Source organism: Nannobrachium achirus, assembly GCF_963921795.1.
Source record: "Nannobrachium achirus genome assembly, chromosome: 2".
NCBI lineage: Eukaryota > Metazoa > Chordata > Actinopteri > Myctophiformes > Myctophidae > Nannobrachium > Nannobrachium achirus.
The window spans coordinates 65,654,272-65,709,504 of NC_137811.1; the positions used below are offsets into that span (position 1 = coordinate 65,654,272).

Here is a 55,233-nt window from a genome sequence, read left to right on the forward strand (position 1 = left end):
AGCATTCGTGGCATGACATTTACATGCAATATGTGCCTGTCCTATGTTCTTTCTCTTGTCTTTTAACTTGGCATACCTATTTAAGGCGTAATGACATGTCAAATGGGGACTGATGCTCGGCCGACAAGATTCTGGGGTTTCGATACTGATTTTGGATGGTCCCAAGACCGCCAATTACCAATGCTTTGACTATTTTGTTCTTGAAATTTGAAAAACTTAAAAGATTTCCTGACCACAGTTACAAAAAAAAGAAAAAGATTAAACACAGAACTTTCAACATTCAGAGTTTTTTCTGTAGTCTGTAGTTTTCTTTTTTTATATATATATATATAATTAGGCTCAGAAAAGTGAGTTCGTTGGCCTCTGGACGTATTCATCATCGTCCGGGGGAGGGTGTGCCTTTGCTGTTACTTTCCACTGTGTTTGTATTGTTCCAATTCGCCTTTTACCTGTTACCTTTTACTTTCCACTGTTTGTATCGTTCCAATTCACCGTTTTTACCATTTACCACTTTCGTTGTTGTGTTCCAAAAGAGGAGACGATTAACAGGAAAGTTCCTGAACTACGACACCTACAGGAATCTAGGTATATTATCTTTGCAAGTCAAAATGCAACAGAACACAGGAGTGGAGTTTTCAGTTTTAACATTTTAATACACGTTTTAAGGACCAGGACAAAGACAATAATTAACTATATATTTTAAAGGTGATACACCATGCATTTAAAAAGTATTTATGTCATATTGTTTATGTCCCAAAAACGTTTTTCAAAAGGTTTGAGGCTAAATTACCACTCCTGAATAGAGAGCCTCTCTCATTTTTGAATGGCTCTCAGAGCATTTCAGCTGCAGTACCACCTTTGGCCTGAACTGCGCCACCCCCCCCAAAATCCTTTAAAAAAACAAAATAATAATAATAATTGAAAACAAAATCTTTTTGAAAAAAAAACTTTAAAAAAAAAAAAAATTAAAACAAATCTTCAAAAATGGACGATGATGACGTCACGATCGGCAGCAAATCTGGATAGCCTGTTTTGAGAACCCGTGGGATACTTTTAACTTTCGCTTTCTCAAAACCAGAGAAAGACACAACGGTCAGAAATGGGACTTTGTGAGGATAGAAGGTGCTAGCTAGTCGGACCTCAAAAAAAGGTTTTAAAATAGGAAAAGTGAAATTTCAGGGTGTATCACCTTTAAACTAAACTATATGAAAATAACATTTAAATTATACAATTGTATTTATTTACTTTCTATTTATCAAAAATGTTCAAAAATAGACAACCTACATACGAGCTCTCAATGTGTACCATTACAACACGTGAGCTGGTAGATCTACTTTTGAACACTTTACAAAGGTCATTGGGATGCACATCATATAGGATTAATTTGTTTAAGAATTTGTCAAGCATCTGTGGTGTGACATTTACATGGAATATGCCTTTCCTACTTCTCAACCCTCTATACAAAATAATGATTAGTTTTTAATTCCTTCTACACCTCCTTTGAAACACATCTACTAATATTATCACATCTTCCACAGTCTGTAACAGGGGTCTTCAACAGGGGATCCGGGACCCCTAGGGTTACAACAGGGGGGCCACCAAATCTTTGTATGATAGTATAATTGTTTTAAATTAACAACTTGAACCCTCACATCCCTATTCTGAGGAGAACTTTAGCCAAAAATAGCCGATCTACAAGCTTGTAGATCGGCTACTTTCGGCAAATAGGTTGGGTGTGGAGGTAAAAAATCAAACCTCGGTTCGAAGTGAAGCGGTGAATTTTGAAGCTTGACCAATCCTCAATTCCCCATGCACGGGACATGTACGGGATATGTACGGGACAGACATTCTCGCTCCTTGAGAATCTATGGGAATCCTCAAAAAAACAGGTACGGGACAGACAAAGCCACTCCTTGGAAGCGGCTTTCACCGCTTCAAAAAAAGAGCAGACCAAGTACCGAGTGATAGGTCAAGTTTACAAAGTACTGACAATTTAAGTGATTAAATGTCTGAAAAAACAGCTAGTGCACATTAACACAAATCCAACCTAGACTGATGACAGTGCTGTCAAACAAGTCTATTAATAGAATTGATGAAAATCTGCAACACAGTTTTATACAACATGTAGAGGGGGTCCCTGCTTCATCTGTCTCAGCTAAGGGTCCTTGGCCTGAAAATGTTGAAGACCCCTGTTCTAGAAGGCAACCTTGGCCCTCACCACCATTGGAATGTGGTTTCACACAGGCACCTGAATTTAGCATTTTTAAATGTGAAGTTGGGACCAAATAAACGGTAATATTCCCCTGTTAAGGTTGTTCTTTGTCTTTGGCACTGCGTGAACGCTGAACACACAACTCTTATTTAGGGCATGAGAGCCCTCCCTGAGTCCCCGGTAGGGAAACTACTGTAGTAAAGCTGTTCTCCTTGGGAGCTCCATGAGAGTTGTTGTATCACCCGGTTCATTAATCCAACCGGTTTTGTGTCATTGTTGAAATAGGGTTACTAGTAGTGGTAGGTTACTAGACTGTTGACTCCTGCGATTTGCAAATCTCCCGCCATACAGTCTGGGCTAACGGAAGAAGAATGACGAGTACCCGGTTAAAGCGGAAGTGAAGCCTCCTCCTCACTTCCGTTTCGTTTTTAACATCGCGCACATTTATCCTAATGTAAATATAAACCATCTAAGCATATTTAGCTTGCTGCTTATAGCAGAAATGACATTTTAAAATATATTGAACGGAAATGCCAGCTTCCATTACTCACGGTTCAGGAGCTGTAGTTCGACTCTATATAGCATTCGGAGATTGTGGAATAGTTGTCTGGCTATGCAAGACTAGGTTACTAGGGCCTTGGAGATCGTCTATTTTCGGTGTGTGGAAACCACACTGAACTAAGCATAACCAAGTCAATGCTGGAGATGTGGCGTAATGGCATGGATTTCTACACAGAGAGGGCAGTTATTTCAACATAAGATGCTGCATTCAAGTTCAGGAGAGTTTGGACAAGGTATTACAAGATGTTTGCGGTACGGTAATCAAACTTGACACCCCTCCACATGCTCTCATCACTGCAAGCCAAGAGGAATGAGACAAATGTGTATCCAAAATATAAATATTTATTTCCTGGCACCTTTAAATAGCCTAATGTCTGACTAATGCAGCCATTTGGTGTCCAGCTTATTCCAGTGGAAATGCAAGTAGTTAACAAGTAGTTAACTTTCACATATTGTATGTACACATATTGTATTGTGTGAATCTCTCATCTGATGATGATGCTTCCTGGTTCATTCTTCAGCAAGATGAGCTCTCCCAAACCTGTGCAGGGTCCTGATGCCAGGGAGCAAACTAGAATTGCACTCTGTCGAGGTGCCAACTTGCGTTTTGTGCACAAGTAGGCCACGTACGGCCTACTTGTGCGCCAGCAGAGCGCGGCATGAGGTGCGCTCGCCACTGGCGATGCCACTGTGTTTAAAGATTCGTTTTTTGGGGCTTTTATGCCTTTATTGGATAGGACAGTAGACTGACAGGAAATGGGGGGGGGGAGGCAGGGAGTGACATGTGGCAAAGGTCGTCCGGAACGGGAATCGAACTGGCGACGCCGACAGGCATCAATGTCGAAATGGCAACGCCAATGTGGTAAATCTGTTGGGAGCCATCAGGGGTGTCACAAAGGGGGGAAAGTGGGACTGAGTTACTAGGGCCCAAGGTGGAGGGGCCTGGAATTATTTTATACTTTAGCTATTGAAAAATAGCAGATATACAAGCTCACAGCGCAGCACCGAGTGCTGCGCTGCGAGCTTGTAGATCTGCTATTTTTGAAAAGTCGTGAAAATGTGTGCAAATCTTTGAATATATTATTTTTTAAGCGAACATTTGTAACTCAAATTTTGCTTCTGGGGAGTCCCTGGAACAAAATATTTTGAGATGGGGGTCCGACGGTCCGTCGGACCCCCATCTCATACATATCATTTTGGGGGTCCTTCACATGAAAAAGTTGGCACGCCACTGACATAGAAGGTTTTTCAAAAAACCTTAGAAGGATTTGAAATTTTGAAAGACTTGAAAAGACTTGAAAGACAGATTGTAATAATTCTTCAAAAATAGCAGATCTCCAAGCTCGCAGCGCGGCACTCGGTGCCACGCTGTGAGCTTGTATATCTGCTATTTTTCATTCGTTAAAGCATAAAATGAAGAACATTCATGGGGGGCCCGCAGTGAATCCTTGTACCCAGGGCCCAGAATTTGGTGCGACACCCCTGGGAGCCATCATGAGGAGTGGACACAACCGTCTGTCTGCACGTGCCTGCTCCTGTCCTCGTACCACATCATCCGTGGCCGCCAGCCCACCACCTATATGCCACCACCTATATGCCCAATTGCCCATGCTGAGTTTACCCAGTATCCTCCAGCTAGCTGCAAACACCTGTTTTACCCTAGTTACCATCTATTACACCATAGCAATTGCAAACACCTGATGATCAATGAACCATGACACTGTCTGAGTCACTCCCTCCAGGATGAGCGTGAACAAAAATGCACACTCAAAGCCAGGGTGAGAATTTCAGGTAAAATAATAAAATACATTGTCTGACTCTAAACTGTAGTTTACAATGGAAAGGAATGACTTCCATGCGCCACCAAGTGGTCACCAAAGGCAACTGGGGAACTATGTTATTGTACAGCTGCTACCCCCAAAAACACACATGGCACTCAGTTTGCACCTATATTTTACAGTCAATGGTTTGCACTAAAAGAAACACAATGTAATAAAGCTATTAAGCTTTTTTTGTGTTTTATCCTTTTGGCTGATATTCTATGTGAAAATACATGCATGGTCATGTACATATTTTGGTCAATAAAAACATCAATCAAAAGAAAACTGCCACTTAAGTCTTAAGCCTTAATTGGCCCCTATTTTTGTTGTGTGAAAGAAAACAGAAAACATTGAAATGTTTTGTAACTTATTCACATATTACATGACCAAAATAGGGAATGAAATTAACTCATAAAAAGCACCGCTCACTTCACACTGGGTGCAACTTTGAAATAGTTCGAACAGAGAAGGGAATAGACTGAGATTAGTGCATGAATTAAAGACACAATGGAGAGGTTTGAGATGAAGGCCTCTTAATTTATCCATATACACATCTTGAAGTGAAATAAATTCTTACGTCATGGCTCTAACCCTTCATATACAGCCTCTATTAATTTCCTTTTGACGATACAATTGGGTAATTAATTTCATGGTAAGTTTATTTATTTCATGAAACAAATCAGGATTCAGAAAATGAAATCATTTACCCTCCATTCTGGAAAGGTCAAGTTATATTTTACATATCTCCTAAAGACGATTATCCACCCAAAGTAATCATCACAGACAAAGTTCAACTGATGGATTTCTCTGATTCCAGGCTATGATCTCTGTCCATCAGCACAGAATAAGGCACCCTGGGGTGCTGTGATGGAAATCCAGGGGTGCCTCATGATTTGATGATATTTGGAATTCATCAATACCACTACATCAATATCACTTCACAATGTGAAGACCTGATTTGCACTGTACTTGAGTTCTTTTTCCATCTACGGCCAACTCTCTTCACCAAAAACAGCAGATCTACAAGCTCACAACGCGTCTATTTTTAGGTGAACTTTCCTCAGAATAGGGATACTGGGTTTCAAGTGGTTAAACATCAAGTATAAAGTTATTTTTAGTCAGTACCCAATATGTTCACCGCGACATAGCCTACCGTATCTCAGGTGGAAAGATGTGCATATTTACCCGAGTCAAAAAAGTTTGAAAACCCCTGCTGTAGGCTACATTAGTGTTTTGTTGCCTTGTTCTGCTTAACCCATTTAGGCCTAACCTATATTTAGGCCTAACCTATAGACAGTTAGGCCTAAATCAGAAATTAGCCTACAAAAACAAATATGTTACTACATACTGTACATGTACTGTAAGCCCCTCCCATACACTAAAATGTGTTCCCGGCCTGAATGGGTTTTTAAACTCAAAAGATGACGATAAGGAAACATCATCTCTGAGTCAGTAACCTGCAGGTTTTAAGTCTGTTTTGAGTCAGAAGCTTTGTGTTGAAACTGCATCCATTTATGCTTTGGTTATAAAACAGTATTGCCTGTGTGAGTATTTTCACAAGTCTTGGAAGAGTTATGAAAGAACATGTTGGCTTTGCGAGTATTACTATTTAGTAGATTGCAGCTAATGTGTAATCCAGGGGTTCCCAAACTTTTTTGTCTCAGGGCACCCCATAAATATTTGTTTTAATCCGAGGCACCCCTACATTATAATCTTCACTCCCAGCTTATATTTATAGCATATCATCGTTATCGGGTGGAAACCTTGTAAAACCGTTCGTTTTGTATTTATCATCTATAAAATGTACTAAACTAGTGAAAACAGCAGATCTACAAGCACACAACGCCTTGCACCGGGAGGCGTTGTGTGCTTGTAGATCGGCTGTTTTCACTAGTTTTGTGCGATAGAGGTTTCTGCCTGACAGTAATGATATTTTAGTGATTATGTTGCGAGGAAAACATTGAGATAATAGCCATTTTGATTAGAACTGACTGAAAATAACTGTGTACTTCAAGTTTAAAATTATACTAAATATTTTTTCAAGTGTCCAAATAAATTCCAAATATTATCAAATGATCTCGCGGCACCCCAGGGTGCCCCGTCACCCACTTTGAAAACCCCTGGTGTAATCTATATTTTCATGTTTGTTTCATGTTGTTTAGTACACAACAATCAATCAATCAACTGTATGCGTAAACTCAGAGGTACATTACAACATACCTGTAATGTCACACTTAGACATTTGTTATTTTACTTTTCTGTTTGACTTTTTAGCCATTACTTCTAGTTTTTATGTTTGTAGCCCATATCTGTGCTCAGGTCCGCAGTGAAGGCAAAACAGTTTATATCAAATAGCATTCGTAAACTCTTTAACATTAGATTATTCTTGTATCACAATACAGGTTAATGAACTATCTGCTGGGAACTGCTGTCTGTTGCACTTCCAACTGTGCCCTTTGTGCAGGTGTGCTCCTGGAAGGCCTCTTGCCAGGGGACCCTTCACCCAACACCCCCTGTTAGCCTAGACGGGTCATGGGTTCAGGACCACCGGTCATTGGTGTTTCGCTCCTTTAACAACATCAACAAGGAATTTTCGCCCACATATTACACAGAACTAGCGCTCACTGGATTTCTTTTTTGGGGGGCTTTTATGCCTTTATTGATAGATATAGACAGTATGGCTGACAGGAGATGGGGGAGAGAGATTGGGAGTGGTGTTCTATGGGGGAGTGGTGACGTTCTGGCTATCCAGGCAATAAATGGGCGTGTCAAAATAAGCAAATAAGAATTATTTCAAAAATCTTTTTGAAAACAGTTTAGAAAATAGGGCTTTTAATGCAGCACGTCCACCTTTAACACAGGGCCGGACTGGGACACAAAGTCGTCCCTGGAATCTTGCCGCAGACCGGCCCACCACAACCGGCGCGAACCGAACATAGAAGGTCTACAAGCCCACAATGTGACGAGGCAGTGACAAGTTGTGGCCTTGTATCAGCTGTTTTATGTTTGGGTGGTACTCCAGGGCCACAGTAGCCTGTGATTGGGCTACTGGGCTGATGTCTCTCTGCTCTCTGGTTTGGCCCTCTCCACTTGACTGTAATTATCCTAAAATGGTGTCAAAGATTATTTTTTTCTTTTGTTCTTGTTCTTGTTTTTGTTTTTGTTTTTTTTCTTTGAGCCCACTGGCCCACAGGCCCAATTGTATAGTCGGCCCGGTATGCCAGATGCGCAGTTCACCCCTGGTTTTCCAACAGTCTTGTTACACACATGGTCAAATGGGTGCCTGTGTTTGAGACAGAAATTTGAGTGGCACTGGTCACATGTAACTCTCATCATTTCTTTCTCTTTGCAGCCTTCTTTCGAACATGTGTTTGTAAAAATCTTCACCTTTCTCTGGGCAGGGTCTGACTGAGGGACCTGAACATCCTTCTTGTATGATGACATGCACTTGTGGTTTGCGTAGGTGAAGTGGTCTTTACAGAAAACGGCCTCACAGGAATCACACCTGGTGGGCAGGAAATCCAACCGCCTGCAAGACTTAAAAGAGCAATGCTCTCCAAGATCTGGAAACTCCATAACACGATTCCAAAACAGTCACACCAATGAATACCAATGCCCTTACCACTGTTCTGTTGGTCTGACTCTGTTTAAATACAAAAATGTGTCTCTAACAGACTGTGTGTTCTGATGTCATCCATGATGACACATGATGTATGACTCCATATTTGGACAGGGTAGCCCGATCCAACCGCCACTGTCATAATAAAAGTTTAATACTACAAGTTTGGGCCGCTGAGTGGCCCTCAATTTTATGTTACACCGTCAATCCGACCGGGTATGCATATTGGCCCAGGGGCCACATATGCAAATTGGCATTGTTCTGGCCCCGAACTCTAGACTCTAGAGTCTAGAGTTCGGGGCCAGAACAATGTAGATTTGCATATGCATGCTAGCAGAAATAGCCGCCTACAGCAGCCGAACCGAACGGTTCTGTCTGTCCGTGTCCCCTTTATTCCCATATATGGAGATCACTGATGTCATAAGCATATATTGCCCATATATTGGCATGCCCCCTTTTGTGCCCATATATAGAGCTGACTGATTTGTTTGCACCATGATGCCATGATAATAATGCATTGAGGTTAGACAGCACACTCCATATTTGGGCATAGCTGCATTGGGAACTTATATGGTTATATGACTCGTCCTCATCAATGTGGACCCAAGTGGTTCCCTAGCAACGCATTATCTGTCTCCGTGACAACCAACTATCCAATCACCTCCTCCAGGCTATGGGATCTGAGAAATTAAAGTCCAGGGTGACGTGACGTCACTTCCCCTATCGCCACCTCCTTTGTCTCTGGCCCGCAGATACGCACGGGTTGTTATTTATTTATTTTCCCGTTCATTTTGAGGATATATTTCCACATATATCCATATTTCCCTGGTATTGAATGACAGTCGACTCTGAAATATTGATGCCTAAAAGCAAAGCGCCCAAAATGGACGACCTGGACTACAGTAAGTGCCGCTAACACTCAAGACTATTTGGCTAACGTTGAAGCTAGCGCTGCTATCGTCTTTGGGCTCCGTTTATTTGCTGGAGTAATATAATAAGACACAGACGACTCAGTGAATGATATGATGAAGTGTGCAATTATATCATGTGTTTTTGTAGGCCTACTGTCAAAGGACCAACCAAAACGAATATCTGTCATGCCTCTTTTCACTTCTCAAAAGACATCTGTGTTCTATTCGTCTGCCATTCAATGTTATATGAGATACTTTAATGGTTTCCTGTGGAAATAAGCTTAGTCTTTTCATGGATCTCCTTTTAGTAGACCTTGTACCAGTGAACTGTACCGTCATGAAACTGTACCTTTTCCTATGCAAACTTCCAAATAAGTCTTCAAAATCAATCTTTTATGATGCAACCAACAACTAGCCACTAACAACAAATGGATGGTTTCCACTCAATGGAGCAGACAGAGTCTGTCTGTGATACTAGATAGATAGGCTTTTTGATGCAGTGTTCTGACTTATGCACTATTTTTTTTGCAAAGCAGTTAAACTGCATTAGAAATTGTAGACGTCTGACTTTACTTTGGCTATTAGTTGTTTGAAATTGTACTAATCTCATCCTGAATGATCCTCGTTGATTCTCATTCATGCCAGTCTAGTCTGCTGTGGGCGTGGTTGGTGAAGTGCAGCTGTCATTTTTGCATAGTAAACACTCGTCTGGTGGTGACTCTGGTCTATTATATTGTTGGTGTGTGAGCATAGCAGCAGATACATTATACATCCTCTGTGTTAGTTTAACTGTTAGTGTGTTTAGAGTTCTAATATTAACAAAAGGGAATCTAAGTTATCTATTCTGGTTAGCACCGGCAAATGACAGTACTATAAATGTTTGCCTTATGTGTATAGCTGAATAAATTGTCTTTGACAGTATGAATCCACCTCTTATCATTATACCATTGCTATCAGAGACATTTACCAGCGCATGACGGCTGATGAAACTATCCCTTGTGCTATTTAAAGTCCTGTGAGAGGCAAGGGGCGATAACGCTTTATGGAGGTACAGAATTTGCATTGTTGGCAGCTAAGAAGCAGGTACCTGTGATATTACATTTTGTTTAAGTAAATGGAACTAGACAAATTTACATGAACACTTCAGCCATTTAGCTGACTCTTACTGTGCACACCTTAGAACAAGTGCAAACGTACGGTTGAGAGCCACAGATCATGGTAAGTTTATCAATTTCTGCACAGAGAAGGCACAGAAGTGGCGCAGATAGGACTTTGAATGGCTATGTGGAATGATGGCCTTTTTATTCGTGTAATTCTGCATAGTCGTAATTTGCAAAACAGTGTTCTTATTAATGACAGAGGACTTTAAGATGTGTTGTGTTGTGTCTCTGGCACATTGGAATACTAAGCTGACGTTTGAGAAAACCTTAACAAAGACCCAGTATTTATTTAGGATGTACTGTACCTCTGCGTTTAAAGGGTTGTTAGCCTAGTATCAGGGCTCTGCAAATACGTTTGGCCGTGGGCCAGCCAATTTTCTTCTAAGTCATTAGATTCTAGGCCAGAACTTAATCAATAGCTAATTTAAGAACTGCATGGAAACAAAAACAAGCACACTCAGTCCATTCAAATTACAGTTTGCCGGGTGCAGACAGACTCACAATGTAAGGATACACACTGAGGAAGGCTTGATGCTGAAACACGTCTCTGACACTCTCTGTGCACTATTATGAATGAAAAATAAGAGTGCTGGCTATTCTTTTGTTTCATAATTTAAGAACTGGACCAACTTATACGTTAACTATTGTATATTCTATAATAACTAATATTAATATTTGTTAGGTAGGTACAACTGCACACTGATATAATTGTGTAATCAAATGTTACAGGTGTAGATGGAAACGATTGGCTAATCATTTTGTCCAGTACACATTCTTGAATGTTGCACTTGAGGACATTTAATTCATTAAAAAGTCAAACAAAAAGTAACATTTTATCTGGGCACAGTCAGTCATACTCTCTTTCAAACGGAGGTGAACAAGCTTTTTCTCCTATAGCTCCTGCTCCTAGGAGCAGGGGCGTCACAAGGGACTGAGTTACTAGGGCCCATGGTGGAGGACCCTTACCGTAATTATTTTATACTTTAGCTATTGAAAAATAGCAGATATACAAGCTCACAGCGTGGCACCGAGTGTCGCGCTGCGAGCTTGTAGATCTGCTATATTCTCGTGAAAAAGTGTGCAAATCTTTGAATACATGTATTTTTTAAGCGAACATTTGTAACTCAAATCTTGCTTCTGGGGGTCCCTGGAACTAAATATTTTGAGATGGGGGTCCTTCATATGAAAAGGTTTGAGCACCACTTACATAGAAACATATATATATATATATTTTTTTTAGTAGGATACCCAGGGCCCAGAATTTGGTGCGACACCCCTGACTAGGAGTTCAAGGTCTGTCGTTAGATATGGAGAGAAACTATGTGAATCGTCCTGCATGTCATTCACTCTCAACATTGATAAAAGCATTCTTCTGTTGGCTGTAGATTATCTATTTAGACATTATAGCCCAAATGGTGGACAGTCAGATTTAGTAAATTTTTGTAAATGACTAATATATTTACCAGGCCAGATATTATCGCTGGTGTTGACTTGAGCGGTTACACCCCGCCTTTCCGAAACACCGCTATTCCGAACGTTGACTTCTAACCCTAACCCTACCCCTAACCCTAACCCTTACCCTAACCCTAACCCTAACCAACCCTAACCCTACCCCTAACCCTAACCCTAACCCTAACCCTTACCCTAACCCTAACCCTAACCCTAACCCTACCCCTAACCCTAACCCTAACCCTAAACCTAACCCTAACCCTGCTTCGGAATAGCGGTGTTTCGGAATGGCGGACCGTTGCCGACTTGAGCACAAGGTAACATTGACAATGAGGATGCCTTTTCATGTATTGGACACTTCTTAGCAACTTATGCCCCCGTTTACACTTGTGTGCACTATACTTGTTGTGATGTTTTGTTTTGTGCCAAGTCCTCTCGGTTGGTACCAAAGCGTTGAACTCTTTCTGGCTGAATTTACTGTAACTCTGACTTAAATAGTCTTATAGCAAATACATTCAGAAATACATTTTGTACCTTTAACAGTGTTCACCACATAAATATTAACAAACTTTGCTTTGACAGATGAATGTATTACCAATTTAATAATGGATATGTGTGACTGTGGGGGTCTTGATTTGATATTGGCAACAACCCAAACATCAACTGCCTGCTTTTCCATATATTTCCATTTCAGCGCGCAAACTAAATGGGGACATTAGGGACAGGTCAGTGAGTGGGTAGCATGGAGCAGAAGGGAATCTACAGGAAATTCCATCCTTGTTGAAATATGGAATGACATTGATTAATGCCCAGCACTTGTTGTTGAGGAAAAGGCTTTTGTTCTGCACAGCTCCCCCTTCGCTCCATGGCACATTTCTCTGGTTACATTTTAATGTTGGTTAATCCAATTATAGCCTTTTTATTATCCTGTCATCGCCTCCTGTGGTGCTTTATTAGCCACTGGATTGTGCCAGTACACTTACATGATGACATGATTCAGAACCAGAAAGTAGTTACCATTGTGTGATGAATTAGTAAAGGGATAGATGTTTACATAAAGGTCCCTCAATCACAAATAACCCATTTGTTTATTTTCTCTGTATCCTTCATACCATTTCATGTTCTGGCATAGACTCAACCAAACCAATATAAAAACAAATTTGTTCTACTATTGTGCCAATAAACTGAGACCACCCTTTAAGAAAAACAAAAACAATTTCATTGTTAGATTCCGGTGTTGACTGTAGCCTAAAGGGTGCATTCATTGTATCTCGCAACTAAGTATAAATCGGGCCCAATGGTGCCAGACAGGCACATGCACACATAGACATCAAAGGGGGCTTGAGCACTGCCCTTTTACCCATCCTTAAAAAGTGCCCTCTCCAGACCTTGAATGCAGTTTTTTACTATGGTGAAAGAAATGCAAATGCCCTCTTTCCATGCCATACCTGAAGGCAGCATTCAAGAAAAATCGTCTTGTCCAAACTCTCCTGAACTTGAACACAGCATCTTATGTTGAAAGAATTGACCTCTCTGTCTCTGGGGCCTTTTCCACCGGCAAAGAACCGGTTCTGGTTCTTTCTCCCGCCTATGGGATGAACCAGAGGTGAGCTTTTCCACCGAGAACTGAGTTGGTTCCGAACTGTAAAAGTTGGTTCGCGGCCGGTTCGCAAGAACGAACCAAGGTTCCAAGAAAGTTGCCATCCCATAGGAGGGAGAAAGAACCCAAACCAGTTTTTTGCTGGTGGAAAAGGCCTTTCTGTGTAGAAATCCATGACATAAACCACATATCCAGTATTGACTTGATTATGCTTAGTTCAGTGTGGTATCAAGCACCGAACGTGTGGTATCAAGCTCACAACGAGTCGCAGAGCGATGCATTGTGACTTGTGAGCGTGGAGGTATGCTACTTTTGATATTTCCACCAAAAGGAAGAAATGTCAGCCCCTGCCTCTCTAACATTCTCTGCGTGTCCCTGGTGCCAGAGACGGTGTGACTGAAATGGCAGCAGCAGTAATGATGTGATTGTGGTGCTCTTCCTGTCCCAGTCCCAGTGGACCTGAGCCCAGAGGAGCGCTCTGAGCTGGAGGACATCCGTCGCAGGAAGGGCGCTCTGCTGCAGGAGATCCAGAGGCTCCGCGACGAGCTCCGCGAGGCCATCTTAGAGGTGGAGGGCCTGGAGGCCAGCACCGAGGGCAGGTGAGGAGTCCAACACACAGGGAACCATTTGTAAAAGATAATATTATTAACCTTTGAACCCTGTTTTCATCTGCTGGTTAGACAAAAACAGATAAAACGGGGCAGCTGTGGCTTAGGAGGTAGAACAGGTCGTCCGATGATCTGTGGGTTGGCGGGTTCGAATCCCGGCTCCTCCTTTCCACATGTCGAAGTGTCCTTGGGCAAGACACTGAACCCCACATTGCCTCCAATGAGTCGGTCGGTGTCAGCCTCGGCCCACCATTGGTGTGAATGTGGGAAGTGAGGACGCTGGCGTCGACTGTTCGCCGCTTCACCTCCCAATGTATGAATGAATGGACTATTGTAAAGCGCTTTGAACACTTGGAAAAGTGATATAAAAATGCAATCCATTATTATAAATTTCAGGATGAAATAGCTGTAGATGAGGTATGGCAGGGGACCGCTGAGCTAAACTCTTCTGCCTTTCCTCTATGCAGCCCAACAGTTAGTAGAGTGATGGAGAGTTATTCATGGGAAAATGCTTTAGAAATGTTCCAGAAAAGGCCCATTCCTCCTTGTGTCCTGTTGTACCTACATTGTATACAAATGCGTTTCTTTTGGGAACATGCTTGTTAGACACAGTGTTATTTGATGTGTGGCTGTGTGTTTAGAACGGGTACACATTATTTGTATCATATTTTATGCTTTAACTATTGAAAAATAGCAGATATACAAGCTCACAGCGTGGCACCAAGTGCCGCACTGCGAGCTTGTAGATCTGCTATTTTTGAAAAATCGTGAAAATTAGAATTTTGACCCGATTCTATAAGTGTCTTTTGAATCCTTCTAAGGTTTTTTGAAAAACCGATGTCAGCAATCTGGCCAGCCATTGTCAAAGAAAAGGTCCTTTTCACTTAACTGGAGCTCAGTTAGTCTGTTCTTGAGAGAATACTATGTCAGTGGTTCTCAAACATTTTCATGTGAAGGTCCCCCAAAATGATATTTATTTGGCCACGGACTCCCATCTCAAAATATTTAGTTCCAGGGACCCCCCCAGAAGCAAGATTTGAGTTACAAACGTTCGCTTTGAAAATGCATATATTCAAAGATTTGCACACATTTTCACGGTGCTGCGCTGTGAGCTTGTATATCTGCCATTTTCACTGGTTAAAGCATTCAATAATTCTAGGCCTAAATGAGCTCATGGGTACTCACTACCTGCAGAACCTAAAAGACTCTCCTTCCCTGCAGTAAAACTCTACAGAAGAGCAGACATGTGGCTATGGGAAGGAAGAAATTTAACATGGACCCCAAAAAGGTATGTGTTTTTAGCCACGCACTGAACTGAGTTTGGTTACTTACATTCTTACATTCATTCTTAGCATTTGACTGATTTGGGCGGCATAATGGGTGTGACAGCATGTGTATACGGTATGCAGACACAACATTATAGTAATGATAGTGTTTGACAGTTCGCACATTCTCACGTACCTTGGTTCGTTTGGATTCAGTGTTGAAACCAGAGTTTCTGTTGAACTGCAACTATCGATCATTTTGTTGACAAAATCGATTGTGTCATTAAACACTTATTATGCCCTATTTTATACTTGTTGTACAACAGTGTCATGCAAAATAGAGTAAATTCTACAAGCTCAGTTTTCGCCTCTTTTCCTTCTATTTTTGACCCCATCAATTTATTTGATTAAAAGCATTTATTTCTTAGAATCTATGAAATCGATGAGTTTGATTAACTGTTGCGCCCCTAGTGTAATTAAAGCAATGTTTGCTGTGCACGAGTCGTGTGGTGATTAATAAATAGGTATTCTTGTGTTTGTGCAGGGCATAGTATTTTTAGTGGAGAATGAGTTACTCAGACACACCCCAGAGGACATCGCCCAATTCCTCTATAAAGGAGAAGGCCTCAACAAGACGGCTATAGGAGATTATCTTGGAGAAAGGTAGTGTGTGTCAACCGATCTTCTCCCTCTCTCCTGTTTTACCTGTGTATCTTTTAACTTGGTGTACTGTTTATTGTATTTATCGTTGTTATCAAAAGGAATGTCCCTTGTGGACAATAAGTACGAGATAACCTCTCGCTCAGCGGTCATTATCGAGTGATAGGAGCCTGACAGGTTGATATGCCACCGACGCGATAGCGGAAGGGCTCCCATGACTCGATAATAACCGCTGAGCGAGATGTTATCCCGCTTATTACCCGGCTACTTGATGAAATTAATAATTTAACTCAAAACTAAAAACAAAACAAAGTATTTCTATGTTTACAGACTGCTGAAAGTGTTACACAAGTATTGCACTGGGCATCCCCCCAGCGCAACACAGGTCGCCCTGGAAAACAAGGAAGTGCTGATCAAATAGAATCCATTTTCTGATACTGCACCGTCTATTTCTCGCTTAAAATATTTTTAAAAACATTCTTGAGAGCAACGTTTAGTTGTAAATGACGCTGTGTGTTTGTTTACATGGCTGACATGTTGGATACGGCACTAAATTCACGCAGCGCAGCCTGAATGCAGCAGGTGCTCTGAGCCTTTGATTAGGCTTAGTGCATTATAGAGCGGAGCGGTCATTATTCACCTATAATTCATCGCTGATTTCAGTGCTTGATCAATGAGAATCAAGCATTCAACCAAGCCGGGTAATAAAGGACATCTAAACTAATAATCATTCTCCTATCGCTGTCCTTTCATGGGCAAGTTTGACTATAGCGCATGACTCTATAGTCCCCAATTTATTATAACCTCTGCTAACAGTTATAAACTTTACAACACTCAAAGTAAAAGCTCCGGGTGAAACTAAAACCGTAGTCTCCTACAGCAGGTTGCCTGACTCTCTGTTGCTGTGTGCTCCTCCTGCAGGGATGAATTGAACCTCAAAGTGCTGCAGGCCTTTGTTGACCTCCACGAGTTCACCGACCTCAATCTAGTCCAGGCCCTCAGGTAAGCTGGAAGCTGCTCCTCCCCACTGCTCTATGTTTGATAAAACACATCATGACTACTACCTCAACCCACTGCTCTGTCGTGTGATAAAACAGATTATGACTACTACCTCAACCCACTGCTCTGTCGTGTGATAAAACGGATTATGACTACTACCTCAACCCACTGCTCTATGTCGTGTGATAAAATACACCATACGCATCTGAGCTTCTTTTAACTACTAACCTTCGCAGTCAAACCCTCAGCTCTTAAACCATTTAAGCCCTATTTCATACACTATCGTATGGCATTGTCGATCTGCAAGCCATTTCAGTAAATTTACATTTTGACATTTAGACATTTTGAACATTATAGTTTGGCCTTTTTTTTTAAGAAATAGGGGGAAAGTGAAAAGGTATCAGTTGAAAGTGGCTAAGCTGGACCCTGTCTTTTAACAGGCAGTTCCTATGGAGCTTCCGTCTGCCTGGAGAGGCCCAGAAGATAGACAGAATGATGGAGGCGTTCGCTCAGAGATACTGTCACTGCAACCCGGGGGTCTTCCAGAGCACTGGTATGTGCACACGCAGGGGCACACACACACACACACACACACACACACACACACACACACACACACACACACACACACTATTACTATCCACGTGAGGACGTCAAAACCATTAAAAGAAATTGTAATATTTACCTTTTTTTTTGCCCTAAATAGCTAAGCATAACCTCAACCCCAATCTTCTAAAAATATTTCTTAGCCATGGGAAATTAGCCATTTAAAAAAATTATCTAAAGATAATCTCTGCACGCAATATGTTATTTTCAATATATTTTCAATACCACTTTTCACTCCAAACATTTCCCCACAAGTCATGTCTGGTTTTCCTATCCCTTTAGGAGATGACATAAAAACTGTGTGTGTGTGTGTGTGTGTGTGTGTGTGTGTGTGTGTGTGTGTGTGTGTGTGTGTGTGTGTGTGTGTGTGTGTGTGTGTGTGTGTGTGTGTGTGTGTGTGTGTGTGTGTGTGTGTGTGTGTGTGTGTGTGTGTCTTTTGAGAGTGGATAACCCTTCCCTTATCTGTTGTAGTCATGTTTTGTGAGTGTGCAGTGAAAAATGGCAATCGATCTATTCTGCAAAGTTTTTGAGATTTTGGAAATCAAGAGTAATTTTTTTTATATGATCCACTTCCATCCAATATTCTACAATTTTACCTGAGCTTAGAAAACAAGGTCTGTATAATGATAGCTAAAATGCATAAAATAATGAAAGCTAAAAATACATTTGAGTTAAACTGAAATAAACAAAAACAAGGCTTACTGAGGCAGGCTGACTACCAAACTGAAACTATTGTTTTTGTTTCAGCAATCAATCAGCATAGACTTCACCAACTGTAGCTTCAACCCCTTTGCTTGTCTGTGTGCGTTTTGCAGACACGTGCTACGTGCTGTCCTTTGCCATCATCATGCTGAACACCAGCCTCCACAACCCCAACGTCAGAGACAAGCCCGGCCTGGACCGCTTCATCTCCATGAACCGAGGCATCAACGAGGGCGGAGACCTGCCTGAGGACCTGCTCAGGGTATGCACGCCACCAGGATGATATTAGGGACTTTTAACCCATTTAGGCCTAGAATTATTCAATGTTTTAACCAGTGAAAAATAGCAGATATACAAGCTCACAGCGCGGCACCGAGTGCCGCGCTGCGAGCTTGTAGATCTGCTATTTTTGAAAAATCGTGAAAATTTTAATTTTGACCCGATTCTATAAGTGTCGTTTGAATCCTTCTAAGGTTTTTTTTTTAAACCTATGTTTCTGTGTCACAATCTGGCCAGCCATCGTCAAAGAAAAGGTCCTTTTCACTTAACTGGAGCTCAGTTAGTCCCCCAAAATGATTAGGACCCCCAAAATGATATGTATTTGGCCACAGACCCCCATTCAACATATTTAGTTCCAGGGACCACCCAGAAGCAAAATTTGAGTTACAAACGTTCAAAGATTTGCACACATTTTTACGACTTTTTCAAAAATAGCTGATCTACAAGCTCGCAGCGCGGCACTCGGTGCCGTGCTGTGAGCTTGTATATCTGCTATTTTTATATATTTCACTTTCAAAAAAACCTTTGGTCATTTTATCGTCTAATCAGGCTTTTATGAAGACCCTGGACAGTTTTTAATTTACTTCATTCTGTTTTTAGATTTCAACCTCCCAAGCTCACAAGCTTGGAGGTTGTGAGCTTGGAGGTCTGCTATTTTCAATATTTTCACCAAAAGGCCCTTTTTAGATATTTCAGCCCCTGCCTCTCTAACATTCTCTGCACGTCCCTGCTGTCCACCACAAGCCAACATTGCTACGACCCCTGTTCTGGCAGAATGCTAGTTTTCCGCGAGCAAGAGCTGCATTATTTATTTTGTGTACATTCATATACTATGTGGAGTCCATGCAGCCTTTTCCATATAGATGGTGTGGTTTGGGCTGAATCTGGGGCAGTATAGCCCATTTTCCACTGGCCCAACTCCACACCACTCCACACCACTCCACCCACTTGTGCCAGGTTTTCCACTACAAGGAGCTGGGTAGAGTGGTGTGAAGGTGGTACTAAACAGGGTACTAAAAAGTATCCACTCTAGAGTAGGTCTGAGCTAGGCCAAACAGGGCCAAACACTTCATAATGACTGATCACTCACTGAATTTTCATTTAGACCACCAGGATATAGTTGTAATACATGATAGTAGATTCTATTGTGTTATAACCACTATTATAATCTATTATAGTGTATTTTAATTATCATAGTAATACATTAATACTTTATAATGTATTATAATCACAGTTATAATCCATTACAGTGCATTATAATTAGGATAGTTGTAATACAAATGTATATTGTATCATAATCAGAGTTAAAAGGGTCAATTTGTTTCTTACCGATAGGGGTACTTTTTTGTAATGGAAAATGTAGATATTTTTATGTGGTGCGGTGTGGTGTGGTGCTAAAACTGCAGTCGAAAAGGGGCTATAACAGGGTATAGAATAAACATGTTGGCAATATTGAATAATTTAGTGCCTACACCCCCTGCTGTAGGGCCTACCGGGGGGGGGGGGTCTTCAACGTTTTCAGGCCAAGGACCTCTTATTTGAGAGAGAGAGAGATGAGCAGGCACTATCATCTGTGTAGGTTAATAATGTGTAAAATGTGTATTTTCATATATTTAAGCACTTGGACTGTCAATACCTACTAGTCTGCTCTTCTTTTCCTTCTATTGATTGATTGATTGATTGATTGATTGAAGACTTAGGAAAAGGTACAGTTTCATGACGGTACAGTTCACTGGTACAAGGTCTACTAAAAGGAGATCCATGAAAAGACTAAACTTATTTCCACAGGAAACCATTAAAGTATCTCATATAACATTGAATGACAGACGAATATAGAACACACCAAACCTCTGTGCCAAAAAATAGCCGATCTACAAGAACCAGTGCCTTTTAGTGTGCCTACTTATATTAAAAGACGGATTCTGTAAACGGACCACAATGGTGCAGCTCTACTTTTGATCGGTTAAAAAAGAAAACGATCTTAATGAAATATGAGATTGAAAATGTGTAATTTCCTGTCAAAACGAATAACTCGTTTCCTCCCGTCTCCAGAATCTGTATGAGAGCATTAAGAATGAGCCCTTCAAGATCCCCGAGGACGATGGCAATGACCTGACCCACACCTTCTTCAACCCCGACAGGGAGGGCTGGCTGCTCAAACTAGGTGAGAGGACATTAAGCCATTTAGAACGGGTACACATTTTGGGTATCGTTATTTTATGCTTTAACTATTGAAAAACAGCAGATCTACAAGCTCGCAGCACGGCACTCTGAAAAATCGTGAACATTTGAATTTTGACCCGATTCTATAAGTGTCTTTTGAATCCTTCTAAGGTTTTTTTTGAAAAACCTATGTTTCTGTGTCAACAATCTGGCTAGCCATCGTCAAAGAAAAGGTCCTTTTCACTTAACTGGAGCTCAGTTAGTCTGTTCTTGAGAGACTTCTATGTCAGTGGTTCTCAAACCTTTTCATGTGACGGACCGCCAAAATGATATGTATTTGGCCACGGACCCCCATCTAAAAATATCTAGTTCCAGGGACCCCCCAGAAGCAAAACTTGAGTTACAAACGTTCGCTTTGAAAAGACATATATTCAAAGATTTGCACACATTTTCACGACCTTTTCAAAAATAGCAGATCTACAAGCTCGCAGCGCGGCACTCGGTGCCGCGCTGTGAGCTTGTATATCTGCTATTTTTTAATAGTTAAAGCATCCACAAATTGTAGGCCTAAATGGGTTAAGCAGAGGGCCTGTTGAGGGAGAGGCCCTGGGGATATGTTTTTTACCATGCAGCTCTGTGGAAACACTGACTAAATAACTGTGTTTACTGTTGTGTGTGGTTGACTAATACAGTGCATCCAGGGGTCCTTAAGCACTCATGTCCCTATTCTGAATACTTAATTGACTGTGGTCTCCTTGGGGTCTACAGTATACTAAGCCCCCTCCTTTTTTCCCCCTCTACAATAAATATCTCTGCCGGGAAAAAAAGCAGAACTACAAGCTCACAATGTGTTGCTACGTGACACATTTTGTGAGCTTGTAGATCAGCTATTTTCGCGGAATGTATGCCCCATAGTAGGGATGCAAGTGTTCATGTGGTCAAATGTCACAGAATACACTTTAATTTGAACTCAACAACAAGCACTCTCTTGAACAGCGTATTATCTGGAAGTACCGTACTGTGTGCTTGATTGACACACAATTACCATAACTCGTTGTGTCACGACAACCAATCAGTTATTATTGATCGTGTAGAGCAGAGGTTCACAATCACGTGCCACAGAGGTGGAAAGGGAGTGCACTGGTGTAGGGCTTTGCTCTACTGCAAGGGTTTTCAAAGTGGGTGACGGGGCACCCTGGGGTGCCGCAAGATCATTTGATAATATTTAGAATTTATTTGGACACTTGAAGAAATATTTAGTATCATTTTAAACTTGAAGTACAAAGTTATTTTCAGTCAGTTCTAACCAAAATGGCTGTTATCTCAACGTTTTCCTCGCAACATAATCACTAAAATATCATCACTGTCGGGCAGAAACCTCTGTCGCACAAAACTAGTGAAAACAGCCGATCTACAAGCACACAACGCCTCGAGGCGTTGTGTGCTTGTAGATCGGCTGTTTTCACTAGTTTAGTACATTTTATAGATGAAAGGTTTCCACCCGACATGACGATATTCTATAAATTTAAGGTGCTGGGAGTGAAAATTATAATGTAGAGGTGCCTCGGATTAAATAAATATTTATAGGGTGCCCTGAGACAAAAAAAGTTTGGGAACCCCTGCTCTACTGACCCAACACTGCAGTGGCTTATGTGTGACCGGTTCCTCAGCGGGGATCCAAACTCTGCCCAAAAGGGTTGAATTATGTGGCCATTTTGAGTGCCCGGTGAAGGCTGTTAATGTGTGGTTGAAAATGGCACTTTTTCTTGTTCACTGGGGCAGTGGGTCTCTCCGTGTCTGCACTTTCATCATCGGTGCACTTGTACTTAGCAGCGCTGATGATGAAACCTGTGAAACAATCCTGTTCTCCAAAGCCAGTGGTTCTCAGACCAATCATATTTTAACCCTGACGAGCAAGTGTTGAGGCATTACATTTTGTGTAACAAATGTTCCATTGTGAAAATAGCCGATCTACATGCTCACAACGCCTTTGGCCAATGTTTCATTTGTAATTTTAGAGTGGTATTAAAAAGTCCTTAAATTGTCACTTTAGAAATGTGCAGATTGTTTACTGTTGAGTGAGAAAACAACTTTGCACGTTAAGTTAATCAACTGGGGACCCCCCCAAAATAATTTGGGGGACCCCCCTGAGAACCACTGTTCAAAGTGACCGTCGGCCTGTTGGCAGACAGGGCACACACAAACCCTAGTGTCCCTGTTCTGGTGTGAACATTGGGCTGAGATCAAAGAGGTTGAGGCAGACTCTTTAGTTTCTCCCTCAGTCAATAAAGTGTTTTGATTGACATTTCAAGCCCATGCTCTACAAGCTCACAACTCGATGCGATGCATTGTGGCCTAGTATAAACCCTCAGGGGACTCCGGGCAATTAAGTATGTAGGGTTTAAGTGATTAATTAGTTCTAGAGAAGTGCTGAGTTCTAAATTGGGACGCACACTCACGTTCTTTCTACTGCAGCGAAGCAATGACGACGTACATCAGGTTTTAGGTCTGTAATTGGGTATGTTGAAATATCGATGGCCAGAAAACCACCACAAAGTCTATAATATCAATAACTCCTAAGTCAGTATAACGTTAAGACACCTTTGTGTGCTATACTGTACTAGAAACTCCAGGTTTTCACGGCATAGCCTTTAAAAGCCCTATTTTGTACTTGTGCATCGATGAGCTTGGTAGATCTGCTTTTTTTTTTGTTGCTATCTTTGAAACTCTTTGACATTTCCAGTAGGATGCAAGTAGTTAAAATAAACCAAAGACTTGTCTCTGAAACTGTAGCTAAGTTAAAACATTTCCAGAAAGACTGTGTTACAATGTTACATTTTATTTGAATGTTTGAACGCCTAGTAGGCTCCGACGATAAAGACGCTCCGTTCCATGTACTGGCGTCAGTTGCACTACAGTGCATAGAACTCAGTTTGTCTACAGAGTAAAGGGGTAACAGGGTGTGCAGAAGTTATAAGGAGAGATCAAACACCCAAGGCAATTAAATGCAACATATAATACACACTTAAAACCTTGAGTACACATGTTTTTATTAATTAAATAACAGAACGATTACTTACATTGTCAGCCACTGCTCATGGCTGAGAGACTTGATGTTCTGATATTTAGCAAATATCAAGTCACTGTCAGTCTTTACATGCAATATTCATCAGCATGCAAGGTCATTGATAAAATACATGCTGTTACAAAAGAGAAACGACGGTAACATCCTGTAGATCTTGGGATCAGCATGGGAACTGTATGGCTCCAATGTAGATCTTGGACATCACCAGCGTGACACATGTATGACTCAAAATATGGACAAGGTTTCCAGCTCAATCCGAGTCCCATTTGACTCGCAGATGTAAAAAATGACCAAATGTGCAAAAATGACCAAATGACCACCCCAACGTGGCTGCTCACGGGGAATTCCCGGGGACCACCGACTCCTGGTGCTCCAGAACGGATGCAAAAGTGGTGGCGCCCACAGTGGAGGACCCCCTGCCACTGCAGCGCACATAAAATGCCGTAACTCGGGCTAGGAGCGACCGGGAGAGCCGGGGCCGGTACCTATTCGTCCGCCTCGGCGGCGCGGAGACCCCACCCCTCATTTCTCACATGGCCCTCTTCTAGCGCCACCATGAGGCCGATTCTTGCAAAACACATTTTTGGACACTGCTCCTACAATTTTTGCCCTAAAATCACTGACATCGCTACACAGTATGTCTACACTCATGTCATCAACATGGATCTGTCCCATATAGCGCCACCTTCAGGCCGATTTTTTAAAACACATTTTTGGACACTGCTCCTACAATTTTTGCCCTAAAATCACACAAATCGGTACACAGTCTGTCTACACTCATCTCATCAACATGAATGTCCCATATCGCGCCACCATCAGGCCGATTTTTTTCAACCACATTTTTGGACACTGCTCCTACACATTTTGCCCTAAAATCACGCTGCGACCTGACGGTCGCTTATCTCCCGATTAGGGAGTCTTACTGGTAAAATGTAACATTTCAAAAGTTGTAACTAAGGATGTGAAGTAAGGTAGCCTACACAATTGACCCATACAAGTCTGTAACTCTGACAGTGTACAAATGGAACCAATTTGTACACTGTCAGAGTGAAGGGGAGACCTTGAAATTTGTAAGCGTGAGAAACACTGTTAATACTATAGACAGCCGGCCTCTTTTATGCCGCGCCGTAAAAAGGGTGTGACCAAATCAAGTCCTAGGGGACCAACTGGTGAGAGAGTTTGGTAGCACCAGAGTTACCACAGTGGTCTGGAGTTCTGCTGCTCAGTATGTCTGTCTGTCGCGTTGGAATGCACACACCTGCACCCACTCGGCACCTCTTCTTTGAACACAAGTTTGTGGCAGCTGTAAAACACCCTGCTGTAATCTGCTCTGTCCTGAGGCTTTGCTCTGTGACGTGTCTGACTGTCCTCCTCTTTCTGATGTTTATGATTAAACCCGTTGTATACTGGCAGTGGGCTGCTGCTGTAGGTCGGTCATATCATGGCAAAGACCACTGCAATACCCTATGCCAGGGGTCTTCAACGTTTTCAAGGACCAAGGACCCCTTAGTTGAGAGATGAAGCAGGGACCCCCACAACCTTCTCCTAGATTCCATATAGTTTCATTGTTTGACAGCACAATCATCAGTGTTATTCTGGATTCATGTCAATTTGTGTTTTCAGATATTTAACCACTTGAACTGTCAAATATTTAATAAACTTGACCTTTCACTCTGTACTTAGTCTGCTCATTTCCCCCTCTACACCAAAGCTCTTTGCCGTAAATAGCCGATCTACAAGCTCACAATTGGCTATTTTTGGCTGAAGTTCTCTGAATATGGACGCTAGGGTTCAAGTGGTTAATACAAAAAAGGAGCAAAAAAAAAGGTTTCTATCACACAAAGACCCCCTGTAGAAACTCTGAGGACCCCCTAGGGGTCCCAAACCCCCTGTTGAAGACCCCTGCCCTATGCTTAATTTAGACTTAATTGCACAGCTGTGTCACAGGCCCGAAGACGGCTCTCACAACGGCACGCCGCATAGATCGGCTATTTTGGCTGCTGACACTGCTGGCCCCGCAACTAAGTATTGCCTGATTCATACTTTTGTAGCGTGACACACCGAGTGTAGCGCAACCGAGTGTAAATCAGGCATATTAAATCATGCTTTACTGTCTTTAAGGAGCCAATCATTCTCTTTTGCATGGTGGCGGGGTGGGGAAGGGCCTGTGATCTGTTTTGTCACTAATAACATCTCCTCCCCCTGCTCTGTCTGTCTGTCTTTCCTCCCTCTATCTGTCCATTCTCTCCTCTCGACCCCCCCTCCTCCTCCTCCCTCCCACTGCGATTTCCACACTCTGCTGCCGCTGCTTGTTTCTCAGGAGGTATGTACTGGAAAGAGACATTACAGACATTTAGCTGGAGGAAATGTAGCCTTTATTTAGTCTTTAGTTGGCTGTGAAATAATATGTGGAGAGAGTTGTTGAAAGCTGTCCTCAGTAACTTCTAGATGTGGACAGGGGCGTCTCACCAAATTCTGGGCCCGGGCCCCTGGGTACAAGGATTCACTGCGGGCCCCCCATGAATGGAAAAATAGCAGATATACAAGCTCACAGCGTGGCACTGCAAGCTTGTAGATCTGCTATTTTTGAAAAAATCTTGGTAATTTGTGCAAGTCTTTGAATATTTCAAATCCAAAGGTTTTTCAAAGGTTTTTTGAAAAACCTATGTTTCTAGGTTAGTGGTGCTCAAACCTTTTCATGTCAAGGACCTCAAAAATGATATGTATTTGGCCACAGACCCCCATCTCAAAATATTCACTTCCAGGGACCCTGTACAAGCAAAATTTGAGTAACAAATGTTCGCTTAAAAAATACATATATTCAAAGATTTGCACACATTTTCACTACTTTTCAAAAATAGCGGATCTACAAGCTCGCAGCGCGGCACTCGGTGCCGCGCTGTGAGCTTGTATTATCTGCTATTTTTCATATAGCTAAAGTATAAAATAATTAGGGCCCCTAACCCCCTGGCGCTCATTAAAGCCACCTGAGCAGCCATCAGCTGGGTGAAGCTGTAAAAGCAATTTCCCTTCCCTCAGGCACGAGAAAAACACCTGCCCCCCCCCCCCCAATGCCCCTGTATTGCTATGCAGTGCAAAACAGCAGTGACATCAGCATTTATCTCTCTTTACAACACAGTGTCTACTTGGTGCAATAGTGAATAATGGTATTCTGTCCTGTATATCATAGCTTTTACAGATGTCATTTACGTTGATGAACGACGCAGTAAGCAGTTAGTTACTACTCGTTGCACTGTGTGAGGCAGGGTTCTGCCAATCCTGTTTGTCAGTGTTGTGACCGTATCGTCGTTTTCCAGTCCTGTTGTTCATTGTTGTGCGACTGCTTTGTTGTTTTCCAGGGGGACGCGTGAAAACATGGAAGAGACGGTGGTTCATTCTCACAGATAACTGCCTCTATTACTTTGAATACACCACAGTGAGTCTTCTGTCTGTCATTTATATTTCAGCTCATAACCATGTCATTGGATTAGCAAACAGAATATACGGATTAGCAAACCAATATACCGGTATGGTTATATCGCTATCTAGATATGAACTTGGAAGAAAGGCAAAAGGCAACGATATAGACAAGATAGATTTCCCCTGCTTGTACAGCTAAAGTCAGCCAATCACAAATATTCCTTTGTTTTAGTCAGCACCAAAGGAAAATCACCCTGCGAAAAGTTGGGTGGTTGGAGACATTATGGACAGTTTCACTTATGCACACTTATTTCCTATCTGCTCGTGCATCTCTCATTTGTATTGAAAATGAGTAGTATGTGAATGGAAAGTTTTACAGTTTGCATCGGTTCTTTATGTCAGATTCCAAACAGCAGAACCAACATTTGTGAATGATCGATCAGTGTTTTTCTGTGGTCATTTGAAAGTAAGCAATTGACTTCCAGTCTGCCTTCAAAATTAATTTGGGCTTACAGTCGGCAGAATTAATGTGAACCCATTGGCATTTTGTATATTATTTTACTATTGGATATACTATTAACTTGTGTCCATATCATGCAACCCTAGCTAGAACCTGGAGCTGTATGCTTAATTCATACTGTCATATGATGATGTTGCATACCAAAAGAATCTTTTCAGTCTTCGGATTATATTAAATTGGCTACTGTAAGATTAGCTGTAATGTACTTTAAGCATTCCTTGTTGGATTACTCCATAATGAAATAAAATAATGAATTGATGCTAAAGGCATAACGTAAACATCAAGTCAGTTCAAGTTGTTGTGTGTTCAGGATAAAGAGCCACGAGGAATCATTCCCCTGGAGAACCTCAGCATCCGGGAGGTGGAGGACCCCAGGAAGCCGGTATGTGCCCCCAGTAGTTGGATCTCTTAACGAGTGCCGTTGATTAAACAATGATTTAATCGCTGAGTGCCACCTTATTTTATACTTTTTTCCTGATTTCGGAGGCTCGGGGTAAAGGTATTCTGAGTAAATGTAATCTGAGTATTTCCTGAATTTGATAGTATTTTCTTTCACAGAAAAATGACAATCGTGGCCATCAGTGCTTTTGTAACGGCCGGTAGTGAAGGGTTCGTTTTAAACATGAACGTGATCTGTAGTTAGATTAGGAGATAAATGCACTTTTGTGAATCTCATAACACTGGCCTGTATTTGGCAACCGGACGTCCTGGTCACGTTATCTCCCGTTGCATTCCAGGAATTGGAGTGTTTCTCTTCAGCCGCGGCTGCCTCGTACAAGTAGTAAAGTAGTGAAAATAGCAATGTGAGCTTGTAGATCGGCTATTTTCACTACTTATTAATTATATATTTTTTAGTTATAAGAATTATATTTAATTATATATTTTTAATTATAAGAAGTTCCATGAATTAAAAATTATATATATAATTAAGTAGTGAAAATAGGTGATCTACAAGCTCACAACGCGGTGCGAAAAAAAGAAATATATATATAGATGGCCAAAACGCGAAACCTCCTATCTGCAAATTTCAAGATTTTTGGATTTCACTTGAAATGAGGACAACAGGCTATGCTGCACATGGTCAGTCTGTCTGCAAGATCATTGTGCCCCTCATTTTGCCAAAAAATGTCATGTGACTAGAAATAGTAGATTTTAGTAGGTTTTGATGTTGAACACACATTTTCTTATTCATTTTCCCAACAAAGTTAATTTTTCAGACAGGAGGTTTGCTTTTTTTGCCATCGAAAGTAAGTAGTGAAAATAGGTGATCTACAAGCTCACAACGTTGTGCGAAGCGACGCGTTGTGAGCTTGTAGATCGCCTATTTTCACTAGTTTGGCTCCCGGGCAAACGTCTAATTTCGCTTTTGGGTCTCGAGCTAAAAAGTTAAGGAACCACTGGTTTAGGCCACAGACCCCACTTTTGATAACAATTTGTATCTCTGGGCACACAATCTAGTACACTGTAAAATACTGAGGTGTTAATCTAACTCTTGAGAATGTACAAATGTAACCAAATGGACCCATAACTGCATGTGAATGTAGCCGTGGATGGTCACCAGCACTGTCCTCTCTTCTGTGTGGTCACCAGAACTGCTTTGAGCTGTACATCCCCAACAACCGCGGCCAGCTGATCAAGGCCTGCAAGACGGAGGCGGACGGCCGAGTGGTGGAGGGCAACCATAACGTGTACCGCATCTCCGCCCCCACCCCTGAGGAGAAGGACGAGTGGATCCACAGTATCACGTATGTCCTGCATTGTTTCCTCCACTAAAACTATGAAAAATGAACGTCGAGGATCTGCCTTTTTTCATTGACGAAGACTAGATAAAAACTAAGCTATGATTTCTAAAACTAAGACTGCTTATATTGGCAATTTCATCAAAACTAGACTAAAATGTTAGGGGAGGGACTAGTGGAGAAGAGATCCAGTAGAACTAAAAGACACGTTTTATGTTTGGTTGACATTTATGCTGTCCTGAAATTCATTGAATCTAATGGCTTCCTTGGAAAATCTAAAAAAACACTGCATGCATTGAAAAATGGTTGGACTTGCAGTAAAGTCCAGTGTACCTTGAGTCAGTCAATGGACATCACAGTACATCGGTTGGGGCCTTTCACCAAACCTTTCTTTTTCCCACACTTCCCCTCTCTCTCTCTCTCTTCTCTCTCTCTCTCTGTCTAGTTCTGCTGTCAGCGTGGATCCCTTCTATGAGATGCTGGCTGCCAGGAAGAAACGTATATCCCTGAAGAAGAAAGAGGAGCAGCCCTAAACTCCTTCCCTCCGTCCCTCCCTTCGTCCATTCCCTTCTTTCTCCATGTCTAAACTCAATTCCAACAGTGAGGTACATTGGATTTTTTCTTTCCTCCTTTGCTGTCCCCCATGAGTTCTTCCATCACGTCATTCCCTACCTCCTCCTCTCCTCCCCGACCTCCTTTGTCTCCCTGACGGGAGGACTCGCTGTCCTGTTTATAAGACTTTTTGAAAAAGGCACATTCAGCGAAAAGAGCTCCTCTCCACAGCGGCTGCCTTTGCGACCATGATTCTCTTTAACACCAGTGCTTTCTCAAACTGGTTTCACACTGGGAACCCGGATTTTGTGTTGACCATGAAGTCGAGGACCCGATGCATCTACGAACACAACATTCATAACGTGTTTTTATTTTTTGTTTTTTTTGTATACTTTTTTTCGTCACACGACCTGCCGGTTGAGAAGCACTGTGTTATGCTACTGCTCCGATATTCATTCATAGTGACACACCACAGCCAGAGCACACTGTCCCTCTCCCACCCTCCCTCCCCAAATGTCCCTCCTGTCTCTCGTTTGTCATTGAAGTAAACTGTGAAGTTAGTGTCTTAAATTCAGGGTAGCAAGCCACTCTGGTACACTTAAAACAAACGACAACTAAAAACCATTTGCAATCTTTTTTCACATTTTCTCTTAACTGGCAATCTCGTTAGCCTGAAGTTCTTTCTTGAGATTTCCAGAAATGGTAGCTGCAATCTCTTATCAGATCACTATCAGATCATGTAAATGTTTCAGATAAAAGTTCAACCACTTGAACCTTAGAATCCCTATTCTGGATTCACCAGAAAAGATATTTAGTGTAGTATAGTATTTAGTAAGTATAGGGGTCAATGGTAATATGGTCAGCAGTATTCCGTTTCATCGGTGAAGGAATGAGTGGGAATCACTGGACTGTTTGAGATGATGCTGTTGGTATTTACTCTTAAATGACGTGGCTACAGGTGGCGACATCTATATTGGCATTAAACGAGTCCAACTTTTTAATACCGGGAGGAAAATATCGCGCAGTCCATTGCTGCCTATATGTTTACACCCCGTTCAGCGTTCATAACATCACAAGCATTTTCGACGGCTCTTCGAGTTGGCAGCGATCACGCTGCCGAGCTCTCTCTGCGGAGGCACGCTGATTGTGCCGGCTTGTTAAGGTGATCTCTATATTTCTTAGTAACGTTTATGAGCAATAGTCTCCCGAGTAGAGTTAGTGCGGCCTCTTTGAGAATGTCCTGTTATAATGCCGTTAGAACTCCCTGGTGAAATCTGTCGGGAGTCAAGTCACTGTCTCCTCTCAACTGGAGATCTTTGTCACCGACACCACACCACGTCACTACCCAAGGTCCACTCGCTGTAAGTGGGTTTTAAGAAGTCACGACGGCAGCTTATAATGTATATTTTGTTCTGTAAATAGAAGTTTGGCATACTTGTTTACAACACACCGAAAGATTTAATTTATTGTTTTTTCTTTCTTTTTTTTTTCTCCTTTTCTTTCTTTGGTACAAGCTACTGTAGAACTGCATGTCATTGAACCGAGGCATTGTTCCATAGGTGTACTGTTGAAACGTATGCCTGCTGCCACTGGGTGGAACACACACGTATGTATGTTTGATAAGGTGTGATTATGGGTTCATGAAACTAGAAGAAAATGAAGGAAGATGCGCACTCCTTTTCATGCAAAAATGTATTGCGCTCTTTTCCCCAGCAAGCTGACAAAGTCATATTATAGTTAAAATATGTTGTGTGAATTCATGTTTGAACAAGGGGGTGCATTTGTGTTGCCTTTTTGGGGGGGCTCCACAGTGACACACAAGTTGAGTGGATGAGTTTTTCCTGAGCCAAACTCGGTTTCATTTTTATCCAGGGAATGAGGTGGCATTTTTGTCAGCTGTGAAAGGAAGTTTTGTAGTATGAATGAGTCCCTGTCTGACCCTGTAAGTTCCTATAATCACATGAACGCTGGCGTCCCTATTCTGTGGCGAGCAATCGGCGGAAGAAATAGCCGATCTACAAGTTCATAATGTGTAACAGCACAACGTGTACAACGTGTTGTGACCTTGTAGATCGGCTATTTTCAGGGAAGATGTATTTGAGGGGCCTAGTATTCTTGTCCCCTGGAGTATTCCGGTCAACTAAATATATATGGTTTAAGTAATTAATCACCTCCATAAAAGCACAAAAGATGGGTTGTATAAATATGTCAAAATGGTGTCCCTTCCTTGATCCTCACCATGACTCCTTTGTTGTCAATCATGAAATGGAAGAGAGATATATGGCCAAAATATCTGTCATCCATTACAGCAACAAAATCCAGAAAATGTCCCAAACGAAGAACTGTCCAATACGACGGTTTCATAATTGATAGATCTTTTCTTTGTTATGTAATAGTAAAATGATGTAATGAATCAGTAAAAATATTAGATATCTAATGATCCATTTGCCTGTCTGCCCCTTAGATATTTAAATACACCATACTTTTTGGTCAATTAACAGTATAGATATAGTTAGGATAGGATAATTATGATCTTTTGCACTTTATTGTTTTTTTTATTTGTTTTTTTTTGTTGTTTTTCTTTTTGCATTTTGAAGGTTAGACAAAATGCTTTTCTTTTGACTAACACTAATACTCGTTACCCCCCTCTAGCGGTGGATCATGTGAAACTGCGATGGGAGTGTGATGAGTGCTGTGAGCTGGACAGAGTGTGTGCATTGCCATCTACAGGGCAAGTCCAGCTATAGCAGCCCAGATGTTCTGATTTAGTCAGCCTTGTGTACTGTTTCCAAATCCACTTCATTCTGCACAGAGGTGAATGGGGTCATAGAGTTCCCATCTGCTGCTGAAAACACTCAGATGACAGAGGTTCTGACTATGCTGTCACAACATGGAGTGCCGTTTACTCTACTAGTAGTATTCTATCAGGTCGCTGTCATGCGGAAACCTTGTATGTCCAGAAAACGTCAGGGGGTGGGTGTTCCAGTGGATCTAATGTAGATATTATTTGGTCACAAGCCCTTGTACACAGTGGGCTGTATTTTGATTGTCTTAAGTACCAGCTCTTATGCCTTAACTTAAAGGCCTGTCCAAACTGTCTCCGACCACCAAACTTTTTGTCTGAGAGTTCTGACTTTCCGACGTGCAGCTTTCTGAACTCTAATTCGGGGTAATGCGTTTCAGAAGATGTGAGTGACGTCATTTTGTAGTTGAACCGGACCTTTCCGACGAAAGGTTTGGTGGTCGGAGACAGTATGGACAGGCCTTTAAGTTAAGTCATAAGAGCTGGTACTTAAGACAATCAAAATACAACCCTCTATCTCTAAAGGGATGTCATCAACATGGATCTGTCCCATTTCCCATATTCCCTCCTGATTGGCTACGATTGCCTTCTAAAGTTTGTGTATGTGACGTGACAGTCGCTGCTTATCTCCCGATTAGGGAGTCTTACTGGTGTAATATTTATGAAACTCAAAGACAGAGAATGCGATGCAAATCCGCTGTGACAAGAGAATGCGATGCAAATGCGCTGTGAGCCTGTCTATCTGCTATTTACGCTACTTTTACCTGTTGTATGACGAAGTAGTGCATTCATTTACAGAATAACGCGTACGTTGAAATGCGGAGATGCAAGGTTTCTTCTGCCCAACAACCATGATGTTCTACTGCACGTACAATACACTGCTATGCTGCCACAGCCATAGAGTGACATTTACTCAGCTACGGTAGTAGTATTATATGGAAGTAGTAAGGTCCGATGTCTAGCTAGGTACTCTAGCGCTGGGTTAGTCAAGCACACATTGCTCTGCTACATAAAGACGGGCTCTGTGGGTCTCTACTTCCTAGGTGTTCTTAAAAGTGTAAAGTTGCCAAAAATAAACTCTTTGGACCTTAATCACATTAACCCTGGCGTCCCTATTTTGGGCCTTAAAAACTTTCCAAAAATGGCAGAGCTGCAAGCTCACAACGTGTCGCGATGCGACACGTTGTGAGCTTGTAGGTCGGCTATTTACGAATAGCCGAAGATTGAAATAGGGCTCAAGTTGTTAATTGATGTTTGTTTGTTTTATCTTTTCTCAACAAAGACTCGATCACTGGACTGTTGACATGCAGGACAGGACTTGGCTCCGTCTTTGTGATTCTATGACCCCTAAAAGCACCACCTCCTCTTTTCTGTAAGGAAAAGAAAACACAGTTTATTTTGTATTTATTTATTTTTATTTACAGCGAGGTAAAGATGGAGAAGTCATCTGTAAATGTAGCAAAACAGAAACCACGGTACTCTGGTGCCAGTCAACTACTGTGTAACAATAAAAAAGTGAACTGACATGATCTTTTGGCACGTGTGTGTGTGTGTGTGTGTTTACTACTACTACTACTAATAATACAACTTCAACAGTATCAATAGCCTATCTGTAAAAGGTATGTGTATATTATATCGTTGACAAACAAATAGAATGAATTATACAATATCAGCCATAACAGTAATAGTAGTCACATCAACTACTCTACTACTAGGCTTACTTGACATGAAAATGGCTGAATAAGTGGCTTAATAACCTATTTTGGTGTGTAAAATAGCACATAGAAAAGGGCAAATAATTATAATAATAAATAAAAAGAATCGAAAATGTTATCAAAAAGGGTATCTTATCGATTCAAAGGTGAACGATACCCATCCCTAGTGTTTAGGGGGAGTGGGTTTGGGGTTCTTGCATTGCTTGAGAACATTAGTCTACTTTTTAAGATGCAGTATATTTCTATTCTATTGGACACCTTTTTTTGGGGGCTTTTATGCCTTTATTGATAGGACAGTAGACTGACAGGAAATGGGGGGAGAGCCTGGGAGTGACATGTGGCAAAGGTCGTCTGGATCGGGAATCGAATCGGCAACACAGTCCGGCATCAATGCCTATGTGGTATGCACCTTGACCAGTAGGCCAGCACACGCCACCTATTGAACACCTTTTTGTGGCTTAGCAGGGCTGGGTGCTCCATTTAGATCTCGAGATCTACATGATTTTTATTTTTTAACTTTATCCGTCTGAAAGCATGCCCCTTCAGTTATACGATACCTGTTGTCAGAGTACTTTGTGTATTACGCATTATCATAGTACTGTACTTGAGGCCAGTCTATGACAGTACAATACTATGTGTTATATCAGGGATCTCCATATGTGGGGATATTTGTAGATTTCTCGATATTTTTGGAGATCCGCTAACCAGACCAACTCGTACCAGGCAGTACACACCCTCAGATCCTCTGCGATACGCACGTTTGAAGTCCATTGGTTAGACATTTTTTGAGAAATGCAAATGATGGATAAACACGTACACAGATTTTGCGCATTTATAGAGATTTAATAATGGAAGTCAATGGCAGACGTATGGAATCATAAATCATATGTGACTGATGCTACATGAAGTATGAGGACATTATTACATCCAGTCTTGTTCAACTTAATTTTAAAACATTTGAAAAATCACAATTTGGTATAAAAATGCAGACTATTTGCACAATTAGAAAAATGCTGCTAGTACTGATATCCTGTGATGTCATGTCATGTGTAGAATTACCCCATGGTATAGGAGCGTTTAGCACCGCTCAAAAATGAATTGGAAGCAGACATCTCAGACTTGCACATCGAGATGGCATCATGCATCTTTAATCTGATTTGTGTTATGCCTACTCGGAACAGAAAAGAAGTGCTATATATCCTTGTGTTAGACTTTTATTTGGTATCAAAGCATCCAAGTTTTTTCTTTTTTTTTTTTTTATAAAGAATGACCTCAAACAATGGTAATGTTTTCATCCGGTTAGCATTATGAGCTATTTATAACTTTATATACAACAATAAATATACAATCAAGGCCATTTCTGAAAGTCACAATCATTACACAACAGAAAAAAACTAAATGTAAAAAGGGAATCTACTCTCAAATCTCAATGTAATATATTGGGGAGGAATATCAGTGAACGAGTATATTTTTTATGCTTAGTCTTTATGCTTATAAAGTTCAACTACAGTATCTATTTGTGAGCTGTTTTAAGCACTGGGAAATCCTCAATGTAACCAACACTGGGTTCTCCAGAAACACATTAGAGTTGGACCATGTTATGACAGACCTTGCCCCTTTGAAACGTAAAGCCAGGGCAGGGCTCCATCTAATCTCCAATCATCTAAATCCCAATAAACTTATTGGGATTAATAACTATAGGTTAATAAAACATTTTTAAAATAAACAATTATACAAGATAGAAACAAAATGTATAAAAACAAATGAGGTCTAGTAATAGCTAGGTACCGTATCTTTGGTCTTTTGTCAGTTAGCTGTATTTTTCATGTAAAGCATCCGTTTACAACACTCATCTAGTACCTCCTCATTCACACTAGTGACACATTCTACCTCATTACAATGTTAAGAAACCCCACATGAAGCCTGGAAGCATTTCCTTATAAAAGAGACCAGTATCTATAATAATAATAATAATGCATCCAATTTGTAATCACTTTTCTTGGTCCCCAAAGTCGCTTTACAAAAGAACTGAAAAGATAATTATAGGAAAATAACTAGTTAAAAACCTAAAAACTAAGCAAACAAAAAACATAAACAAAAAAACATTTAAATTAAAAGGCAAATCTAGTATTTATGTTATTATTCACATTATGACAATATGTCATAGATTAACGGTTCACTTGTTCCCGTAAAATAAAACAGACATTTTTGTGCTACATCACCAATATCGAAGCCCCAACAAGTCCATTCACACAATTGACATAAATAAATAACTACATCATTCAACTCATGCCCCTGGCAGCACATGAGCTATTGTCAAATACATTACCTCAAAATGTCTTTGGTTGAGTTCAAAGTAAGGCAATTCAATGTTTGTGTATTTTGACAGTGTTGCTGGTACAGTAGATATGTTTAGACAGAGCTCATGTTTTACATCCTCAGTCCCCTCCAGTCAGTGTCCATCATGACTGTTTGGTGAATTATTTTATATAGTTATTGAAAAATTGCAGATATACAAGCTCACACCGCGCTGCGAGCTTGTAGATCTGCTGTTATTGAAAAGCTGTGAAAATGTGTGCAAATCTTTGAATATATGTCTTTTTTAAGCGAACATTTGTAAATCAAGTTTTGCTTATGGGGGGGGGGGGGTCCCTGGAACTAAATATTTTAAGATGGGGATCCGTGGCCAAATACGTATCATTTTGGAGGTACTTCACATGAAAAGGTTTGAGCACCACTGATATAGAAACATTTTTTTTTTAAATATAATTTTGAAATATTCAAAGACTTTTTCACAAATTTTTCAAAAATAGCAAATTTACAAGCTCGCAGCGCGAATCTGTGAGCTTGCATATCTGCTATTTTTCAATAGTTAAAGCTCATAATAATGAGTTCCCAGTCTAAACGGGTTAAACCTCCTCCCCCTATGAAGCGCATTCATGGGGGGCCCCGCAGTGAATGCTTGTACCCAGGACCCAGAGTTTGGTGCGGCACCCCTGGCTGTACGTTTTTCCGCTAGTGACAGGGATCAAAGGGGTACACCGAGACCCCTCCACTAGTGGCAGGGATCAAAGGGGTACACCGAGACTCCTCCGCTAGTGACAGGGATCAAAGGGGTACACCGAGACCCCTCCGTGAAGCTCCAGTTCCGTCTCAGACCAGGTGATGACGTCTCCGGTGAGGTGGCTGCCGCAGGAGGCCAGGCTGTGGATGTCACCGGCCGTCAGGACATGGGACCACATCTGCAGCTCTGAGATCTCCCCCACAAAGGACTGGGTTGCATCGAAACGGCCGCCCAGGGTGTCCTAGTGGAGAGGTAGAAGAATTCAGGTAAGGGAACATTCTTTGTATTACATTTTTTATGCCTTTATTGATATATAGTAGTCTGACAGGAAATGGGGAGTGACACGCTGCAAAGGTCATCGGGATTCGTTGCAGTTGCATTGTAGGGGCGGCAGTAGAGTTAGTGTCGAAGAGTCCTTGAGCAAGACTCTGAACCCCTAGTTGCTCCCGGTGAGCAGGTTGGTGCCTTGCATGGTTTCCTCCGCCATCGTTGTATGAATGTGTGTGTGAATGGGTGAATGTAATGCACAATCTCTGTAAAGCGCCTTGGATAAAGGCGCTATATAAATGCACCATTTACCATTGCAGCCTCTTTGTATTTTATTACAAGGAAGGAAAGGAGAGCGGAAGATGGCTTAATAGGAAACAAAGGAGGGTGCTGCTGATTGCAAGATATTGCTTAGTAGTGTCTAAATTGTGGAGAGTTCTGGGTGGGATTCAGACAGACAGAGTGGATACAAGCTCTTTCTTGAACCAGCTGGCAGCTCATATAAGAAAATAGGTAAAGAATGAAGGGGAACAGCTCAACTTCAACAAAAAAAATGCTTTTGATAAAAATCTAAAGGAACGGAGTGTGGACAAAATGTATGAGAGATGTGTTTGTGAACAGTAGAAACATTGATAATATTAACATTTCCACCGTTCACATCTCATCACCGATCTACTCTGTGAAAAGTTCATTATGCTTCCATCAAGAAATCATATAGGCTTAATGAATCATTTCCATCTATCCCACTTGCACACCTAGCCTGAGGAGTGTTTTGGCATGCATTTTTTAAGTGACTGTTTTATACTTGCATAATTACATTTATGAATATAAATACACGTTATGAACTGAACTTAACATAAAAAGACTAATAGGTTAAATGCAGTACATCTTTACCTGTTCCTGCCCAATGATGAAGACCCCTCCAGGTTTGATGGGGTGCCAGGGAGAGAGGTTGTCCCCGGACCCCCGCTGGACGCCGTCCTGGTAGGCCTGCCACTGTCCTTCCCGCGTGGACCACGTCACACACACATGGTGCCACTTCTCGTCACTCAGAGACAGGGGCAGCGTCACCGCCTGAGAGCACAGGTCAAGGTGGACATGGTGAGTCATTCCATAGTACAGTGGTTCTCAACCTTTTCAGGCCGCGACCCCCCAAATAATCATATTTTAACTGGGGACCCCCCCCCCAGCCTGACGAGCACTTAGAGTTGAGGCATTACATTTTGTACAACACGGTTGGTTCTATTGTGAAAATAGCCGATCTACATGCTCACAATGCCTTGCAATGCGAGGCGTTGTGAGCATGTAGATCGGCTATTTTCACAATTTCTGCCTCTGATGATTGACAATTTGTCCGATGTTTAAAGGACCACTTCACCTCTGCGACACCCATATCTTATTCTATTATTGTTTGGGACACGATCAACACAAGTTATTTTTTGTGTTCAATCTGTGTTTTTAGATATTTTAGTATTTCAGCATGCAACAACTGTTCATAATACATATGATGCAAAATGCATCATATGACCAGTTGATCGTGTGTTGATTGTGTCCCAAACAACAATAAATCAGATCTGGTTGTCCCAGAGGTGAAGTTGTCCTTTAATTTGTCATTTTAGAGGTATTAAAAAGTCCTTAAATTGTCACTTAAGTAATGTTCAGATACCCTCTAATGTAACAGAGGTGATCCGAACCTCCTCACCTGGCTTCGAACCCGGTTCTCCCACATGAAAGTCCAATATCTTAACCATTACTTCAAAGGGATATCCCTATGGAACGAGGGTAGATACTAGCCTTTTGAGGCTTCATGCTAGGGCTGCGACTCTCCGCCACACTCACCCCCCTTTGACCTCCTCCTACGGGGAAGCCCGGATCCGGGTCAAGGCACCAATGTAATGGAGGTGATCCGAACCTCCCCACCCGGCTTAAGTTCGAACCCGGGTCTCCCACATAAAAGTCCAATATCTAAATGACTCCAAAGGGATATCCCTATGGAACGAGGGCAGATACTAGCCTTTTGAGGCTTCAGGCTGGGGCTGCGACTCTCTCCGCCACATATACACTTAAACTTTGTGTTGGTTTGTTTACTGTTGAGTGAGAAAGCAGTGTTGCACATTAAGTTAATCACCTGGGGACCCCCCAAAATAATTTGGGGACCCCCCCTGGGGGTCCCGACTCACAGTTTGTGAACCACTGCCATAGTACATAGTCGCTCTGCAGATAGTCACTTAAACCCTACTATATACTTAGTCGACTCGGGGTCCAGCTATTTTTGCCGAACATAAAACATTGGGTAGGAAAAAGATCATCCGTAATTCTTGTTAGTTTTGTGAGACTTGAGTGTACCTAAATTAATTCAATTTACATTTGTGCCAGATCACATCATGTTGTTTCATGACACTTTACATTCATAGACCTCTAGGAAAGCATTTGGTGACAGTGTCAAGGAAAAACATCCCTTTGACAGGAAGAAAAGGGTAGCCATCTGAACTGAAAAAAAGTTTTTCTCCCTCAGAGCACATTCATTAACACTATGCATGCTAAAATAATACTGTTAGTTTGGCATATCAAAAGTCCAATCTCAATGACATCCTGTCAAACAAAAATAAGAAGTGTTCTTACATCAGCAGGTGGTACCAAGTTACCAACCATGACCAATAGTCCTCCACACAAAGTTACTTAATTCATTATACTAGACACTAGAGGGCAGTGCTGCATCTTGAATGAGCAAACATGGCTGCTACAGTCTCTGTTCAAAGCTAAATACACACTAAAATATTGTTTCTGGAAACATTTGAGGCGTGAAATAGGCAATACAGTAACCCAAATTTGATTCAGCATTACCTTGCTTGGTTTTCATTTTTAACTTTGTGGTCAGACGTGACCTCCAGGCGGGTCATGATACTCACAATGCCCAAAATGAGTGCTCATAGCAGGGTAAAATGTGTAGATTTGCATGGTGTCTGCCTGTCTGGGGGTCAACCTCAACCCTCCATCTCTGTGATTGGCTTCCTGTTTCAATAGGATACGTCACAATACGGAAATTAAATTAAATACTAACACCATTTCAGGTGAGGTCGTCTTTAAGTGGTTAAGGACTGCTCTTGTCTGAGCTAAAGCAGCTCAGTGACCTTAGAGTCAACCATGTTCTACTGCCCCACTGGCCTCATGCTATTGGTTCATCCCTGGCTCCTAATGACGCGCGTAGCAGCTTAGGCAGCAGGTGAAGGGTGGTCATATGGACCACGGTGAGGGGGTTAACTCAAAACAGTGATAACTTTCGTCAGGTCTTGACCTGACAAAGATGTATTGACATCGAAACGTTGTCACTCTTGCCTGCACCCTGTAACTAATAAAAAGGCCTAAACAGTCTGTGTTTGCTCCTGTACCTTCCTTCAACATATTCAAGTCCCATTCCTGAGATGCACCGGACCAGCCTAAACCAGATTAGAGGCACGGTGGACACTCTTCATGATACTTTTGTTTGTTTTGAAACCATTGTCTTTGTTTCTAACTGTTACGTCTTTTTTTGTGAAAAAAAAATAAAAAAATAAGGATTCTATTAGTAAAGGCAACCTAGAGTTGTGCATAGCTGAGCTGTGTTTTCAGCACCCTCACAAAATTTGAGTACCTGAGACAAATAACAGTCTGAGTCCATATTAAAAAAAATTGGATAGACATTTTTTTGATTTACCAGACTGTAAACCACAAACTAGAAGTTTTAAATTTCTTAAAGTCTTAATGTACTCCCCCCTCATTGTGTTGAGTTAGAACAACAAGCTCACAATGCGCCACAATGCACAGGTCTTCGATATGTAAAGGATTGAGCGCAGTAGACAAACGGAAACAGCCTCGTCACAATAGCTTTAGTTTGCACTCCCATTTGTGCAGTCAAACTATGAACCAGCTAGTTCTAGGTTCTAGCCTCCTCTCTCACCTTGTCGTCTACCAGCAGCTCCATGGGGTTGTTCCCCCACTCGATCAGCACCAGTTCGTTGGCCTGTCCCGGGACGGAGTAGGAGAACGGGGTCCCCAGGCCGGGCCCCACGCCACCCTTGATCCACAGACACAGAGTCAGGGCAAAGATCTCGTTCAGCAGGGTCCTCTTCACCCGGCTGTACATGTAGTTTGTCCGCATGGGGAAGCCCATCTGGAAGGAGTGAGGACTCTCTGCCTTCTTCCTATTGGGACCTGCACGATAAAGGACAACACTAGTCTGTGATCTGGTGGCAAAGAAATGGCATGCACTGAGGCCACAGTGGCCTTAATGCCCCGGCTGACTATCACTTTCTCCACTGTCTCTTTCTGGTCATGTAGACTGCCCTACAAATTAGCCTTCATGATATTGGGTGATGAACAATTAGCTCAAGAATAGATATACTATCAGTGTAATATCATTTGTAGGCCTTTAACTCATTTGTCTGATCTGCTGTAACAATTTTAAACCAATTTTTTTGTGAAATTCTTGTACGTAGTTACTGCACTCTGTAGGGCAGTAGACACCAGTGTCTTTTGTTGAGATTCTGAATTCATAACTCCTACGAGTCCCCATCTTCAATCCAGTGACTTTGATTGGTACAGGGCTTAGCATGGATCAGATTGTAAATATTATTATTTCACTGCAGATAGTCTACCTACATGGTATTAAATCATCCTTAACCCTTAAATTCAATTGATTATTTCAATGGACTAAGATCTTGTCTTATTAGATGGCCTTCCTGCCCTGGCATTTGGCCTTGTGCCCTAAACTCTTTTAGAACACTAAAGGCCAAGTAGCCTTTCCCCTAAAACGAACTTCCAGGCCTGGTATACAGTCCAGTGTGTCTGCGTACCTGACAGGTGTAGCTGGTTCAGTATGGTCTCCAGTTTGTTGGAGTGTGGCCTGAATCCCGTCTGCGCCACGTAACCGTAGCCGTCGTCATCTTCGTTACCACGGTGACCGTCGTCGTGGTCATCGTCGTGGTTACCGTCGTCCTCTCCGTCATGGCCGTGTAGGTCATCATAGTCTTTATGAGGGTCGCCATGGTGACCGTCGTCGACATTTTGGTCGTCGGGGTGGCTGTCATCGTGGTCGTGGTCATCACCGTGGTCGTCATCGTGGTGATGGGGGCTGCTGAGGGCGGAGGTGTCGGGGTGGGGGGGTGGTGGTGGTGGGTGGAGCTGCTGCTCCATGGTGGAGATCTTCCTCTGGAGGAGGTCCTTCAGAGAGCTGGAGTACGCACTGGACATGTTCCTCTTCTGCTCACACAGAGACACACACACACACACACACACACACACACACACACAACAGTGTTACACTAGGCCTAGAATTATTGAATGCTTTAACCAGTGAAAAATAGCAGATATACAAGCTCACAGCGCGGCACCGAGTGCCGCGCTGCAAGCTTGTAGATCTGCTATTTTTGAAAAAAGTCGTGAAAATGTGTGCAAATCTTTGAATATATGTATTTTCAAAGCGAACGTTTGTAACTCAAATGTTGCTTCTGGGGGGTCCCTGGAACTAAATATTTTGAGATGCGGGTCCATGGTCCAAATAAATATCATTTTGGGGGTCCTTCACATGTAAAGGTTTGAGAACCACTGACATAGCAGTCTCTCAGGAACAGACTAACTGAGCTCCAGTTAAGTGAAAAGGACCTTTTCTTTGACGATGGCTGGCCAGATTGCTGACATAGAAACACAGGTTTTTTTTTTTTAAAACCTTTGAAGGATTTAAAAGACACTTATAGAATCGGGTCAAAATTCTAATTTTCAAGATTTTTCAAGCGGGGGCCGCTGACCGGCTGCGAGAGACCCCCGCAGGGCGGCTGACTCACGGCTACCGTGCGGGGATCCGTCGACCCTCCCCCGGAGACCACCACTCACGGACCTCCGCTGCGGTCACCCCGTGGTGACCGCGGCGAGAGACCCCCGCGGCGAGAGACCCCCGCAGGGCGGCTGACTCACGGCTACCGTGCGGGGATCTGTCGACCCTCCACCGGGAGACCCGATGGTCACCTCGCCTCGCCGATGACCGTCACCTCGCCTCGCCGGTGACGGTCAGCGGCTCCGTGGTCAGCGGCGGGGGTCTCGCCGCTGACCACGGGGCCAGCGGCGGGGGCCTCGCTGCTGACCACTGGGGTGTCTCTCACCGCTGATATTTATTATTAAAAGAAACTATTTACTATAGGCTATTATTAATATAGAAACTATTTACTATATTATTATTATTACTATATTAAAATACAATATTTACTATATTATTAATATAGTAAATAGTTTCTTTTAATAATAAATATTCTTTAAGAAACGTGTTATTTTCCTGTGTTCAATAAGAATTAATAATCCATGTAGCTGTAGTATTCTAAAAACGACTGGGCACCGGTGGCTGTGTTGGGTGGCGAAAACAGCCGATCTACAAGCCCACAAAGCGTTGCGCTTGCTATGCGTTGTGAGCTTGTAGGTCTGCTGTTTTCAGCCATATTTGTGACGTCAGTCGCAAGCGCCGGAAGCGAGCACAAAAGGCAGAGCGAGTGGATCTTTAACCCACACCGGTGTTATGTGGACTTCACGTCTGCTATGCAATTACAATAACGGTGGTTCTCAAACCTTTTAATTTCAAGCACCACCATAACTCTGAAAGTGTACAAATGGAGGCTTTGGTTCCATTTGTATACTGTCAAAGTTATGGTGGTGCTTGTACACTCTCAGGGTTATGGTGGTGCTTGTACACTCTGAGTTAGACCTGTAAGGGGTCCATTTGGAACCCCCTATAGCATGGGTTTCAAAGTGGGTGACGGGGCACCTTGGGGTGCCGTGACGGCAGTCCAGGGGTGCCGCCAGATCATTTGATAATATTTGGAATTTATTTGTACAAAGTTATTTTTAGTCAGTTCTAAACAAAATGGCTATTATCTCAACGTTTTCCTCGTAAAACATAATCACAAAAATATCGTCACTGTTGGGCAGAAACCTCGTATCTCCAAGTTTCAAATGTGTACGTCTTTTGGTAAAGCAAAGCCCTGCTTCATCATACAAGACTGTTGGCGTTGTGTGCTGTTTTCACTAGTTTAGTACATTTATAGATGTTAAATACAAAACAAACGGTTTTGGACATACAAGGTTTCCACCCGACAACGACGATATGCTATAAATATATGGTGCTGGGAGTGAAAATTATAATGTAGGGGTGCCTCGGATTAAAACAATATTCATGGGGTGCCCTGAGAGGCTGAGACAAAAAGGTTTGGGAACCCCTGCCCTATAGGAATGGTTAAAGGGAACCTAAAGGATCCCAACCCTACTCACTCACTCACTCTTTCTCTCTCTCTCTCTCTCTCTCTCTTCCTCTTGGACCGGCCAGGTAATCCAAGCTTTTAACTGGTGTGTGGCCTGATTACCAGTCTGTCAATGGAGATCACTGTAATCAGTGCTGATTAGGATCTTAAACCGGCACAGCGCTGCCTACCACCCCCTGTGGCTACTGACGCCTGTCTTTGATCACGGCCCAAGAAAGAGAAACGGGTTGATGGATCATGGATGGAGAGAGAGAGAGAGAGAGAGAGAGAGGAAGACATTTGGCAAATGTTTGCCAAATCTATTTAAAGACAACTTTCTCGAAGCCAATCAACAAACGTTCCCTGGTGCTTTGTCTGTCCTTTCCAGAGCTTACTGTATATTATGTATACATAATATAATATTCCCTGGTCCATTTATCTCATGATGGGACACAGTGAGACGGTTGTTCTCTTGCCGATACTAGTTTTATGCAAAGTAACAGGTTATTCATTTGCCTAAATGTTAATTGTAGTATTTTGGAACTCTGGTTGATTTGATCAAACACAAAAAGTCCTCTGACTTCAAAATAAGAAGGAATCTAAAGCCACTTAAGTTTAAGTTGTTGGCTTGTAGATCAGCTAGGAAAGAAAGGGGCTGACCTACGGTCAACTAACGATATTTAAGTGGTTATTGAAAGGTGTAAATGGGGTCTCAGATCCACATTTGATACAATTAGTTCCTCTGCATTTATGTATTTTACATTTTCATCAATTTCTTACTTTTATTTTTGTGTTTTTAATATTTCTTGTTTAAAGCACCTTTCAGACGGAGCGCGGTTGCCATGTCCTAATAATACATTTTCAATGAGAGGCGGGCGGTTATTTTGGCCGCGTGGAGAAGTTTAAGGGCGGCTTAGTCTTGGAGGATGTGCCTCGATAACGTGGGCTTTTTGAGACATATACCTGTAGATAACCTCTGCCATCTTTGCCTCTGGTTATCCATACTTGCTACTTCCTGGGCTGACTTCGGGCCCAGAGATATAATGGTGTCTGCCCAGAAGTTCTTCTCGCCCCCCTATAGTGTGTGCCAGCGGCTACGTCAGTGTAGTCCATAGCGGCCATTTCTTGGGTCAAAACACAGGTGTTTCAATTGTTTGATTGCATAGAACTAATGCTATAGTCTAATCAGAACACCTGTGTAAGGCTGTGTTTACCCAAGAAATGGCCGCTCTTAGAACTACATTTGGCACACCCTATAGTGGCGAAAAAAAGAACTTCTGGGAACTCAGATTAGGGGTGGCTTTACTTTGGTTTCCGCCTGACAGCGACAATACATTTCCTGTTCGTGTTCCTCACCTGGAGGTTCTCCAGCCGCTCCTTGAGAGCCTGCAGCATGCGATCCATCTGCTCCGGCGATGAAGTCAACTCCCCCGCTGTCGTCATGGTGACTGTGTGTTTATCCTTGTGCCCCCCCGCCGCGCTGTGGCGCGGTGCGTCCGGTAAGAGGTTGCCGCCGCGGTGACCCAGCTGGCTGCCGCCGGCAGCGCGGTGACCGCCCGGCCTCGGGCCCACGCCGCCGCCGTGGCGGGGCCGCAAGGCCGCCGGTCCCTGGAGGCGGCGGTGCTGGGTGTGGCCGCTGTGGTCGTCGTCGGCCGTCATGCTCCGCCCGAAGCCCTCGCACAGCGTGAGTTTGGCATTCAGCTCCCTGATGGTCTCCCTCTGCTCCATGACAGTCTCTCTCTCCTTGAGCAGGCTCTCCCTGAGGTGGAGGACGGTGGCCTTGGCCTCCTCCGGCAACCCCCACCAGCCCGAAGGGGAGGGTCCCGCTGCAGCCGCCGCCGCCCCCGGTGTTCCCCCCAAGTGGTGCCCTGGGGGGCCCACGCTGGCAACCGGTGCCCCCGCGCCCCCCGGCCCACCGATGCAGGCGGGGTCCGCGTCCACGGGGATGGGGGTGCATATGAAACGCGGGTGGGCCCCGTAGTCGTAGTCAGGGGGGCCTGTGCTTGTGGACGCAGTGGCGAGGAGGAGTGAAAGTACAGTGATCAGGACTGGAGAGCCGCTCATGTTTCCTTTATTACCTTCAGATGGCAGAAGCGACCAGCGAGACTTGGTCTCAGATGTGCGGTGCCGCCGGCGTTAGCGGTGACGCTGGCTGTCTTCTAGTTGTGGCATCTGATCTGGGGAACGCGCCTCTTAGCGTAGATAGAATTATTGTCCTCTCATCTTCTGTGTGGCAAGAGATCTGAACGACCCTGTAAGTCAAACATCAGAAGTTAGCCACTTGAATCCTAGCGTCCCTTTTCTGGGGCAAACATTCAACCAAAATCAGCAGATCTACAAGCCCACATCGCGTTTCTATACAGCGCTTTATGTGCTTGTCGTAGATCAGCTATATATTTGGAGGGAAAAACGTAGTGGGGCAATTATAGAGCCCTCTGGGACCCCCCGGTGCCAACTACAGCAGCTACTGTATATACTGTAGAGCAGGGGTCTTCAACGTTTTCAGGTCAAGGACCACTTAGTTTAGAGTCAGATGAAGCAGGGACCCCTAGATTCCATATTTCATTGTTTGACAGCTCAATCATCAGTGTATTTTGGATTCATGTCAATTTGTGTTTTCAGATATTTAACCACTTGAACGTCAATAGGCCTACTTAATAAACTGTACTCGGTCTGCTCTTTTTCCCCTCTACACCAAACCTCTTTGCCAAAAATAGCAGCGCGAGGCGTTCTGAGCTTGTAGATCTGCTATTTTTGGCTGAAGTAGAATATGGACACTAGGGTCCAAGTGGTTAATATAGAAAAGGAGAAAAAAAAGCATCTATCACAAAAAGATTTGGAGGACCCCCTGTAGTAACCCTGTTGAAGACCCCTGCTGTAGAGTTTAAGTACAGTAGTTGCATATATGTGTGCTTCCATATTGTCTTTGGAATGTACTTTGGTACTGATGCTTGAGAATGGGTGCATTCAGAGTTGGTTGCGGGCCAGTGTCGCACACTGACAATAGCAGATCTGCAAGCTTACAATGTTGATTGGAGATGGAGACTATAACACCAACACTCCCATTTTTGAGCGGTGGTCACAACGCTCCTATACGTGGCCGTGTGTGTGGGTCTGTCTGTCTGTCTGTCTGTCTCCGTGTCTGTCTGTCTGTAGCCTGCAGTAACCTTTTCTGACCACACATGTTAAGGGAGGGGCGCTGTTGCACGCACACACACACACACACACACACACACACACACACACACACACACACACACACACACACACACACACACACCACCGCTCAGTTCACACGAGTGTGATTTTTAAATCCAGGGTTCCCACAGTCATGAAATTCCTGGAAATATTTTGAAAATAGAAAAATATTTTTCCAGTACTGGAAAAGTTTTGGAATTGATCAAGGGTCCTGGAAGGTCCTGGAAAAATTAGCTGTGCATTGTCTTTGGTTATTGATTTTGTTAATACCTCTGAAATGACAAATGAAACATCGGCCAAATTGTCAAATACTGTATTGGAGGCAGAAATTGTGAAAATAGCAGATCTACATGCTCACAACGCCTCGCAACGCAAGGCGTTGTGAGCATGTAGATCTGCTATTTTCACCATGAAACCGTGTTAAACTAAATTCCTCACCTCTTAGTGCTCGCCAGGGTGCCGGGTCCCCAGCTAAAATATGATTATTTCGGGGGTCGCGGCCTGAAAAGTTTGAGAACCACTGTCTTTGGGCATTGCGCATAGGAGTAAGCGACTCGTTATTGAGCTGAATTATTGTTATATAGTCCTGGGAATCGGGTTAAATATTCTGGAAAAGTTTTGGAAATTAATTGGTAAAAATGTGTGGGAACCCAAATCCTTCAGCGGGTCCTGTAGCCTGCATTGCCATGTCCAGCTGATAAAACACAGCATGCAAGGGTGTGACCTACCGCCCAAACCATCATAGACCTCATTTTGACCTCGTACCAGACAGTCCATAATCTCAGGAAGTGACATCATTGAGTGCAATTTAAGTGACCCACAATATACTTGTCTGCACTTGTAATATTCATAAATCTGTACTCAATTGTTCACAACACAATCAGATTCAGATCAATGAAACAGTACTCTAGAGCAGTGGTTCTCAACCTGTGGGTCGGGACCTGGGGGGTCCCCAAAAACTGAGTTTTATGCACATTTCTAAGGTGACAATTGAAGGACTTTTTAAAATGACAAATTAAACCTTGGCCAAATTGTCAAATATAAGAGGCAGAAATTGTGAAAATACCAGATCTACCGGTACATGCTCACAACGTCTCGCATGCATGTAGATCTATATTTGCTGTGTAATATGTTCAATAGCTGTATTTTATACCAGTATATGCTGACTGTATCACTCCACCATGGTAGATGTATTAATTGGCTTTAGGGATTAATTGAGGGATTGGCCTGGAAGACTCATTGCTGTATGGAAGATGAGAATGAACACAGACAGTGAACAGGCAATAAAGGCTATGTTGTTTGACCACCTACAGTGGGTTGTAGGGTGTATGAACTGTACTGTTAACTACTGTACTTATAATAATAATAATCCAGTCCCCTTTAGTTGTTTAGGGGGTATTTGTGCACTGTACCTTTGCACACAAGAACTTTGTCCTCTGCACTTAACTCGTATTAACTATGGGTGGAGTGCCATTAATATTACAATAGGACACTTCAACACAGACTCGCTAGACAGGCCGGATATTGAACCAAATCAATTGACAAATAGCCAATCTACGGTATCAGCTAGCTCAGCTCACAATGCGTCAAGAGATCCTTAATTCTATGGTCAACTGGTCAAGATGCAATACGTTGTAAACTTGTACAGGGGGGGGGGCAATTAGGATGTAGTTAACATCATCCTGTGTGTTAGAAAAGTTAATTTAAAATGGAGGGAATATGAGGTGACAGTTGGCTTAGACACCACCTGTTGCTGTGTGTGTCTCTTTTGAGAGTGGATAAACCTTCCCTTATCTGTTGTAGTCATGTTTTGTGAGTGCGCAGTGAAAAATGGCAATCGATCTATTCTGCAAAGTTTTTGAGATTTTGGAAATCAAGAGAATTTTTGTATATGATCCACTTCCATCCAATATTCTACAATTTTACCTGAGCTGAGAAAACAAGGTCTGTATAATGATAGCTAAAATGCATACAATTATGAAAGCTAAAAATACATTTGAGTTAAACTGAAATAAACAAAAACAAGGCTTACTGAGGCAGGCTGACTACTACCAACCTGAAACTATTGTTTTTATACAAAACTAAATAAAAGATAGATAGATAATACAATTAAACACTAAATTGAAAGCAGAAATAATGATAAATGCTAAACTAAACATTGCTCCTCTGTATATGGTTCAGCAATCAATCAGCATAGACTTCACCAACTGAAGCTTCAACCACTTTGCTTGTCTGTGTTAAGCCGACTTATACTTGGCCGTACAACACTGTTGAACACCCGGGCATAAATGAAGCCTTTATTATTCACAGGCTTTAGAGCAGAGACAGATGGTCCGGCATGCAGAGGACCATGTCACACTCAATCTACACTAAGTTTACTACCCCTCACAGGTCACTCAATTAGCCTAATTGCAACCATTTGTTGGGGGCGACTTGGTCAGAGATAAGTGGGCTTCCTTGACTGTGTGTGTGTGTGTGTGTGTGTGTGTGTGTGTGTGTGTGTGTGTGTGTGTGTGTGTGTGTGTGTGTGTGTGTGTGTGTGTGTGTGTGTGTGTGTGTGTGTGTGTGTGTGTGTGTGTGTGTGTGTGTGTGTGTGTGTGTGTGTGTGTGTGCGCGCGCTTGCTTATCCATGCATGTGTAGTGTGAGTTCAAGTGTGTATGCCTTTGTAAGTAATCCATGAATCCTGGTTGCGTGCCATATGGTCTAAGTGGGCATTAAGGTAGTGTGATTTGTCCCAAATGAAATCTTGGTAGCCTCATTCAGCTGTGTGATTAACAACATTCAGCCCATGTCATCCCTATTTTGGGAAAATTCTCAAAACATAAATACAGTAAAAAGATTATAAGCAAATATTCTCAAAAATATTTTTTGTAGACTGCCATTGAAATGACAGAATTAGGCAATAGTCCTATTTAATTATTTTTTTCACTTTCTCAACATTTTTGTAGCCTACTCTTCTCAGTGAAGACTTCTGCAAGATATTTTAGTATAATATGATCAAACTCTTTGAGTAGAGTAGATAAAGCAAAACAATAGGTTATAAATTACATTTCACAATTAAATACAGTGCCTCTCATCTCACAGGCCAATTTTTGAGGAACTTATACAGTACAACATGGAGTCAATTTGTTCCATACCAATTATCCATGAATGTAGCTGGATAAGTAGAGCAAAGTCAAAATAGTTCATGTGTGACCAAGACATTAGGCATTATGTGAGACTGGCCACTTGTCAGTTCAGATGACTTCTGCAAAGTGTCTTGTCCAAAAAGGACAACATGCGCTTGCTTGCTATAGGCTACTATGATGTGGATGAGAACTTCTGCTTCTGGCAAACTATGACACATTTGTTTTCAGTCAGAATATGTATGGTATGAGGATGGTAAGATCATGGAGAACAGGTGTTTCTCCATATTGGTCCATATTCTGAGAACTGTAGCCAGAAATGGCAGATCTACAAGCTCACAGCACCTCGAGGCGTTGTGTGCTTGTAGATCGGCTATTTTCGGCAAAGAGGTTTGGTGTAGAGGGGAAAAAGAGCAGACTAAGTACAGAGTAAAAGGTCAAGTTTATTAGGTAATGACGTCTCAAGTGGATATCTAAAAACACAAATTGACACAAATCCAAAATACATGATGATTGTGCTGTCAAACGATGAAACTATTATGGAATCTATGAAAAGGTCGTGGGGTTCCCTGCTTCATCTCTCTCTCAACTAAGGGGTCCTTGGCCTGAAAACATTGAAGACCCCTGGGGTAAACATCCATTCCTAAACACCATTACAAGTAAACTCGACTAGATCCAGTCCTTAATTAAGCATTTCCATACCTCAGTACTGCTCGGTGGATGAATTCTTGTAGGTAGACATGCGGCGTGTTAGTGAGTGGCTAGTTAGTAGTCCTGTTCCAGATGGAAGCAGATTGACACAGATTTACTCCAGGGGAGTGATATTATCCGTCTCTCTCTCTCTAACCCTCCTTTATCCTCTCCACCTCTCCTTCTCTCTAGGCCTACCTCCTCCATCCCTTCCTCCTTCTGGGATGACCACTCCCCCCTGGCCCATCTGGATGTGTTGTTGACATTATTCATGAGCGCACCTGCACGGCATTGGCATTGAAGACAGGGATGGGCAACCACCTCTTTTTGATCAGATAACCAGACTGATTGGGTAATCAATTCATTCATTAACCATTATTGCCTGATGTGCATAAAACAGTTTTCCCCATGATAGTAAGAATTTCGTTCATATTCAATTATTACTCAATTTTTATTAATATTACAAAATCATTCATGTAGGCCTATGTAGGCCTCATGTAGGCCTATTCCTTCCTCATCCTGGATTAATTTTGGAAATAAAATCTGAGGTCCACAAATGTTTGTGTGTGATATTGTCTGTTTTAGGACGAAGTATGAAGTATGCCAACAGTTGGATACAGGATAGGTGGACAATAGGTATCGGCATAAAAGGCTCTGACATCATGTACGCCACATGAGTAAACACAGACTTCGGCACGCGCATTCCCCGCCGCAGCAGGGGGTGCAGCGCCCGGCCTCAACCCGACCCGATACGCGGTTTCCCAGAACCGGCGCAAAAGATTCGGAATCTCCGTATGCGGAGCTGATATCTGACGTCAGAGTTTTCCGGAACCGGCACTCTGTCTGCAGATATCTCCATATATGGGCTTAAATGGACACAGGCAAACAGATGGTCAAAACGGGTCCTGTGACAACAGGTATAATGGGGTTTGAATTAAAGGGTGGGGCATTCATTCCCTATTTACATGGTTCCCGAGTAGGCCGGTCCCCGACTAGATGCTCGGCCGCCCGACAGACAGATACAGACTACTATATGCTGCTAAAGTAACAGTATTTTATTTTGTGCCAAACTGATGCCAAATTGCCAATGGTGCTGGTATTGTTGTCTGTGTCTGTATCACTTTATATTTCTAAGGCAAGGTTCTATAATGTCTTACAGGGTAATCTAGGAGGCCTGTGTATGTTGTATTCAGTCGGCCGAGTGTCTAGTCGGGGACCGGCCTACTCAGAATGAAACTATTGTTGGCAGGATCCCGCTCCATGTCTCTTCAAAATCCACTGTCCGGGATTTTAAGGACATTTTGCTTCTGAATCGGAATCTGGGAGATAATTCACCTCATGTGAAATTACTCTTTCTATTGACTGATTTACCTCTGCTGTACTGTTGCAATATACAGTATATACGGGCCTACACTGTGACGTATGACATTACGGAAATACAATTGTATGAATTGCATGTAAAAGCCAAAACGTTAAAGCTATACTGTGTAAGTTGCTCAACTAGTGGTCAGTAGCGTTATAGCAAACCGCGGTCGCGTCTGCTTTTTTCGGCAGTTTTTCGCCACGGACCGGGCCTTCAGACCCCCGCGTCCGCCTCGCCCGCCTACCCAAGTCGCCACGCATCCGTAGTGTCCCTCTGCGGACCGGCGTTGGGGAGGTTTACAGGCTAGACTTCTAGACCAGTGTAAACAAAGCTGTTGAAGCAAGCTATTTCCTGAAGAGACCTCAAGAAGCACTGTCATTGGCCGGTAGTGTATCATGTCTGTATGATCTGCAATGTGATTGGCCAACGTATACACACCGTATACGGATGATGCAGATGACGTCATTTTGCCGCGAAATCCCGCCCCTGTCACGGCTAAGTAGAAAACATATAAAGAAAAGGCTTTTGGGGCTGAAATTAACGGAGTGGGGGTTCTAAAACTTTAGCGATTTAATAGTTAGGACAATTTTAAGATATGTTTTATTAAAAAAGTTACATAGTATAACTTTAAGTGTGGAGGCAGATTTGAAAACGAACTAGACTGCACTCTGTCGAGGTGCCAACGTGCGCCTTGTGCACTCATGGCCATATGGTCTACTTGTGCGCCAGCAGAGCGTGCAATACTGCGATGGGTGCTGTGTGTCTGTATGTGGGTGGGCCAGTTGGCACTGTCGAGGAGCCAAATTGCAGAACTGTGGGGGTAGGAGGAGGGGTCTTCACTGAAGATGCAGACATGTAGGTTCCTCGAGAGCACTTATGAGGAGGTCCAAGCACATAATACTCTCCATTTGAACACTTGTAATTAGGGATGTTCGATATTGACTTTTTTACCGATAACCAATATCCGATATTGGCCAACTCTTCATTTCCGATACCGATATTGACCGATATTAACTGATACCAAAATATGCTGGCTTTTTCACCAAAAGTCAACTAATTGTCAGGTAACATCACGTTTCTGATAAAAAATAAATATCTATAGTATCAATATAATATCTACTAAAACTCATAATACAGTGATGATGTGAGGAACACCAGTGTCCCGGGACCTTATTCACACGGCGGCCATCTTGGATCACATGACCACAAACAACATTAAAATAAGATTTGGTTGTCTCATGGGTGACCTTGCCCTTTAAGAAACATGATAGGAAATCCAGTGACTCATTGCAGCACACATACAGTACCAAAACCATTAATCCCCCCCCCCCCCCCCCCACCGACACACACACTTGTCCTTGGTCCTAACCAGGGCGTAGCTATGGCCAGCTTAATTCCCTGTGTCTGAGATAGAGGTTACTGGACAGGAGAGCAGATGGCTGCTGCTCATATTGGGGTCAGAGAGAGAATCAGACGGTAACACTGCAACCAACACACACATGAACTGTTGATAATTACACTCTGACTGACACCTTGTTTTATTTTTAATCTACCTTCCCGCCATGTTAACCCTCAATTAGTCCCATATAGACAGACGACCACATAAACTGTATGTACTACTGATCAGGGACGTGCAGAGAATGTTAGAGAGGCAGGGGCTGAAAGTTCTAAAAGGGCCTTTTGTAGAAACTATTGAAAATAGCAGACCTCCAATCTCACAACTGCGACGCGTTGTAAGCTTGGAGGTCGGCTATTTTTGGTATATACCACTCTAAACTAAGCATAATCAAGTGAATACTGGCGATGTGGTTTACGGCA

The 55,233-nt window shown here is 42.5% G+C and overlaps 2 protein-coding genes across 2 annotated transcripts; one reads left to right on the top strand and one right to left on the bottom strand.

Annotated features, from left to right (window-relative positions):
• Nucleotides 1–9,047: 9,047 nt before the first annotated feature.
• On the top strand, nt 9,048–29,920 carry cyth2 (cytohesin 2; the record flags this gene model as incomplete). Its single annotated transcript, XM_080748406.1, has 12 exons — nt 9,048–9,114; nt 13,781–13,931; nt 15,162–15,228; nt 15,750–15,868; nt 16,787–16,867; nt 17,305–17,417; nt 18,286–18,434; nt 20,504–20,615; nt 27,059–27,135; nt 27,950–28,021; nt 29,230–29,384; nt 29,824–29,920. The coding sequence occupies 12 exons, from the start codon at nt 9,048–9,050 to the stop codon at nt 29,909–29,911; spliced, it is 1,251 nt and encodes a 416-aa protein (XP_080604532.1). The 3' UTR covers nt 29,912–29,920.
• Nucleotides 29,921–37,543: 7,623 nt separating this feature from the next.
• Nucleotides 37,544–47,102, bottom strand: LOC308299779 (uncharacterized protein; the record flags this gene model as incomplete). The annotated part of the gene is made up of 5 exons (XM_080743567.1): nt 37,544–37,753; nt 38,674–38,853; nt 41,717–41,970; nt 42,612–43,017; nt 46,395–47,102. 5 exons carry the CDS (start codon nt 47,100–47,102, stop codon nt 37,544–37,546), a joined length of 1,758 nt encoding a protein of 585 aa, XP_080599693.1.
• Between the last annotated feature and the right edge of the window lie 8,131 nt (nt 47,103–55,233).